Source organism: Oncorhynchus clarkii, chromosome 10, assembly GCF_045791955.1.
Source record: "Oncorhynchus clarkii lewisi isolate Uvic-CL-2024 chromosome 10, UVic_Ocla_1.0, whole genome shotgun sequence".
Classification (NCBI taxonomy): domain Eukaryota; kingdom Metazoa; phylum Chordata; class Actinopteri; order Salmoniformes; family Salmonidae; genus Oncorhynchus; species Oncorhynchus clarkii.
Genome location: NC_092156.1, coordinates 45,461,537 through 45,532,973, shown reverse-complemented (window position 1 = coordinate 45,532,973; position 71,437 = coordinate 45,461,537). Strand labels below are relative to the sequence as shown.

Genomic DNA, 71,437 nt, shown 5'->3' with positions numbered 1-71,437 from the left:
AGGGGGTGGTAGGTGGGCTGAGTGAGTACCGGGTAGACATGAAGGCTGAGAGAAAATGAGCAAAGCGGATCAAGGACCATTTTAAGTTATCAATGTGGTAAATTACACGTAAATATGCATGTAATCGCACAGACCACATTATATGACATGAGGAGTTACAGATACAGGGCATGAGAGAAAATAGAGAGCAGTAGCAAGACGGGAAATTAAAAGTTGTTCTAATAAGAATAGAATCAAAGTCTAACGAGAATCTGTCGATATTGGATATTCAGTTGTCTATGTTTTTATGTTTCACTGAATAGCTCACACTGTGTTTCAAATTGTCGCCACATTTAACTTGGTAGCCAGCAATCAGGCAGAGAGGATTGTGGTCTACATGTAGATCAGCTGTGAACGCCATCCCCTGAATCTCAATCATACGTACTCCTCTACTCCTTCCTCCACTGCTCTCTCTGTCCCTCTCTCTTCGCTTTTGCCCGTTCTATTCATAAATCAGAGCTTATTCCTGAGCAATTGTGTTTTAAGAGGAAAAAAGGGAACAAATGTTTCTGTGAATGATTAAGGGGAAATTGGTTTAGAAGGTTTCTATGTGATGCAGGTGAGAGAACACATTCTTCGGGGAACTATGCTTTTGTAGGTCTGTTTGCAGATGACCAGGGGCCAAATCTGGTCGGTACTAAATTACAGGGGCCTGATCAGTGAACCACAGAACTGAGTCCAATCATTGTTCTATGGTCTCATCCGTACAGCATTGGCAGAAATATTCATAGGGGAGAATGAATCAAATTTCCAACTGGGTTGCCTTTCGTGTTGGACCAAGTTGTGTATTCCATTTTGAGTGTAGTGGTTGAAAAAAGATGCAAATGTATTTTTCATTAATTCTAGCCAAGCAGCTTATAGTGTTTGGTACTGCATGATTACACATATTTCTGTAGTAGGTATTGCAATAGGGTCTTGCATGCTTTCAGTTATGTAGAAATGTATGAGGGAATCACTACAATGTCTTATTGAAGGGAGTTTAACATGCAAGTGGATTTTATTGTCAGTAGAGGCGTGTGTTCATTTGTCTTGATGCGTGTATGTGTGTGTGTTTTCTCAAAATTATACGGGTGAACTATTGCGCGCTGCTGAACAGTGGCCCCTGAATCAGGGGGAATACAAATAAAGTGATGAATAAATATATACAGCAATAGTTCATGAATGCCTAAGTGGTGTCTGAAGAACGGAGGACGAAGACATAATCATGTTAGCCTCTCCCCTCGACTCCGGCTTAGACAGATGAGCGTTCATCTATTGATTACACAACCAACCAGCCTCCCTGCCTTTCACTCCAAACTCCCAAAGTGTTCACTCACATTTAAACGAATCCATTGTAAGAGGGCCCCCTTTTTCAATCAAGTGACATCAATCACAGCAACGTGTGATGATAACGATCCCTTAGGTCCCTCAGTGCTCCAGATGAAAATACCAGGCCTGGAGCTGGACATAAGCGTTCCAAACGAGGCCTAGCCTGCCAGCTCAAACACATGCTCCATGTCCCATTATTTATGAAGGGCTATCCTTTTGCCCTCTCGTCAATTACTCTCCCTATCAATTGCCTGAGTCTGAGGACTGTTTTCAATCAACATGGGCCGTCCATGCAGTGTGATGGTGCAGAGTATTCCTCCTTCCCTCGGTCTCCTCATCCCGCTCCTAGGACAGTGATTGGTCCACTTTGCATTGTGGACGTGTCTTGATTGCATCCACTGCTAAAATGAGCGCTGTCAAAATGTCTTGACCTGAGAGGAATATATAGGAACATCATTTGTTCTACCCCCCCCCCCCCCCTATTGAAAACATTTCAACTGGCTTCACTGGAGAAAAAAAATAGACAGTCTGAGGGGTCAGGAATTGTAGGAATAGATTTTACAGGAGTGACTGGACAAATAGCTGGGCTTCTATCGGAGCTATCCTCCAAAGTAGTTGATCATCAAAACTGCCACCCACACAAAGAGATCATGAGAAATGTATCATGAGAAATATTGTTATGGAGGAGCAGAGATGTATCCTGCGCCGTTCCCTGTGTTGTCTGTGAGAGACGGGAACAGAGCTGTGGAAACCTTTTGTTTTGTTTGTAAATCTGTCAGTAATTGCCCTAACCCAACACAACACCTGCCACTGTTGTTCCGGTCATACACACGAGCGATGGAGAAAAGCGGAGAAATTACCTCCTTCATAACAGTTTGTTTTGATAAGGCATTGTGTGCGGAGCCGATGAGCAGTGACTGTCAATTTGATTAGGCGTTATTCTTTCTGTTAATTGTCATTATTGGGCCTGCGCCACTGTGTGTCACCATAGAAGCCATGCAATCCTCGCATGGATAACACTTAGGGGGGAATTAAGAAGATGTGTGCAGGGTTTTAATTGCTCTCAATACTTTCGTTTGGCTTGGCAACTGTTGACCCATGCACTGCAGCCTGTCAATTCAGCAATGCACAATGCACTATAATGAACCCTTCATCTCCAACCAAGTACACACACACACACACACACACACACACACACACACACACACACACACACACACACACACACACACACACACACACACACACACACACACACACACACACGCACAATATGACACCCCATGACTTCTCTTTGTTGATTTATTTTGTTGTAAGGCTAAAAGCTATTTCACCACAAAGTTGCAGATTTTTCAGCCTGAGCAACGCTGGACTAAACCATCTGTGAAATTACTTCTTTATCAGAGCAATTCAATGTTCCCCGTCCTTTGACTGCAACCCCCTCTACAAGCCCCCCACTCACACGCACACACACACACACACACACACACACACACACACACACACACACACACACACACACACACACACACACACACACACCAGCACAATGGTCACCAGGGAAAAAACACACCTTAAATCTACTGTCCAATACCTGAAATTATTCAGTCCACATTGGTGTCCAGTCTAGTAATTCAAACAGAATGCTTTGCTACACCTAAAATCAACAGTTAAGCAAATGATTAGAGCTCCATCCAGCCAGGTCGTTCGGGATTGAAACTGAAATCAGACATCTATCCATGTCCTGAGGAAAATGCCTTCAAAACCGGCCACTAGGGGCAAGAGTGAGAGCTATTGCCATCAAGTAGGCTTGGGTATTGCTATGGTGTTGTGGACTCTTGATCGGAAGGTTGCATGTTTGATCCCAGTCAAGGACACAAGTTTTTTATTTGAACCCTATCTCAAACATTACCCCTTACCTTAACCATTCAGAATGAGTGCCTAAACTTAATGTTTGAACCCTATCTCAAACATTACCCCTTACCTTAACCATTCAGAATGAGTGCCTAAACTTAATGTTTGAACCTATCCCAAACCTTAACCCTTACCTTAACCATTCAGAATGAGTACCTAAACTTAACCCTTAACTTCAAAATTTGACGTTTGGAGAATGGGAACGATGCAGAGCAGCAGGAGCAACTTCGAAATTTGACATTTGGAGAACGTGGATGAACGTCTAATTCTGCAGTGAGACTGTGAGAGCTTGTTGCTCAAGCAGCATGATTCTGGTCCTCCAACTTCCATTGTACAGACTTCAACAGTTATGTCTGCAGCTGCCGTTGAAAAAATAAAATCCCAAACAGGTTTGATGAAGCTTAACAAGAAGAGCCAATTTGAGTTAATTTGATGGGCAAAAATGAGAATGAAAAGCAATCCACAGAGCAGGGTCGCCTCCTGAGTCAATATGTAAATCTTTACAAGGCAAACACTGTGGGAAACAAAGACATTTAACTGAAGCACCAGTTGATGTCTCCACTTTTTGCTGCACATAATTTGTTCCCATTGAAAGCTATAATTGTCTGCAATTTGAAGTTATTCATTCTAAATTTTAGAAATTAATTTCAATTGGGAAATGTAGAAATGTCAGCTCTCGTGAAAGGGATTTGATTTCAATTATCCTTGCTCAAAAGACTGTGATTCCTAAATACACTTATGCAAAATTATGACATGAATTTGTGTTCCAGAAATTCAGTGCTTAAAGAGCGATTAGGCAGTAAATGGATGGTCTTTGAAATGGAGTGAATGTGCTGGGCTCCATTTGAAAGGCACTCAATTATCCCTGATTGCTCCCCTTTATAAAGTATCACAGAGAGATACCTGCTATTGCAGTAATTTGTGGGAGAAATAACATGCTGCAATTTGAACGGAAGAAAAAAGGAAACTATAATGGACGCCTGAATGTACATCAATACAACTGAGGAAGAAAAGGGAAAAGTGAGGGGGAGATAAAAAAAAGGGGGGAGATATAGGAGGGAGAGCAATAAAAAAATGAGGTGGAAAGTCACTGTCCACGAAATCCCAGCCCTCTTGGACAAACATGCAGCTCAACGACCCCATAACCCGACCTCAAATCAGTCTCTCTCTCTCTCTCTCTCTCTCTCTCTCTCCCTCTCTCTCTCTCTCTCTCTCTCGCTCTCTCTCGCTCTCTCTCTCTCTCGCCCTCTCTCTCTCTCTCTCTCTCTCTCTCTCTCTCTCTCTCTCTCTCTCTCTCTCTCGCTCCCTCTACCCCCACACCCCCCCCCCCCCCCCCCCCCCTCTCTCAACTATCTAGCGCAAATCAGCATCCATTGTAACAGCTTGAATAGAATCATTATAAAACCAGAGGTTTCTTTCAAAATCAGTAGGAACCAGTGAATCAATCCCGTCTACTTTGAGCAATTTTGGTCCATCATGATAGTGGGCAGGGCAGACAGGGGGTGGGGTTGTTTGTACTGTGATGGGGTTTAATTTACTTTCCTTCATAACAGAAGTGCATGTAATAGAGGTACCTTTACTCAGTTCCTACTCAGACTTAATTGGCAGCTGCCTTTCCCCTGACGAAATAAGCTAAATTCACACTGGTATGACATTATCACACACCACCGCACTAATAAATCACTATTCCTAGACAGGTATGTGTGCAGCAGCATGCACCTTTCGTGGTTAACCAGCGGAAGAAACGCAAATTGATCTGAGCAATATTTGTCCTATTTTTTTGAATATCTGATGAGGCAAATTACTCAGCGGAGGAGAAGTCCGTGCCACTCCATGTGAATGAAGCGAAATGAGGAATGAATCTCTCGCTCGTATCTAATGATGATCCCATCAACTCCCAGACAATCTGACAGGTTCCTCTGCCATTCATTTTGACCTGGGCCATCACCTACAGTGCATTGGATATCTGACCCCCAGCTACAATCCCACTGCCTAAATTGGACTCGCGTCCCTTCTTCTAGAAAACGGTTGCTCAACTCTACCTTTGTAAGTCCAGGCTGTGAGTATATTATACATTTGACATGTTTTTTTGTTGTTGTTGTGTAAATTCTTCATGGCTACTATGAAGGGAACACTTAAATGCAGAGATGCCGTATGACCTCACTGCAGCCTACATTATTTAGTCAGTTATTATGGGGAGAAATTAGGATGTCAGAGAGGTGTGGAAAGGAAATAAATCAATTCTAGCAGCTGACAGCTCATTCCAAGGATAGAAAGCTCTCCCAATTGCATAATTATACCAGTCAATTTCTAATGTGATGAACACATGCACCTCCGCAATGAATTCTAGGTCATTTAACAAAACAAGAGCAAAGCTCCATGGGCACAGCATTTAGAGCAACCAACCTACAATGTCTCTCGTTGCTCTTTTCTCTATATATCTCTCTCTCCCTTGGTAGTCTTTTGTGCAGCTGTAAACGTCCGTCTCCCACCTTGGCTCTAAGCGAAGAGGAGTTAGCCCAAAGAAAAGGCACCAAACAAGCCCTCTTTTACATGTTCTGGTTAATCAAGGGCTTTCTATTCAGCAATTTGACCTATTGTTTATCACAGATTATCACTCCCCCCTCCATCCTAGCCTCCCACCAGCCGGTTACCATGGGCGACCTGCATGGTGAGCGTAATTGCAATAATTTGTGAAGCGCCATGGCAACCTCCATTAAAGCGGGGTAAATAGCCTACTAGGTCTTTGTGCCACACTGTTATTTCTGCTAGCGATGCTGGGCCAGACTGGGGAGTGAATGTGTAAATGTATATTTGCCTTTGCCCCCTGAGAATGTAAGCCTGCTAATGAGAACAGTGGCGAGGTGTCCGAGACTCTTCATCTCTCGTCTTGATTAATGCCTCTGTTTGGACAGGACTCTCAACAAACAACACCAATTTCTTATCTGTAGCCATGTTAGCTTCACCCCCCCCCCCCATCTTTACTTTCCTCCATCTACTAAAAGACAAACTGCTCCACTGTATTTGTCCAGTCTTCTACTGCTAAGAGGAATTCTTTATTACAGGGGTGGGATTGTGGGTTTCACTCATTCCAAACAATAATGGCTTGGGAGAGGTTTGGACAGGTGAGGCCTGTGTTAGGAACCAGCTTTCTAATGTGTTTTGTCTGTTTTCCACAATGTATTTGTTCAAACTAGACTCTTATTAAGGATGCTTTACCAAAAAGTGGCCTAAACATTAATCATTTCAACACTCAAGGCATTGTCGTGAGCGTCCTTTGGCATCCCTATAATGTGTGCTCTTGTTATTGTGAACAAAGTAATAATGGATATAATAGTAGACATTGGATTATGCAGCAAGTGTATGTTTTATTAAAAAAAATACTGTACTTAAAGTGCAGGAGTAGATAGACTTACAGCCACTTTAAACAATGCCACTTAATATAATGTTTACATACCCTACATTACTCATCTCATATGCATGTACTGTACTCGATACCATCTACTGCATCTTGCCATCTTTATGTAATACATGTATCACTAGCCACTTTAAACAATGCCACTTTTATATGTTTACATACCCTACATTACTCATCTCATATGCATATACTGTACTCGATACCCTCTACTGCATCTTGCCTATGCCGTTCTGTACCATCACTCATTCATATATCTTTATGTACATATTCTTCATCCCTTTACACTTGTGTGTATAAGGCAGCTGTTGTGAAATTGTTAGGTTAGATTACTCGTTGGTTATTACTGCATTGTCGGAACTAGAAGCACAAGCATTTCGCTACACTCGCATTAACATCTGCTAACCATGTGTATGTTTTTTGTTGATTTGATTTGACTTGATTTACAGGGTGCAATTTCATACACTGTAACAGAAAACTGTCATTTATATGGTAATTTTAGGTATTATCCACAGTAAAAAACTTGAAAACGTTTTACTGCAGCATTCTGTAAATTATGGAACATTGTGGGGAAATTGCTGTATTTTGAATGACACTGTAATTCCACCCCACAGAATACAGTACCATACTGTATCTTCCGAGCGCCAAAAACCTTTTGAACACTAGTGGGTGCCTGGTATTGTTGTTTCTGGCTTATTAACATATTTTGAGGCGTGCCTTGTAAGATTTGTTGCACCCGTGAGTGAGAATGCTGTACCAATTTTACTCCTATGTGGTTAAAGTGCCCCGTCAACCAAACATGTACAGGGGACAGATTGGAGAGGTAGAAAGTCTTAAACCTTAAATGGTCAAAGCATTGTGCCTTGTAGTCGCTGCCATTTTGAAAGTCTTTGTTAATTAAGGCCTCTGGAAGATGAATATACTGTAATGTGTAAACACTTAGTAGCCAACCTGCTTGAACCAATCCCATGTAATTACAGTAAATTACTGTGAAATACAAACCCCTCCCTTCAATAAATGTAATTCATTAATCCGTGTATTTATTTATTCATTCATTCCGATTACGGTAGCGTTGAGGTTTTTTTACAGTATAATTCAGTCAATTTTACAGTACTGTACTGTGTGTCATTACACAGTACTTGTTTTGATACCATATTCATATTACAGCAGGTGTACTGCAATATGAAATACATTATTTTACTTACCACCGAGCTGCCTGTACGCTACTGTCAAATTCACAGTAACTCCTTTACAGCGCACGACGCAACCAAGTAAACTATTGCTTATTAATAGCACCATCTACAGACAACAATGCAAACAGGGCTCATACATGGGGGTATGTGTCTCTGTAAAGTTACATACATATATCACTGTCGTCCATGTAATGGGAGATGCAGAAAAACACAGATATTTGACGAGAGCTTCATTAGTATTCTTTGTAAATTCATGGCTATTCTTTAAGTAGGGTCAGGAGTTTTTAGATCCCGTGGGTCCAGTCACGTGGTCATGAAAAAGCTCTGGGCCCACTACATGATTTGACAGCCTTTTATGAGTGTCGTGTAATCCTCTAGATCAGTGACGTGTTCCGCTGTGTGCCAGACCAAGTTCAGTCGGCTACTGCGTTTATCTCCCAGATGCCTCTATTTCTCTGGCTAATTAGTGGACATTTAGAGCTGTCTTCATTATCATTGCTGTTAGTGCAGAGGAAACCCAAATCCACTGTTTTGCAAAGGGCTCTCTTAATTGGATGGAGGAATTCCAAAATGTTTACACATCATTCTCTATGAATGGGTAATGGGCCTGTGCTAAAGTGGTGGTGAGACAGGTGGTGCAGTTTGGGTTTTGTGTCGCAGTGGGGTTAAAACAACAGCATTTTTGTTAAGATATCCATGAGGGGCCTGAACAGCGCACGCACTCACGCACACGCGCACACGCGCACACACACACACACACACACACACACACACACACACACACACACACACACACACACACACACACACACACACACACACACACACACAACTTTCCAACTTCTCTGTATCTGCGTGAAACTGGGAAATGGTGTGCACTGTGGCGAACTCTAACAGCTGCTGAGAGAGACTTGCTGCCAGGATTCATGACAACCTCAGGAAAAACACATTTAATTAGCAAATTTATTCAGTAATTCAACACTCTGCATCAGAGTAAGCCACTATGATTTCCTTTAAATGGAGGATAATTGAGTGAGAGGGTTATAAACAGCATTTAAATGGAACTTCAGATCCACACACAGGAGGAGTCATAATAACCACTAATGACTGCTAATCAGGAGACGCTTGTGTGGCAGACAGGGCCCCCTCTCTACCCCAACAGCTGCAATAAGTGAGAGAGACTGAGATAGACACACAGGGAGATATGAGGAAGAGAGGGAGGAGAGGGTCAGAGAGAGAGAGAGAGACAGAGAGAGAGAGACAGAGAGACTTTTGATGATGGGAACTCTGACTGTAAGATAAATTCACGTAACTTAATTTTGGACTGCACCATTTGACCATTATAATGTGTGGGCAGCAATACGACTGTGCAGTTCAATATGGATCAGAGGGTTATTGGTTATAATCATAGAATGGGCCACTACCTAAGACAAGTAAGACAGCCGACTAAATAGCTCATATTCAGCTGTATGATACATGTGATGACACGTACGTAAGTGTCAGGAGAAGTGGAAAAGTCTATGAATGTGTGTGCGCAAAATGTGTGGTGTGTAACTCTTGGTGCACGTGATAAGCATGTGTGTCAAAATTTGACGTAATGTTCTCTGTGTAACGGGAGTGTATTTACGTACAGTACTTGTACTGTGTGTGTGTGTGTGTGTGTGCGCGCGCACATGTGTGTGTGTGTGTGTGTGTGTGTGTGTGTGAGAGCATGTGTCATGGCGTGTGTACGTGTGTGTGGGGGTGACCTCTGCAGCAGAGGGATGTGGACAGGTGGGTGACATGGTTCTGTGGTTCAGAAATAAGGGCGCTAATCTTGGGCCTGCAAACGGAGACGCGGACGCTCTGCGTCCTGTCAACAGCAATCCGCCAAGCCCCGCCCCTAACTCACCCCTCGGCCTCTCCACCTGAGACAAGGACACAGCGCAGCTATTTCTGTGTGAATCTCGTCTTGGAGAGACTCCACAGAACAGCTTATGGGGTCCCTTTTATGAGGTGACACATTTTTTTGGAAGTGGATGGAGGGGGCAGGGAGGGAGGAGGGGTCTGATCTAATGACAGAGCAGCCCTCTCGCTCTGCTTGTCGCTCTTCCTTGCAAGGTTAGCATGGATTCTGAGGGTTAGGCGAGAGGATATGGATGGTCATAATGGCGGGGGGGGGGGGGGGGGTCATGAGTCTTAGTTTAAAGAGATCAGAGGGGAAAACAACTGCAAAAATACAATCTCCATAAATAACGAGGCAGATTCCAATCTAAATGAATCATTATCAACTTTGTGCAAACATGCCCAGAGTTCATCAGACTGCTGCCTGCACAGTGATCTGGCGGAGCCCTACTCAGCATGTGATAAGTGACTGTGGTCTGGGGTCATGAACAGAACTGACTGATCTGTGCGACTGTTGCTGTTCCAACAGGTGGGCTGACTTAGCACCCTTATTATCACCTCAGAGCACAGTCGCTGAACACTGTTCTAGGAGACCTCCCCGGGGGGGCGGGAGACCGCCACAGCAGAGCTGTGAGTTATTATTCCTGATTACTCCTGATTTTACTACCTGTCTACAGAAACCGTTTGGCTACATACTCCACACAGCTCTCTCATTCATGGTTTACTGCCTCTCCACACCAGCATGGTCACGTGGTGCTAGGAAGAGGTGATATTCAGACAGACAGACAGATATATAGATAGAGAGTGAATGAGAGGATGAATGAGAGAAAGAGAGCGGTAGACACACACAGAGAAAGAGAGAGAGAGAGATATGACTAAAACACATCTCTACCCTCTCTAAGGAATAAGCAGTGATGAGAGAGCAGTGAAGACTACAAGGCTACAGTTCCATTTGTCTAATTCGATTTCCCAGTGCTGCTCTCTGTGTTGAGTTTGTCACAGAGCTCATTAACCTTTGACCCCGAGGCCAGAGGGTGAGACAGTGTTTTGACAGGACTGACAGCTGATGGACTGGGAGTGTGTGTGGGGGGGGGGGGGGGGGGGGTATCGGTGAAAGACAAGCACTTTGACCATGACCTACGAATGCTCCCCAGGGTAGAGGATGGTGGGGCTCGACTTTAAACGCATACCAACTGACACATTCCAAGCCAATCAAAACATAGAACGGCATGATGTCAGTATCTACACGAGTCCCATAACCCTTGCGATGTTGACCCCCCCCCACACACACACCTTTTCATGTAGGAACACAAGCTCACACACAGATACCACTCTTTGTGTTACTTCATTAAGAAGACAGACTGACCTTTTCATTCTGGCCCTGGATACTCACATGAGCTCTATCACAGGTTTCTACCACGAATAAGATTTGCACTCTATTCTTGCACTCACTCAATCTGTCACCCTGTTCAGACCACTCAAGGAGCACACAAGGAAATACCCTTTAAAACACAAAATCCAATGGGGGAACTATATGCCCTTGTCTCCAAAACGAGGGATATTCAGACGCTAATATACTGTATGGCCTTCCAACTATATACATTATGTGTTTTTCCTACATATGTATTAAATATACTACATTTATACTCTGACATAGCTAACACAATCTCTGGATTTCTCTAGTATGTCAGTTGTAATACCTGGTTTATCCCAATCAGTGATATCCTGAAGGGCTGAGGTACAGTTTCCCCCTGCACATTATCTCTAAATCTCTCTCTCCCTCTCTCTCTCTTTATTGGCATGGGAAGCATATGTTTGTATTGCCAAAGCAAGTGAAATAGATAATCAACAAAAGTGAAATAAACAATAAAAAATGAACAACATTACATTCACAAAAGTTTCATAGGAATAGAGACATTTCTTTATTTTTTTTTTGTTGAATTTTACCCCTTTTTCTCCCCAATTTTGTGGTATCCAATTGTTGTAGCACGCATCCAACCCGGAAGCCAGCCGCACCAATGTGTCGGAGGCTACACCGTGCACCTGGCAACCTTGGCTAGCGCGCACTGCGCTGCAGTACAGCGCCCTTAACCACTGCGCCACCCGGGAGGCCCGGAATAGAGACATTTCAAATGTCATATTATGACATATTATGTACAGTGTTATAACGATGTGCAAATAGTTAAAGTACAAAAAGGAAAATAAAAGGTTGGCCTTTTCTTGTAGCAACAGGTCACAAATCTTGCTGCTGATGTCACACTGGGGTATTTCACTCAATAGATATTAGAGTTGATCAAAATTGGAGTTGTTTTCGAATTCTTTGTGGTTGTTACGACTTCTGCCGAAGTCGATGCCTCTCCTTGTTCGGGCGGTGCTTGGCGGTCGACGTCACCGGTCTTCTAGCCATCGCCGATCCCTTTTTCATCTTCCATTTGTCTTGCTTTCCCACACACCTGGTTCTAATTTCCCTCATTATGTGTTGTGTATTTAACCCTCTGTTTCCCTCATGTCTTTGTGTGGTATTGTTTATTCTGTTTCATGTGTTGCGCACGTTAGTCTGTTGCGCTGGGTTATGTTATGTCTTGTTATTTCGTGTTCACTTTGCCGTGTGTATTTGGGTTCGCAAAAATAAAAGGCTCAGTTGGCTACCCAATATCTGCTCTCCTGCACCTGACTCCCTTACAACCATTTACGCATACCTGACAGAATACCACACCCATTATGGAGTCAGCAGGAGCAGGTACCTATGGTAGTGGAGTTGAGGAGCGCGTCTCGCCCTTCCCGGAGAGTATGATGGTACGCACGGTGCCAAGGCTTCCTACTACAGCTGGACCTCTACCTGGGCACCGTTTATCCAGCTCCTTCGGTAAGGGAGAGGGTGGCCGCCCTCATCTCGTGCCTCTCAGGGAGAGCTCTGGAGTGGGCCAACACCGTGTGGGGAGAAGGAGATGCGGCGTTGAATGACTTCACGGGAATTGAACGTCTGTTCCACCTGAGGCAGGGGACGAGGAGCGCCCAGTGGAATTCCGGACCTTGGCCGCCGGAGCGGGATGGAGTGACAGTGCCCTCATCAACAACTACCGTTGCAGCCTGCGCGAGGATGTCCGTCAGAAGTTGGCCTGCAGGGATACCACTCTTACCCTCGACCAGCTGGTGGACATGTCCATTCGGCTGGATAACCTGCTGGTCACCCGCGGACGTCCAGAGAGGGCTCTGTCGATTCCATTTCCCAGCACCACCGGTCACACTGCTGGTCGGAGGTCACACTGCTGGTCAGAGGTCACACTGCTGGTCACCCGCGGACGTCCAGAGAGGGCTCTGTCGATTCAATTTCCCAGCACCACCATGGGGTGCCTATGGAGCTGAGAGATGCGGTGCACAGGGTGACCGGAGGAGGGGCTGTCACGTGTACCATCTGTGGCCGCAGAGGTCACACTGCTGGTCGGTGCCGTGTTGGCTCCTCTAGGGTTCGAGACAGCAGGCAGGGCACTCTGGCGTCACCCCAGGTGAGAAGGCACCATTCTCACCCAGAGCCCTCTGTTGCACACATGTTTTTGTTTGTTACTTTTCTTGAGTTTTCCCCGCATTCCCAGCATGAGGAGCTCGTTGATTCAGGCCCGGCCGGGAATTTCATTGATAGATCATTTTCCCATAGTTTAGGGATCCCCAACGTTCCCGTGGATGTGCCCTTCCCCGTTCACGCCTTAGATAGTCGACCAATAGGGTCAGGGTTGATTAGGGAGGTCACTGCTCCTTTGGGCATGATGACGCAGGGGGGTCATACGGAGAGAATTAGTCTCTTTATTATTGACTCTCCTGCGTTTCCCCTGGTGCTGGGCCTACCTTGGTTAACTTGTCATAACCCCACTGTTTCTTGGCCACAGAGGGCTCTCACAGGGTGGTCGCGGGAGTGCTCAGGTAGGTGTTTAGTGGTTCCTGTTGGTGCCACTACAGTGGAGAGTCCAAACCAGGTCTCCACCGTGCTCATTCCCCCTGAATATGCCGATTTGGCTCTCGCCTTCTCTAAAAAGAAGGCGACTCAATTACCACCTCATCGACTAGGCGATTGTGCGATAGATCTCCTGGTAGCTGCTGCACTTCCCAGGAGTCACGTGTATCCCCTCTCATAGGAGGAGACGGTGGCTATGGAAACATATGTCTCCGAATCCCTGCGTCAGGGGTACATTCGGTCCTCCTCTTCACCTGCCTCCTCGAGTTTCTTTTTTGTGAAGAAGGAGGGAGGTCTGCGCCCGTGTATTGACTATCAGATAACTGTGAGGTATAGCTACACGCTACCGCTCATAGCCACAGCGGTAGAGTCAATGCACGGGGTGCGCTTCTTTACCAAACTAGATCTCAGGAGCGCTTATAACCTGGTGCGTATCCAGGAGGGAGATGAGTGGAAGACGGCGTTCAGTACCACCTCTGGGCACTATGAGTACCTCGTCATGCTGTACGGGTTGATGAATGCTCCATCAGTCTTCCAAGCCTTTGTAAACAAGATTTTCAGGGACCTGCACGGGCAGGGTGTAGTGGTGTATATTGATGACCTTCTGATATACTCCGCTACACACGCCGAGCATGTGTCCTTGGTGAGCAAGGTGCTTGGTCGACTGTTGGAGCATGACCTGTACGCCAAGGTTGCGAAATGCATGTTCTTTCAACAGTCTGTCTCCTTCCTAGGGTATTGCATTTCCACCTCAGCGGTGGAGATGGAGAGTGACCGCATTGCAGCCGTGTGTAATTGGCCAACTCCCACCACGGTAAAGGAGGTGCAGCGGTTCTTAGGCTTTGCCAACTACTACCATTTTTCCGAGGTTTTGGTCAGGTAGCAGCTCCCATTACCTCACTGCTGAAGGGGGGCCCGTTGCGCTTGCAGTGGACAGCTGAGGCGGACAGGGCTTTTGGTCACCTAAGGGCTCTGTTTACTTCGGCTCCCGTGCTGGCCCATCCAGATCCCTCTTTGGCGTGCATAGGGGAGGTGGACGTGTCCGAGGCTGGGATAGGAGCTGTGCTCTCTCAGCGCTCGGGTGCGCCACCGAAGCTCCGCCCTGTGCTTTCTTCTCGAGGAAGCTTAGCCCGGTGGAGTGGAACTATGACGTGGGGGACCTGGAGTTGTTGGGTGTTGTCAAGGCTTTGAAGGCGGGGAGACATTGGCTTGAAGGGGCTAAACACCCTTTTCTCATCTGGACTGACCACCGCAATCTGGAATACATCCGGGCGGCGAGGAGACTGAACCCTCGCCAGGCAAGGTTGGCCATGTTTTTCCCCCGTTTTGTTTCCACCCTCTCTTACAGACCAGATTCCCAGAATGTGAAGGCAGACGCACTGTCCCGGCTGTATGACACAGACGAGCGGCCCATGGATCCCACTCCCATACTCCCGGCCTCCTGCCTAGTGGTGCCGGTAGTGTGGGAGATGGACGCGGACATTGAGCGGGCATTGCATACAGAGCCCGCTCCCCTCCAGTGTCCCACTGGGCGTCTGTACGTTCCGTCTGCTGTCCATGACCGGCTGATCTATTGGGCCCACACATCACCCTCCTCTGGTCATCCAGGTATCGGTTGGAAGGTGCGCTGTCTGAGCGGGAAGTACTGGTGGCCCAATTTGGCTAAGGACGAGAGGGTTTATGTTTCCTCCTGTTCGGTGTGTGCCCAGTGTAAGGCTCCTAGGCACCTGCCCAGAGGTAAGTTACACCCCTTACCCATTCCACAGCGGCCATGGTCACACCTGTCGATCAATTTCCTGACCGATCTTCCCCCATCACAGTGAAACACCACAATCATGGTCGTTGTGGATCATTTCTCTAAGTCCTGCTGTCTCCTCCCTCTGCCTGGTCTTGCTACGGCCCTACAGACTGAGGGGGCCTTGTTTACGCACGTCTTCCGGCACTACGGGGTGCCTGAGGATATATTGTCTGATCGGGATCCCCAGTTCACGTCGAGGGTCTGGAGGGCGTTCATGGAACGTCTGGGGGTCTTGGTCAGCCTTACCTCAGGTTTTCACCCCGAGAGTAATGGGCAGGTGGAGAGAGTTAACCAGGATGTGGGTAGGTTTCTAAGGTCTTATTGCCAGAACCGGCCGGGAAGTGGGCAGCTTTCGTGCTCGGGCAGAGATGGCCCAGAACTCGCTCCGCCACTCCTCCACTAACCTCTCTCCCTTCCAGTGTGTGTTGGGGTATCAGCCGGTTCTGGCTCCTTGGCATCAGAGTCAGACCGAAGTTCCTGCGGTGGATGACTGGTTCCGGCGCGCGGAGGAGACATGGGACGCCGCCCATGTCCATCTTCAGCACGCCGTGCTGCGCCAGACCGTCACCGCAGTGAGGCTCCGGTGTTCTCACCGGGGGACCGGGTCTGGCTCTCGACCCGGAACCTGCTTCTCCGCCTGCCCTGTCGGATGCTGGGTCCGCGGCGTACTCTGTTCGATTCATCCTGGATTCGAGACGTCAGGCCAGGGGCCTTCAGTACCTCGTGGACTGGGAGGGGTACGGTCCGGAGGAGAGATGCTGGGTTCCGGTGAAGGACGTGCTAGATCCTTCCCTGCTGTGAGAGTTCCACCATCTCCATCCGGATCGCCCTGCACCTCGTCCACATGGAATAAACAAACGTACAGTTAATAATAAATACGGCAATAAATAGGCCGTAGTGGCGAAGTAATTACAATTTAGCAATTAACACTGGAGTGATAGGTGTGCAGAAGATACATGTGCAAGTAGAGATACTGGGGTGCAAAGGAGAAAAAAATTATAATAACAATATGGGGATGAGGTAGTTGGATGGGCTATTTACAGATGGGCTATGTACAGGTGCAATAATCTGTGAGCTGCTCTGACAGCTGATACTTAAAGTTAGTGAGGGAGATATGAATTTCCAGCTTCAGTGATTTTTGCAATTCGTTCAGTCATTGGAAGCAGAGAACTAGAAGGAAAGGTGGCCAAAGGAAGAATTGGCTTTGGGGGTGATCAGTGAAATATACCTGCTGGAGCGTGTGCTACGGGTGGGTGCTGCTATGGTGACCAGTCAGCTGAGATAAGGCGGGGCTTTACCTAGCAAAGACTTCTAGATGACCTGGAGCCAGTGCGTTTGGCGACGAATATGAAGCGAGGGCCAGCCAACGAGAGCATAAAGGTCGCAGTGGAGAGTAGTATATGGGGCTTTGGTGACAAAACAGATGGCACTGTGATAGACTGCATCCAATTTGCTGAGTAGAGTTTTGGAGGCTATTTTGTAAATGACATTGGATCGGTAAGATAATCAGTTTTACGAGGGTATGTTTGGCAGCATGAGTGAAGGATGCTTTGTTGTGAAATAGGAAGCCGATTCTAGATTTCATTTTGGATTGGAGATGCTTAATGTGAGTCTGGAAGGAGAGTTTACAGCCTAACCAGACACCTAGGTATTTGTAGTTGTCCACATATTGTAAGTCAGAACTGTCCAGAGTAGTGATGCTAGACGGGCGGGCAGGTGCAGGCAGCGATCGGTTGAAGAGCATGCATTTTGGTTTACTTGCATTTAAGAGCAGTTGGAGGCCACGAAAGGAGAGTTGTATGGCATTGAAGCTTGTCTGGAGGTTAGTTAACACAGTTTCCAAAGAGGGGCCAGAAGTATACAGAATGGTGTCGTCTGCGTAGAGGTGGATCAGAGAATCACCAGCAGCAAGAGCGAGATCATTGATGTATACAGAGAAGAGAGTCGGCCCAAGAATTGAACCCTGTGGCACCCCCATAGAGACTGCCTGAGGTCCGGACAACAGGCCCACCGATTTGACACACTGAACTCAATCTGACAAGTAGTTGGTGAACCAGGCGATGCAGTCATTTGAGAAGACAAGACTGCCAATAAGAATGTGGTGATTGACAGAGTCGAAAGCCTTGGCCAGGTCGATGAATACGGCTGAACAGTATTGTCTTTTATCGATGGCGGTTATGATATCGTTTAGCACCTTGAGCGTGGCTGAGGTGCACCCATGACCTGCTCTGAGACCAGATTGCATAGCGGAGAAGGTACGGGGGGATTCGAAATGGTTGGTGATCTGTTTGTTAACTTGGCTTTCGAAGACCTTAGAAAGGCAGGGTAGGATAGATATGGGTCTGTAACAGTTTGGGTCTAGACTGTCTCCCCCTTTGAAGAGGGGGATGACCGCGGTAGCTTTCCAATCTTTGGGGATCTTTCGTATCGAAAGAGAGGTTGAACAGGCTAGTAATAGGGGTTGCAACAATTGCGTCAGATTATTTTAGAAAGAGAGGGTCCAGATTGTCTAGCCCAGCTGATTTGTAGGGGTCCTACCTCATGTAACTCTTTCAGAACATCAGCTATCTGGATTTGGGTGAAGGAGAAATTGGAGAGGCTTGGGCAAGTTGCTGTGAGGGGTGCAGGGCTGTTGACCGGGGTAAGGGTAGCCAGGTGGAAAGCATGGCCAGCCGTAGAAAAAGGCTTATTGAAATTCTCAATTATTGTGGATTTACCGGTGGTGACAGTGTTTCCTAGCCTCAGTGCAGTGGACAGCTGGGAGGAGGTGCTCTTATTCTCCATGGACTTGACAGTGTCCCCAAACTTTTTTCCTACAGGATGCAAATTTCTGTTTGAAAAAGCTAGCCTTTGCTTTCCTAACTGCCTGTGTATATTGGATACCGCGGGGGCTATTCGATGCTAATGCGGTACGCCACAGGATGTTTTTGTGCTGGTCAAGGGCAGTCAGGAACCAAGGGCTATATCTGTTCCTGGTTCTACATTTTTTGAATAGGGCATGTGTATTTAAGATGGTGAGAAAAGCACTTTTAAAGAATAACCAGGCATCCTCTACTGACAGAATGAGGTCAATATCCTTCCAGGATACAGGGGCCAGTTCAATTAGAAAGGCCTGCTCACTGAAGTGTTTTAGGGAGCATTTGACAGTCATGAGGGGTGGTCGTTTGACCGCAGACCCATTACGGACGCAGGCAATGAGGCAGTGATCACTGAGATCCTGGTTGAAGACAGCAGAGGTGCATTTAGAGGGCAGGTTGGTCAGGATTATATCTATGAGGGTGCCCGTGTTCATGGACTTGGGGTTGTACCTGGTAGGTTCATTGATAATTTGTGTGAGATTGAGGGCATCTATCTTAGATTGTAGGATGGCCAGGGTGTTACGCATGTCCCAATTTAGCTCTGAAGATACATAGGGGGCAATCAATTCACATACGGTGTCCAGGGCACAGCGGCGGGCTGAAGTTGGTCTATAGCAAGCGGCAACGGTGAGAGACTTGTTTCTGGAAAGGTGGATTTTTAGAAGTAGAAGCTTGAACTGTTTGGCACAGACCTGGATAGTATGACAGAACTCTGCAGGCTATCTCTGCAGTAGATTGCAACTCCGCCCCCTTTGGCAGTTCTATCTTGTCGGAAAATGTTGTAGTTAGAGTGGCCTTCCTAAGTCAGGATTCAGACATGGCTAGGACATCAGGGTTGGCAGAGTGTGCTAAAGCAGTGAATAAAACAAATTTAGGGAGGAGGCTTCTAATGTTAACATGCAGGGCCTGGATTAACCTCTACATCACCAGTGGAACAGAGGAGGAGTAGGACAAGGGTATGGCTAAAGGTTATAAGAACTGGTCGTCTAGTGCGTTCGGAACAGAGAGTAAAAGGAGCAGATTTCTGGGCACGGAAGAACAGATTCAAAGCAGAATGTACATCCTATGGTAGGATGTGAGTACAGTGGAGGTAAACCAGTCGTGATGGATCAGCAGGGCTCCATGTCGGCAGTAAAAGGGGTCCAGGTCAATTGGCAAAATAGGTTTTGTAGCCCAAGGAGTGGCAGATGGACCTCTTCAGCTAGCCGGGAGATTGGCCTAGCACGAGGCTAGTTCCCTGCTAACTGGTGCTTGCTTCCGGACAGAGACGTTAGCCAGGAGTAGCCACTTGGATAGCAGCTAGCTAGCTGCGCTGATCCAGGTGAAAAGGTTCAGAGCTTGTGGTAGCAATCCGGAGATATGGAGATTTGGTGGAGAAAAGGCAGTCCGGTATGCTCTGGGTTGAATCGCGCTGTGCAGACTGGCAGGAGTTGACCAGGCTAAGGTTAGCTGATGACTGCTAGCAGTGGCTAACTGACTTCTAACTAGTAGCTAGTTAGCCGGCTAGCTTCTGTTGGGGGTTCCGGTTCTTTTTAATGGACAGTCAAGCAGGCATCGCTGTGTAGCCGATTGATCAAAGGGTCCAATGAGCAGCACTAGATGAAACAGGGAACAGTTCAGTAGTCGATTACTACGTTGAGAAAGTGGGAGACACGGCGTTCAGGGTGCTAGCAGGCCGGGGTTTGCAGATAGATCATCACCAAACATCCACGACGCAGAGGCCGGTTGAGAGCTCATCGGACGAGTTATGTCAGTTGACCAGCAGACCAGTCGTGATGGATCGGAGGGGCTCCGTGTCGACAAAGGATCCAGGCCAATTGGTAAGAGAAGTGTTGTAGTTGGTGTACTTTGTTTGCTAGCTGGGAGATGGGCCTAGCTTGGGGCTAATTGGTGCATGCTTCTGGACAAGGGCATTAGCCACATTAGCTCCTCGGTAGCAACTAGCTATCTGCGAAGATCTGGTGTAATGGTCCAGCTTGCGGCAGGAATCCGGTGATGTAGTGGAAAAGAGCAGTCCAGTATGCTCAGGGCTGGTATCGCGCTGTGCAGACTGACAGGTATTATCTGGGCTGTCTAGGCTAAAGTGGCAGGAGTCCGATGATGTGGCAGGAATCCGGTGATGTAGTGAAAAAGAGTAGTCCGATATGCTCAGTGCTGGTATCGCTCTGTGCAGACTGGCAGGTATTATCTGGGCTGTCTAGGCTAAAGCGGCAAGAGTCCGAGCTAAAGGTAAAGACCGCTAGCAGAGGCTAAAAATGACTGAATAGCTAGTAGCTAATTCACTGTCTAGCCTCTGATGGAGGTTCCAATTAAAAGGTCTAAAATAAATAGCTGATCCGTACCACATCGGTTGAGGCGGATTGCAGGAATGTATATTTATTTCGAAAATGGAAAAAGAGATTGAAATGTATAAAAAAAAAACTGAAAAAGACAATATTTACATGGGATGAAAACAAACACGTCTGCCATCTTGGAATGGAATGCAGAGTCTCAATTTGGTGTTTGTCCCATTTTGTGAATTCTTGGTTGGTGAGCGGACCCCAGACCTCACAACCATACAGGGCAATAGGTTATACAACTGATTTAAGTATTTTTGCCAGGTCCTACATGGGATGTCGAAATGTATGTTCCTTTTGATGGTGTAGAAGGTCCTTCTTACCTTGTCTCTCAGATCGTTCACAGCTTTGTAAGTATAGTTTTTTGTATTCTCTAGGGCAACAGTGTCTAGATGGAATTTGTATTTTGGTCCTGGCAACTGGACCTTTTTTGGAACACCATTATTTTTGTCTTACTGAGATTTACTGTCAGGGCCCAGGCCTGAATATGCAGAATATGTAGGTGCTGCAGTAGGCCCTCCATGGTTGGGGACAGAAGCTCCAGATCATCAGAAGACATTTGACTTCAGATTCTAATAGGGTAAGGCCGGGTGCTGCAGACTGTTCTAGTGCCCTCCCCAATTCGTTGATATATACAGTACCAGTAAAAAAGTTTGGACAAACCTACTCATTCAAGGGTTTTTCTATATTTGTAGTTTTTCTACATTGTAGAATAATAGTGAAGACATGAAAACGATGAAATAACGATATGAAATGTATGTAGTAACCAAAAAAGTGTTGAACAAATCCAAGTGACTACCTCATGAAGCTGTCATCAAGGCAAAAGGTGGCTACTTTGAAGAAGTAACTATTTTGGTTACTACATTTTGGTTACCATGTGTTATTTCGTTGTTTTGATGTCTTCACTATTATTCTGTAATGTAGGAAATAGTAAAAATAAAGAAAAACCCTTGAATGAGTAGGTGTGTCCAAACTTTCGACTGGTACTGTATGTTGAAGAAGGTGGGGCTCAATCTGCATCCTTGTCACATCCCACGGCCCTGTGGAAATAAATGTGCGTGTTTTTTGCCCATTTTAACTGTCTCATATGCAGTTGAACCTCTGTGAGCATGGCTCTGTCACTTTGATGTCACTTGAAGGTCACTAACCAGGCCGGGAGGCGCATGCCTCAGTGCTGTGGTAATGGAACGGAGACTCACCCTGCTCTGCACCCCTAAGTCCCCAGAAATCTCACCTCTTATTTAATACAACTGGCTGAAATCCCTTCAGAAGCCTGTGAGGGCAGCATTCTGGACCTGACACCTCTGTAAATCAAGACCTACCTCATCCCTATCCTAAACATACCCCTCTCCTGGCCTGGCCTGTTATCCGCTGAACAAACATCTTGACAATGCTGGGGCTGTCTGGTGCATACCCCAACACATCAGAGACACACACAACCATCACTCCATCACCTACCAATGTGGTATAACCTATACATCCACCTCATACCATACAAGCACCAGCACTATCCAATAACCATCAGCCATTTACAACCACATTATTGATCACCCCAAACCCCCATTCGCCAGGCTTTGTTCAGTGTTATCATAAACAAATAAAGTCTTTGAGTTAGTTTAATTGCAGTCTTTATTTCACCGTGCAGTGCTGTTCAACAGAGGTATTGCTCTTCAGGTTTGTCCCACATTAATACTATCCCCGCAATAACTCTTAATTACAACCTCTAAAATACATACCTGACAACAATCAAGTTGTAAATCACACTTTATTTAATCCATAAAAGTAATCTATTTATTTTTATTTTGTCCCATTAAGCGACAGCCTGATCCCTAATGAGTCTGACCCCATTCCTCTGTAGCAGTGTCGTATCTCAGAGATGTCAAATACATACTGGCACCGTGATTTTCCAGTCCCCCCTCTTCCAATGAATACTGGTGGAAAGGGCTGAAGGTGGGAGGCTGTCACAATGCAACGCATGCACCTCTCCCATTATGTCTTATTCCTGGAAAATCAAAGGACACATTTTGTGGTTCTGACAACTGAGAGTACATAATCTGGGAGTGCAGACGAGCATGTGCTGGGGAGAATGTTTACTCAGATCATCTCTCATCCACCCCCCTCCACCCCCTGGCTCCATCCCTGCAGACCCCTCTCTCCCAGCCCTGGGTGAGTGAGTTACGGCCACAGGCATGGTCCACATTTTCACACGGGGCGGATCCACGGAGCAGATAATGGGTCTAATTTAACTCTGAGGCCGGTGGCCAGTTGCCAAGAGGCCAGGGATCAGACTCCTCACAGTGTTCCACAAACCAGTGGCACAGAGCCACTAGTCGGTAACTTAACTCAATTAAGCCCCACCAAACTGCCCTCTATGGGAAGAAATGACTCTGACCCACATTACCCTGGAGGGATTACACTCAACCAGGGTCCTAGACCTAGTCTACCAGATAAAGCTCAATGCTTGATCCCTTTATCTGGAGACATCAGGGTACATAGAGCCCGGCGTGGTGAAGTAGATCCTTCGGGGGTGTTGGCTGTGTGCTGCAACACAGGGAGAGCTCATGGATAGTTCTCGTATCTAATTAGGCAGTGGGCTAGTTCAACAGCTTTGTGTTGCTGGGTCAGAGAGGGTTATCCTATGAGGTGCTAGTTGTGTCATACGGAACCTTTTCTAAGCAGTAGAAATTGGAGCATGGTCACAATGCCTCAATAATCATTGTTGTTTGTGTTGTAGTCTTGGCCTTTACTAAACAGACCTTTGGCCTTCTGAAGTAGGCCATGTCATCGGGGAACCATTCAGTTCTGGGGAAGACCTGGCCATTCTTAGAAGGAATTCCATCTGCAGCCCCCTCCAAATAGCGCAGGTGCTTGTTGAACGTCAGCCGACCCCCCCTCCCTGGCAAGAGGCCACTCAATTCACTTAGATGGCAGGCTACCATTTAACCTGTTTCCAAGAAGCCAGTGGCACCACCATTAATAAAAGAAGGGACCCGCTTTGGTTTAAACACCCAGAACAGATTTGGTTCATGAGTAACAATAGAAGGTAAGTGTGATAATCTGCTGCCCTGCATGCCCAACATTATGGGCATACGTCCGCGGTACAGGGACATGGCATCCTGCCACCTCCACTCCGAAACTCCACAAGGCCACAGATCATGTGTGTGTGGCGCCAGGCCTTCTTAAAAGACAAACACGGTCGGAAACACTAGCCAGACATGCTAGAGCCAACCCTGTTGCCCTACGGTCTATATTCTTTCCGTTTTAAAACACACACCGGAAGAACATTGCTTTACAAACCAGCCTTTGCCATGTCATGTAACTAATGCTTTCTCTCTGAGATATGGGCACCATCTGGTTGACAAATAGTACATGGACATCCCTACCCCACACGACACAATCACTGATGCCCAGAACATGTGGGTAGCCGTGCACTCACTGATGCCAACCATCCTATGAGTCCATAGTCACAAAAAAACCTACCTTCTACACATCGTTCCGTCAACACATAGAAATCGTTCTATACAATACCATACAATGAAAAGGGTTCATGTGGTTAAGGGTTGGAAGTGGATAACCCATACTTACTATCCTCAGAGGTACAGACCTAATGCCACTCTGACAGCCAGCTGATGGCCAACATGCCACAGTGGCCTACAGTCTGTCTGAAGCCTAGCATCTCCTTCAACAACATCTCCCTCTCTACAATCACACATTGGTCCTGTGGGACAGATCCCCTTCCCCAGGAGCCATTAAGTCATACCGTGAACAAGGCTGGCCGATACATGAGAACCATCGCTGAGAGCCAGCCGGCTGGGTACTGTCTAGTTTTGGAAGTTTCACATTTCTCAAGAAAGGTCCTGTCGTGACTACCTCTCCGTGACTATCAGGATGGGGTATTGCGGGGACACTGTGGAGGAGTGGACCCATTCAATCATCTCATTGAGCAGTGGCTATTAATTGGTTAAGATATATCCTAGTAGCCCTTTCCTGCAGTCAAATGACCTAGTGGCCTCGTGGTTGGAATGTTATTAATATTTTTTATCATTTCATAATTAATAAACATTATTATTTTTTAAACTGCAGAAAATCTGGTGTTTCCATGTCAAACGGTTTTGTTATATTTCAGTCTTCTGTGATGTCTATAAAGTGTAATATTGGGATGCAAACTCAAAATATCTATATTTTCTTGCCCATAACCATGTGTGTGAGTTGTATTATTTTCTTTCAAGTAGATTGTGACCCTGATTTATCCCACTGCAGTAAAAGGTTAATATAATTTTATTTGGTATCCTTGCAGAACACTAGCTAAATGGCCCGGCTGTTAAGGTAACATAATTTGTTGATTTGAGTGCTAAGCTGATAATTGGGAAAGCTGGGAAAGATGGACAGTGTTCATTTCTATGTATCTGATAACACCACAGAACGCTTTGCTGAGAACACTGAACTAACAGAGGGTGACCAGTAGCGTTCCAAATGAGTCACATAATGAGGCCCAGAGCACTTGATTTGTCCCATTTGATCCCAGCGCAACAGCCCCAGTACTGTCTGTCCCCCCATAAGCCATCTATTAATCAAGGAGACACGCGCAGCTGTTTGACACCCCCGTTCCTCCCTCTCAGGGCCCCCCAACCCAATAGAGCAGATAAAAGGATTCTTCATGGTATTAGCGCATGCCCCCCCCCCCCCCCCCCCCCCCCGACAGAACAGGTGTTCGCTGGTGTGACGTCACCCCCACAGACCCCAAGACTGACTGACAACCCGGTTATGTCGGCAGCAGGGACGAGCGCAAATGGTCAGGACCTCTTACCAGTTGCTTTATTTCATTACCTATCAGTATGTATTTTCTGAGATCTTAAGATTTCAACTTTCAATTAATGTTAATCCAGTCTCAATGAGCATTCAGCCATTCTTTCCAATGCGCAGTCGGCACAATATTTTGGAAAGGCATTTTTTTGCAGCGCTATAAACTAGTACTCTACTGCCCTCCACTGGTTTGAAACTCCAATGGAATAAAACACGATTTACGTTTGGAACTGGCACATTTAATTCAACACAGCGAATAGTGAGTGCGCTTAACTGTGACAGATACATAATATGGTCTGCACTTTGCAGAAACTGTTATTTTATCAACGTCTCATAAACACTGAATTACAAACTCTCAAGCAAAAGTATGACGTCATGATGTGTATTACAGCATGATGGGGCTCAGGACACAAAATGTCTACTACCTCCATGACATACTTTTCTGATTTCACATACCCATCCATCCTAAACAATAGTCTGAACAGCTGAAAGTCTTTACTGATAAATAGCATGCTTAACAACAGAAATGTAATTGACCACAAATCTGTTGCGGAGAGTAGGTCAAAACAAAGGCTTTGGGTAACAGTTCTTTATACTTCTCCCAATTGCCAATGATTTGCTACCACTCAAATATTATTTTCAGATCATCAGGCTATCCCCAATCTTGCTCCTCGAGTTCACCCTTACAAAAAAAAAACATTTAAAAAAAATCACATGTTTTTCAGACACGTGAACGAACACCCCTGTGAATAACGTGATTTTTTTTAAAATAAAAAATTCACCACTTCCAACTATGTCTGGTCCTCATCCTCCCATCCAGGATCAACCCTGCTTATCTACAGAGGCAAACCAGAAGTGGGGTGCAGGGTACTGGAACAAACAAACTTGCAACTGGATAAAAGGCAGCAAAAGCAAAGGCCAATGTAACACAACCAAAGACAGGAAAGAGGGAGTAGTTTTATTTAATTGAGTATCATAAAATGGGATCCATTCATAATTAATTTGCTCTTGCAATAGTTAGTTTTGCTATCAATTCTTTTGGGTTTATGTTTTGCATTCAATATAATTATTTTGGTTTGCAATACTAAGAATGTTGATCTCGACTTCAGAAGATTTGCCTGATATTAATGGCATAAAAGTAACTCAAGCACTAGATTCCACCATTCTAATAACCCTATGACTCTATTAAAGGTGTTTCAAGCTGTCGTCCTTAATTGAAACATTAACAAATGGGTCTCCCCGCCACAGTTTCGGTAAAAAGCTGAGGGATGGGACTAGAGAAGTGCAACCACTCTTAAATCCATAGACTACACTACGGATGCAGAGACTGACCGTCCATGATATTCAAATGATAGTTTTAACTATGTTTTTAGGCTAAGCAATGTACATTTATATTTACAAAAATTGCTCATTTGTCATGTGTATTTTTGCAAGGGAAGGCCTAGCCTATAGCTCAGTGGGATAATACAGTCTTATGTTATAGTCCAAATGTCCATGGGCTGATTCAGGCATACGGGCATAGTGTCAATGTCCATGGGGTGATTTGGGAATCATGATCAAGCTGAATGACAGTCACAGATGTGTCGTGTGGGCCATTAATGACGTTTGCTTGATTGATTGAGCTTTCAGTAAACATTGCAGTGGAGTACATAGATAGGCAACTTTAAGCTTCCTCTTGACCCACTGGAACAGCTTGTCCCACTACTATGTCTGGGTCCAAAGGTCGCCCCAGCCAGATCATTTTTGGGAGCAGTTTCTATTCATGAAACTCGGAAATATCACGTTAAAAATAAAATGATATTATCCCACGAGACCAAGTTGAACATCTGTTTCCAGTAGACACGCCAATAATAAGGCTATTGATTACTTTACAAGTGTAAGAAAGCTCATAACAGCATGACTACATTTACATATCATTTATAAGCTTAGACCAAAAAATAAGAGGGCAGTCAGATTGTAAATGTCTGTTTAGGCCTACGTGGGGAACCCTCGATCCACCTCCTTTCCTCTACAAAGCCTGAAGTATCAACTACTCTTTTCCTTGAACTTTGCACATGAGATTTTCTTGTCACCGGGGTCAGACCAGCCAGCAACATGCAAACTTTCAAAGTCCCTCATAGATTGCAGGAGTGCAGCACTGACAGGCTTGGAGTACGAGCAAGCGGACGAGGCGCCAGTCGACAGGCAAACAAGGCAACAGAACATCCAGCATGGTGGGAAGGAGACGTGGCTCCAGAGCCAACAGCGGACCACACCGGCCCCAACAGAAATGCAGTGGGGGACCACGCAAGGTGAGTTAGACTACCTTTAGGAGGCTTATCAAACGGTTAATTCCCCCCAAAAATTTAGCATATCATGTCTAATCTCTGCCAGGTCTGAGGTGATTTATTGTCAGAGACTACTGATTCACATTTTGAGCCTATTTTTCAGTACTTCATTCTCAATGACAAACCCTATATGCAGCCAGCATTGCTGACTCGGCAAATGTTGCATTATCTATAATTCTACATTTGATCTATCATTACTAGTAAACAGACCATAGCCTAGTGACGCCAACAACAGTCAATTATTATGTTGCTCTGGAAATAAGTATTGTGTAATATGATCTTATTGTACGCTTTAGTGAAACTGTGTACAGTATGGGAGGGCATGCGTCGAAGGTAGGCTATACCTGACTCTGTTCCCCAGTGTATTGTATAACATAGGCAGCTACAAACGATTCCTCAATAAATGTCATGGTACTGTCACTGTTGTAAATGTCGTAACGTTAAAGCATTGTGGTATAGCTCTTCGCATGGTATATTGATCTCTACCTTCAATTAAAATAATTTATTCCGAAGGGATTGAAGTCAATTCTTAAATCATGGACAGATGTCAAACAGTTCAGAGTTCAAAGTGTACTGACAACTCTACAGATAATTGCTAGCAACCATATAAACACCCACTAGCCCTCACATGCAGATATAAACACTAATGAAGCCAGAAATCCCTCTCATATCCAAACACTTATCACAGCCCCGATGATTGCGTTCACTGTAAACATAAAATACTTTACTTATAGAGTATTTATTATCCCCAAATCATCTATGTACCGATATCCCCTCCCATGAGGTAGGTTAACTCTTTCTGTGTCATCTCAGACTCTGAGGGAGCCAGCATTATTTGCCAAGAAAACAGGATATGAGTCAGAAGTTCCTCATGAAAAGATGACCATCGCCCAGGCCAAGAGAGGCACTCCAGGTCAGTCTTCATTACAGGTCAGACCAATCACAGACCAGTCAGACTGATCATAGGTCAGTTTCACCACCAGTTTTATCAATCCTCACTGGGGCTATTGAAGGATGGGCATCGGAAGAGAAGAGATAAGGGCCAGTCGAGAGAGAGAGAGAGAGAGAGAGAGGGATGTGAACGTGAGAGGTGAGACAAGGAGAACGCAGCGAGACGTAGATAAAGTCATTGTTTTTGCTTTTCTTGTAGCAGTCCGGCCAGTGCGAGTCTATGCCGATGGGATCTTCGACCTCTTCCACTCTGGACACGCGCGTGCTCTGATGCAAGCGAAGAACTTGTTCCCCAACACACATCTCATAGTGGGAGGTAAATAATATATTTTGAATCTCAAGTGCCTTTCAAAGACTGCACAAACAAGCGTGTACATAAACCGCACACAGAGAGCATGTCATTGTGTGTCTGTCCTTGCAGTCTGCAGTGATGAACTCACACACAAGTATAAGGGCTACACGGTGATGACAGAGTCGGAGCGCTACGAAGCCCTGATACACTGTCGCTATGTGGATGAGGTGGTACGGGACGCTCCCTGGACCCTCAGCCCTGACTTCCTGAAGAAACATAAGGTCAGCACTTCTGGGTCATATACAGTACACCACTCAATATTACAAACCATCTGCATTGCTTGCGGTTCTGGGTTTTAGGCTGGGGTGTCTGTGTAAGCACTTTGTGAAATCTGCTGATGTAAAAGGGCTTCATAAATATATTTGATTTGATCCGTCCTAAAATCTGATACAGATGTACGTAGCCCATGTCCCTTTGATCCACATGAAATCATTTTAGTGCTTTTCTGGGATTTCACCAGATTGACTTCGTGGCCCATGACGATATCCCATACACCTCTGCAGGATCAGAGGATGTCTACAAACACATCAAGGAAGCAGGTAAACAAATCTGCTCTGAAACAGACATGAACTTGTAGCCATTTGAGATTGTGTCTCTGTGTGTTTGCTGAGCTACCTACCGCCTATTCTCTAACCTGTGCCACCTTGGCTGAGCTGTGTTCTCTCTGTTGGGTCTCAGGGATGTTTGTGGCCACACAGAGGACAGACGGCATCTCTACATCCGACCTCATCACCAGGATAGTGAGAGACTATGACCTTTATGTCCGACGCAACCTGCAGAGAGGCTACACAGCCAGAGACCTCAACGTTAGCTTCATCAGGGTATGAATGACCTAAGCACCTAATTAACTTCGAACAATTATTTAAGTTGGAATGACCATTTGTTACAATAATTTGTATTTGTTGGTGGTTGTGGTTGATAAACAGAAGATGCCTTATAGCCGACCACTTGACTTTTTCTTTTCTTTTTCTCTCTACTATCGCACGGCAAACGGTACCGGAGCGCCAAGTCTGGGACCAAAAGGTTCCTGAACAGCTTCAACCCCCAAGCCCTAAGACTGCTGAACAGTTCATCAAATGGCCACCCTGACTATTTACATTGACTTTATTATTTGCACTGACTCTCTTGCACTGTCTCTATGTACACTCACTACTCTACCCACACACTTACACATACTGTAATACACTGACACTCCAACACACACACACACATGTATATTGAAGCTACGCACACACACACTCACACATAGACACACTTTCACACTTCACATAAACTGCTGCTACTGTTTTTATTATCTATCCTGATTGCCTAGTCACTTTTACCCCTACCTACATTAACATACTGTATTACCTCAACTACCTCGTACCCCTGCACATTGACTCAGTACTGGTACTCTTTGTATATTGTTGTTATTGTGTTACTATTTCCTTCTTTTTTTTACCAAATACTTGTCTTACTTTCTATCTCTGCATTGTTGGGAATGGGCTCATGCGTAAGCATTTAAAGTAACGTCTACACATGTGATTTATTCTGCAGGAGAAGAAAATCCGTCTGCAGAACCAGGTGGATCGTATGAAGGAGACGGTGAAGACAGTGGAGGAGAAGTCCAAGCACTTTGTGTTCAAGGTGGAGGAGAAGAGCCATGACCTCATCCAGAAGTGGGAGGAGAAGTCACGGGAGTTCATTGGGAATTTCCTGGAGTTGTTTGGTCCAGAAGGAGCGTGGGTGAGTTTACCTTTAGCCCACAATAGATACTACAGTAGGAAGTGTTAACGGTCAATAGGGGAAGATAGTTAGTATTGATCTCATTCCTCTACGCAAGTGACCACTCATTATGAACAAGTAGCTTAGTAAAGCAACACTTAGTTGGACAAACAATTTCAAAAATGATTAATTCACTCTCACTCCCTCTCTTTGTCTCGCCCTCTCTCTCTCTCTCTCCCTATCTCTCACTCTCTCTCTCTCCCTCTGTCCTGCTCTTTCTCTCTGTTTCTCTCTCTCCCTCTCTGAGCAGCATGTGATCCAGGAGCAGAGTGGGCGCATGCTCCAGGCCCTGTCACCCTACGCGTCACCCGTTGCCTCGCCCCGTGGCTCCCCCAGCAGCAGCCCCACTAGAGGGCGCTCCCCATCGCCCCCCTCCTCTCCCACATCCCCTTCCTCCCGATCCCCTCGTTCTCCCCGTTCCCCTCCCACCTCCCCTTCCTCACGCAAGGGTGCTCCTGCCTATCCCTTAACCTTCCTCGGGGATGACGAGTAGAGATGGCACTGTCATTCCCAAACAAACACAGACACAAACACTCAGTGTACATGGTTACTTTGTGCACTTTGTGTATGTAAGATGTCGCCCACAGTTTACCATATTTGTGTTATTTGATTGTGTATGTTAAGGTAACTGAATGCACTGTGGTATCTCAATCAGTTGACTCACTCCATTCTCACTTCTGATTCCTGTACCACACAAAAACATACAAATAATACCACTTTTTCACTGTCTCCATTTTGCATCAACCAGGCTTTATTTTTTCTTTAGAAATACTTAGTGAAACGCTCAAATTTGCATTCAGTTGTCTATGATATGCAGTAAAAACAAAACATTTCGGACATTTTCTTTTTAATATTAAATACAAAACAATAATTTCTGAGAGTATTTTTTGTCATGCAATTAAGTAATCTAAAGTAAGATATGTCTCAAATGATTTAGATATTGTTCCATGCAATTTCATAAGCATCCAAAGTTATTATAATCTCTTAATAACTTACAGTACCAAATTGCATCATCATGCATCCGAGTAACATTTCATGTCACAAACACATACATACTAACCCAATCCCTTTTTCTAAGCTGGGAAAATGCCCACTGGGTTAATCTATTGAAAACCATTGCACACTGCCATAAAATGATAAACTAATATTCTTGTTTCACACAGTATACTGTTACGCTAGGCCATTATTTGCATTAAGGGAAAAAGTACATTATTTCCCGTGGTGTCACTCCCACGTGACACTTATTAAACCTAATAACAGAGTCACGCTATCTGACGGAGGAGGTCACCAATCGCAATCTGCTACCATGGAAACTGTGGTCAATAATAACATACCAGCAAACAAGGAAATAAAGGATTAAAACTGTGTTTTGGCTTTACCTGCCTGATGGAAATAAATATGTTACCCGTTGAGACAATATTTCAGTCAGTGCTGTGCTTTAGTTCTGTGCTTCACTGTAGGAGTGGAAGGTAACTTAATGTGTCTGTCATGTGACTAGACATGACCTATGGCATGCAGCATTGCCTGAGGGCCAGACAAGAGTTATTTGATCTTGTACTTGGCTGCATCACGTGGGTCACTGCTAGGGTTGCTCCAGTCATCTGCCTCAGGGCCAGTCTGGTAATGTCTCCACGCTGACTTGTTGAAGACGGGGAGACGTTCAAAGGACTCGCTGGACAGAACCTGGAGGTCAGTGAGAAACAAATATGAAACCACAGCCAGATGATAACGACAATATGCTACTTAACTAAACGCAAGTCCTTAACGCACCTTCAGATAGATGACAGCGTCTGTACCCACCCCCTCCATGGAGTAGAGGTTCAGGTCTCCTTGGAAGTAACGTGCATAGAGTCGAGAAATGGGGAGACCATACCCAAAGCCAGCCTAAGGACGGAGAAGAAAGAGTGGTTCATACTCCAAACTGCGGGTCAATGAAAAGTTGCATGCGCAGTTCCTCGTCAGAAACCAGCTCTTTTCTACTAGCAGTGGATACGATAACACGCAACTTCAAATGCAGCCTGTGCTTGTTAACAAACACGTTATCAGATGGTTATCGTCTATAACGTCGCTATGTCACCAGAGGATTGATTGCCGAGCCAGCGAAGCAAGGTCAAATATCACAAATAGAGCTGGATAAAGCCAGAAGAATAATATGCTTGTTGAATATAGATAGCTATAGCCATCCGTCTGGTCTGTTTTCATTGTCATCACTCACTCCCTGTTAAGTTTGTCAAGGTCCCGGCATCAGTGTTCGCTATCTTGCTACAGCACTTTTTGGTGCCGGGGCGCACGTGCATCACTCGAACATGATGCTTGTAAACGCCCAAAATTTCTCTATACACCTATTTGGGACGTGTTACCAGTGGTGCAGCCTGAGTTCCATTTCCTGGTTCAAGGCTCGGGGTGGGCGCAGTGGAGTACATGTAGCTAAAGAGCTTGTCAATCTTCCTGAGGGGCACGCCCCCTCCTCTGTCACTGATCTGAGGGGAGAGGACAGGTGTGTGTGAGAACCATGATGAGGTCATCTAAAAACACCAGACCGGTGTCCGTGCCAGTAACAGACCTTGATAGAGAGGTCTTCCTTTCCAAGCGTCACCATGGCCTTCACTTGGGGGAGTCCAGCACTACTGTTCTCATGGAGCTCCACTGTGGCCCGCATCGAATTCTACATAGGCATTCAATAAACATTCATGAATACACATAACTCAGTTGGAACGTATAAATACAACAGGATACAACCAACGATGATACACACATACATGTTACACACCTACAGTGCATTCGGGAAGTATTCAGACCCCTTGACTTTTTCAACATTTTGTTACGTTACAGCCTTATTCTAAAACAAGTTAATCTATTTTAGAATAAGACTGTAACGTAACAAAATGTTGAAAAAGTCAAGGGGTCTAAATACTTTCCGAATGCACCGCACCGTACACTACAAATTAGGACCAGTTAATTGATAGCCTAGAGAAGCTTTCGTTCAGTGCAACATAAATGCCAGTCACCTTGAAGAGCTCAAACAGCATATGGAACAGGTGAGATGGAACATAAACCACCTGGATAGCCTTCGAAGGGGCCTTGGCTGAGGAAAGAGACATGTAAATGTTAATGTGAAATAAAGGCAATCAATATGTATCAATCGTTCTCTGTTCACATATTACAGTAGTCATGTTTCACGTAATATCACACGAAAATAGATTTCCATTGGATCTGCTGCGTCTCCTCTGTTTACATTTGCAGGTTCGGACAGGAGCCAACGGGAAACTCTGAGATGAGGCCAACTTTCCATTCCAGATGACTTTTTCCATTGCAGCTAATAAACCTGCCATATCCTAACCAAGAGCTTAGCGCATACTCAGACGTTTACAATCTAAGCGCCAGTGCCTTCTATCCTACCAATATTGCATTATAGACATGCTTACCAGCCTTCATGTAAGCGAATGGCTCCGTACAACAGCTTATAAATGCATAGACGGCTATTCCTCTTTTATAATGCATACACAGGTGGCTCAGTGTGTTTAATTACATTTCAACTTACAATTGTACTCTTCTATGTTCAGCTCAGGGGCGACCAAGTAGTACTGCTCACAGAGCATCTTAGCGGTCTCATAAGCATCTGTAAAAGACAGTAGCATAGAGGCACAGAGGATTAATGTTATGTGGCACTGTGTTCAACTTTGACCTAATCTCCGCCTCACTTTCAGAGAAAAAAAGCAGTAGAGCTAGGTTTTACACAGTCAGACGTAACAAAAAATAAACCAAAAAAGATATATAGAAATGTACAAGTTATACATTTGTGATATCGGTATTTAAATACAATCAAAAATAATAATAATTCAATACAGAAATATGAGATCTGCATGTAAAACATTTGTCATTTTTGTCAGTTAGCAGATGCCTTTATCCAGAGTGTCGTGCAGTAAGAACATTCATCTTAAGATGAATAATATTGTACACACACGAAGGTGTCCTCCATTTCAATAGTAATCATCCGCGACATCTCAAAATCATTTACCCGACTGGTGTGCACTGGGCTATTCTACAAACAGAGCCTGGTGGAAAGTCCCCCTCTCTTCTCGTACAGACATGCACAATCAGGGACATGCTGGTCCATTCTATCCCGAAGCCTGACCATACAAACTGGTTATCGCTACAAGGGAACTAGAAGTGTGGACGATGTGCTCAATGTAACAACACGGCAAACAGTAAATACTTCACGCACCCTCTTAACAGGCCGAGAGTTCTACCAGAGACAGTTCAACAATTGTAACATTGTGTATATGCTTAAGTGACTGTAAAGCCTATGTGGGCCAAACAGAAAGATATTTCCAAATAAGAATATCTGAACACAAAACAGGGATCAGCACGGGCAATATTAAACATGCTTTGGCAAAACACTACGTAGAAGCCAAACACGGCCCATTGTCCTCTTTGTGCTTTGTGGGCATGGAACAGGTTAATCAGAGTTGGCAAGGTCCCTAAAAATGCTCTCTTGGTCTAAACAATTATTTCTCATTCAGACTATTCTTGTGTATATGGCTGCGCTGTCATTTGTATGCTCATGTAGGCTATATTTTCATACATTCAATCACAATCTTTCTGTCTAAAAATATAATTCCAATCAATTGAATTCACCACAGGTGGATTCCAGTCTCATAGCAAAGGGTCTGAATACTTATGTAAATAAAGTATTTCAAAGTAATGTGCTCATAATCATCCTTCACTCATGCTGCCAAACATACCCTTGTAAAACTGACCATCCTACCAATCCTTGACTTCGACGATGTCATTTACAAAATAGCGTCCAATACCCTACTTAACAAATTGGACGCAGTCTATCACAGTGCCACCCGTTTTGTCACCAAAGCCCCATATACTACCCACCATTGCGACCTGTACGCTCTCGTTGGCTGGCCCTCGCTTCATACTCGTCGCCAAACCCACTGGCTGCATGTCAATCTACAAGACCCTGCTAGGTATTGTCCCCCCTCCCCCTTATCTCAGCTCGCTGGTCACCATAGCATCACCCACCTGTAGCACGCGCTCCAGCAGGTAAATCTCTCTGGTCACCCCCAAAACCAATTCTTTCTTTGGCCGTCTCTCCTTCCAGTTCTCTGCTGCCAATGACTGGAACGAACTACAAAAATCTCTGAAACTGGAAACACTTATCTCCCTCACTAGCTTTAAGCACCAGCTGTCAGAGCAGCTCATAGATTACTGCACCTGTACATAGCCCATCTATAATTTAGCCCAAACAACTACCTCTTTCCCTACTGTATGTATTTTATTTTATTTATTTATTTTGCTCCTTTGCACCCCATTATTGTTATTTCTACTTTGCACATTCTTCCACTGCAAATCTACCACCGGTGTTTTACTTGCTATATTGTATTTACTTTGCCACCATGGCCTTTTTTTTGCCTTTACCTCCCTTATCTCACCTCATTTGCTCACATTGTATATAGACTGTTTCTACTGTATTATTGACTGTATGTTTGTTTTACTCCATTTTACTCTGTGTCGTTGTATGTGTCGAACTGCTTTGCTTTATCTTGGCCAGGTCGCAATTGTAAATGAGAACTTGTTCTCAACTTGCCTACCTGGTTAAATAAAGGTGAAATAAATAAAAATAAATAATAATGTGCTCATTATAAACCTGTTTTCGCTTTGTCATTATAGGGTATTGTGTGTAGAATAATTGAATCCATTTTAAAATAAGGCTGTAATGTAACAAAATGTCAAAAAAGTAAATAGGTCTGAATACTTTCCCGAATGGACTGTACTCTTTATTGAATACAGTTTGAATAAGCTGATGTCGCCCTGATGCAGTCTGACTCAAAGTTGCCATTTGTCAAACATTAGGATCAGTGGTATTCTGCTCACCTTTCACCACCTCGGGGACATTGCAGGTAGGATCAATACTTCCTATGTGTTTGGGATGGGAGGTGGTTCTGTCATCACCAAAAAGGAGTGCTGAAACAAAGTCTCACCTGATCAAGATCCTCATCAACATCCACTATAAACTCCAAGTCATACACATGCCTATTTTTATTTTATTTTATTTGTATTTTCTACACACATATATAAATAGCTGTATTGGCTGGTGATGTCACTTACTGTGCTGGTTGATGAGCATGCGGAAGGATATCCTGTTGGTGTAAAAGCGATCCAGGAAGTACTGAACGTTGCTGCTGATAAAAGGATCAAAGCCAAACTTCTGCTTGTACTCTATGACACCCTGGGCCATGGTGGGGACCACTTCATTGTGCCTATTACGGATTTTGACCAGGGTGTCTAGAAAGCTGTTCCAGAGAAATATGGTGTGAGGACTCTCAGAAGTCTCAGTGCTGTCTGAAGTCTCAGTGCTGTCTGAAGATGTGGTGGGTGCCTGGTGCGACTGTGTACATGTCAACTCACTCGCTTAAGGTGCGGCTGTCCTCCGGACCCCTGTGTTCATAATCCAGCAGCTCTTCAAAGCTCTGAATGTACCTGAAACACAAAGACCACAGCACACTGTCATACCCTGGCGTACACACAGACGGATGTCACCATGCATCCCAGAATACTGTGCGCACAGTCACTCCTGAATCAGCACAGAGGGACAGACAGAGGTTCTCACCAACTGTGCACCAGTTTGACGGACGGCTGGATACGCAGGTCACTGGGTAACAGGTTGATTTCCTTCATGGTGTTGGCCCCCCGCACCGCAAGCTCCTTACGCAGGAACACATAGGAGGTCTTCTCACATGCATTCTCCCTGCCTGTGGAAAAACATGGGGTCAATAAACTGGTGACTGGTAGCAGACCAATACTTGTGCTGTGTTCATTGGACAGAGGTTGTAAAACAAGATTATATCAACAGCTCTCATGCATGTCAATTGGAACTTTCAAAGTGTCTGTCTCAGAACCACCTGAATTCTTGGAGCTTCCCACGTCTGCCTCATTTGATGGAGGTTTGTGACAAAACCACTGACGGAGGTTTGTATTAGTCCAAGACCATGGCCATAAGTACATATGAGGACACTGAGGCCTGGACCTCTGTAATGTTTTCTAATTTGAAAATTAAGAACTGGTCAACATTTAGTCAGCAGCTTATCACACTGCATCCCACTTCTGGCTTGCTTCTGAAGCTAAGCAGGGTTGGTCTTGGTCAGTCCCTGATGCTACTGGAAGTGGTGTTGGAGGGACAGTAGGAAGCACTCTTTCCTCTGGTCTAAAAATAAAATATCCCAATGCCCCATGGCAGTGATTGGGGACATTGCCATGCGTAGGGTGCCGTTTTTCGGATGGGACGTTGAACAGGTGTTCTGACTCTCTGTGGTCACTAAAGATCCCATGGCACTTATTGTAAGAGTAGGGGTGTTAACCCTGGTGTCCTGGTTAAATTCCCAATCTGGCCCTCATACCATCATGGCCACCTAATTATCCCCAGCTTCCAATTGGCTCATTCATCCCCCTGTACCTATTCCCCAGGTCGTTGTTGTAAATTAGAATGTGTGCTCAGTCAACTTACCTGGGAAAAACACAATCTAAATATTGCTCCCAGCGTTGATCACAACGCTTATATTCTTGATCTAACTCTGTCCTCTCGCGACACAGGCAGTGGGCCTGTGACGTGAAACAAACTCCCCGAGCTCGCAGTCGGCTCAAGTAGGCAACTGAAGACGCTGCTGACTGTGCGTTTGTGAGATGCCGGACAAAAGGCCATTTTAAAACCGCCGCGGGACTCTTGCCATATCTACAAACATCCCCCAAACCAACAAAAACTGACTATGAGAATGAGTGCACAACTGGCAAACAGTCATTTATAGATAGCCCATGTCAACCAGTCAGGTGGCTAGCTGCCGCCAGAGGCTTTTATTGCAGCAACGTTGAATGTCTCTGGCTAGTATTACTCTTACTTCATCCCTCTATCTGGTTAACATTAAACAGAGCCTCTCAGCACTAGCAGAAAATACGCTACTAAGTTCTCCTAATAACTTTGTTATTGGCGAGGCTGAGGCAGGCTGCAATGGATGCAGGAGGAAGCAGAGGAGACAAGAGAGAGAGGAAGCAGAGGAGACAAGAGAGAGAGGAAGCAGAGGAGACAAGCGAGAGAGGAAGCAAGCAGAAAGAGAGAGATTAGTACAGTGGCTACAAAACTTGCGGTCGGGGGACCCATTCCCCTGGGAAAATAAAATCTGTACTAATCTTATCAAACAAGTTAGGAACTTAAAGAAAGAAAGATGTGTTTTAATATGAACATAACATGAACATCTGTAATCAAAATGCAAACAATACAGTTCTATAAATGTCGTATGTATCAGTGTGAATCATTTGTCATAACTCTCTCCTTTTAGAGGTATAACATTACAATTGTATAGTTAATAGGCCATGTGTTTGTAGATCGACTGAGGTGAATGAACCTACAGCGGCCAAGGTGATAAAGGCTGTGTTTTCCTGTTCTGCAAATAGCATTTAAAAAATGTTTTATTGTAAAGAAATGAAGTAAATGAGCTTCCAATATTATTGCCAGTTACTCTATGAATATGGCTGCCACACATGCAGCAATAGGTCAGTGGCCAGTTCATATTGAGAGGCAGAACGACATGGAGCTATTTATAATGAGCTGCTGCTACGAACAGTGTTGTGCAGCTGTGAGCCAAAAGTTTCGAGTGGACAGACAGAGAGCTTTCGGTTTGACCTTAGACAGTTCAGCGGGCACAGTTTGTTCTCTAAACTTAAGACACTTACTCTCACAGAGCACGTGGCTTACTGAGAGACTGAAGCCATCCATCTCTACACCAACATACAAACTCTAGAATGACAGACAGTGGAAATGTATCAAGGCCTCTGTGAGACTGATGTCACATTACTTAAATGGAGGTGGCAGCTGATGTAACTATCTACTGTTTATCAAAGCCACACTCAGGCATTATTGGGAAAGTACGCGTTTTAAATATGAAGTGCTGCTGTCCCATATATCGCGTAAACACAGTAATGTTCTTATCGCACACTAACGACAACATCTGAGGTGTATTCATTCCGCCGACTCTGTTGAAAAACGTTTCTTAAACTGAAGCAAACGAAACGGAGAGGGACCTACTTGAATTAGTCCAATAGAAACTCTCGTTTGGCTATGTTGGCTTCCGTTAGGAAATGGTAAACGTTTTCCATATACACCCGTTCGTTAAATAAAGCCATCAGTTATTTTTTCAATCCAATGGCAACCCTGTGTCCATGACATTTAAACTCTTGGAGTATTTATTTTTATACTCACCAAAGTCCAGAAACTGCTTGATAGACATCGGCGAGGGAGAGAACCTCGAATAATATTCTATTTTCGATGTTACATCTTTTAGTAGAAAGTTGAACAGCCTCATGATTGCTTCAAGTAATCACTTTCTAACCGTCAACACACATAAATATGAGTACAGTTGATGGCATAAGAACGATTTCCAAACAACCCCCTGTCTACTTGCATCGACAAATATAAACACTCAATACAAGTTACATGCTGATATCCCCTCCTTTGACAGTAGCCCCCCATGTTACATTGATGCATTCGGAAGTACGGTGTGTGTGTGTCTAATTCCGACCCACGTGACAGCAGGACGTGCAACCTTATTGGCTGACATAACCTCTCCCTTCACCAGAATGATACAAATTTGCCATGGGGCAGTTGGCATCAAAGTGCTCTTTTGTCTAGCTAGCAGGAACGTCATTGTAACTTGCCATTTGGAGGGAATTTATTGTTATGACTTTAGATGAGGGTATATAATTATTGGTCATGTATACCTTCTGGGCTCTTGTTCAGACAAACTGGACATGCAATTTCATGAACAATACCGCGCCACTGTTTAGGAATAGCCGATGTTCTTCCAACTAATCTCGTAAGAAGCAGAATGCATTAATCCAAATGTTATTTGGTAAACAGATATCTTGAAGAAAATGTAAGTGCCTGTTTCCCCCAGGCTACTTACAAATCACTCCAATACCATAAGAGGGCGCGAAATGCATTGTAATCATTTGAACGTAACACACAATCATTTGCATAAAGATGTAATACACTATATTTATTGATATGAATACAAAATACACATTTTATCCAACTATTTAACACATTTTGGTTTATAAACGTATTTCCAAAACCCTCACATATCCAACTCCACATAGCCGTGCTAAGAGCTGAGGCAATATGGATGGGACAGATATGTTGTTGTTGGAGGTATATGTCCTAACGTTATATTCAGCATAATACAACTAAACTTTTAAAATAGAATTACTGTAGCCTATGTTATAGGCCTACAGGATTAACCAAAAACTACAACAGCAGAATATAGGACACAATCAAGACAAAAGTCATATAAAAATACAACAATAGTAACCAGGTTTCCATCCAACCTTTTTATGCGAGTAATGTACATGTCGGATAAAAAATGTAATGACAGGCCTGATGGGAAACAGAACATTTGTTGGTAAACTTTCCACATTTCAACTAAACTTAATATACTAGGCAAGGTAGAATTTTCTAATATCGGTAAAATTCCTTATGCTAGAAATGTCGCTTTAAACGCTTTTATTCTCAAATATTGATATACTAACCATAATATAGAAGTACATTTGAAGTCACGCGATGACATGGCTGTGTGGTCCTACCACTATGACTCGGGAAGGTATGAAGTTAAGTAGGTTACAGATGAAATCATTTAGGATGAACTTCACAGTGTTGCACAACTGAACGCATTCTACCGAAATGCCCTCCAACCTTGTCTGGTCTGTGTCTCTGTCTGTGGTGAAAGCCTAAAGTGATGAGCTTGATGCTCCGTTCCAATAAATATCGGGGGTCTTATTCTGGTGACATGATGATCGATGCTTGACTGCCAGCTGACAAATAAAAATAATCTCGTTCTTTTGTCCATAATAATCTCATTTTTTTAGGCTATACCCGAACGAGCTGTTGGCTAGAGCGAACGTGCCAATACTAGAGTGGGCACAATCGCTAAATAACACAATATTTTTTTGTGACAAAACATTTTTGTGGCTTTGTGACAAAGCCATCAGTAGAGTTGAAAACGCGATGGAAACCCATTTAACTTGTATTTTTTTATTCGGTATATGGGAATTTACCCGCAAAAGTCATTTTTATGTGCACGAGTAGCACTATGTCAGCACGAGTAGCACCATGTCATAATGCAAATACTTTTATCTACAAGTCATTTTGATGGAAACACATCTCTTGTGGGAAAATTCACATATTTGATTACTGCATATTTTAGAATATTCAAATGAAAATCTGTCCCAACAGGTTCGAAACCTAGCTACTGTAAATTAATATTTGCGAGATTATATAGTGAGGTTATTAAAGCCTGTTGATACACTCTCACACACATAAGCACGCAACCACACACACACACACACACACACACACACACACACACACACACACACACACACACACACATACATACACTCTCTCTATTCACTCCACCACAATCTCTCAGGCAGCATGCTCCCACTGTGGTGCCTGTGGGCTGATATTGGTGTTCTGGTCGTTGTCAGTCTCGTGGGGGTCGGAGGGCAATGGGTCATAAGTGCGGCGGTACAATGCCCGGGTGACCAGGGTGATGATGAACATCTCCACAATCATTAGCTGCTGACTCAACACTGCAGACAGACAGATAGACACACACCAGACAGGGTTGGAGGACACAGACGTCATATTGATCAAGTAATGGCTCTCGTTTGGCCCTGTTTTGTCACTTACTGGTGCCACGGGCTCTAGAGGAGAAGGGCGGGGAGCAGGCAATGGTTCCATCCAAGGCCAGGACGTTAATAATGGCCGTCTGCAGCTGACTGAGCACCAGCACCAGCTATGGACACATGACCAGTGGCTTCATGAAGATACATTGAATATTAGGATGTAGGAACGGACACTGCCAGACCCAATCAGACAAAACATTCCAGAAAGCCAAGGTCAAGGACTAAGTAAATGACAGCAGATTATGTATTCTCATCAATGGCACTTAGAAAAAGGCAGTTCCTTGACTAGCTGGTTGGTGCAGTAAGGTCGGACTCACCTGGTACATGGCATACTTAGGTATGATCCTGACGCTACGCAGTGTGTTGCATGTGTTCATGAACATGATGGCGACAGACCAAAGGGAGATGATGGTGAGAACCCCTAGAAATGGGTTGATCCAACTCGCCGTGTTTGTGATCTCAAGCTAAACATTGAGACGTGGAGAAAGGTCAAAGAGGGTAGGTTATGCATAGTGGACCTACATGGCATGCCACCAGGATCGGTTGGAAACGTAAAGTGTAGAGAGTGTGTTTCTTTTTGCTGACAGGATTTTCACAAGAAGGAAGTTTATTACTTGCATCAGAAATATCAAAGTTGCCGTTGGTCCACAATATTATGGAGAGGATTGAGAGAAGTGTCTTTAAGATAGCATACTGAAGAGCCCCCAGCTTCAGCAGGAATAACATACGCCTGAATGAAAACAGCCCAGAGTTATTAACATGTTTTTACCACTGTATACATTACCCAACACAAAGAATAATCTGGCCCAAGAGTGACCTGAGCATGTGACATCATGTGACCTGATTTATGTTGAAAGATAAAGTAAATGTGACAATTTTACATGTCTTCATAATAATAATTATCATCATAACCAAACCAGTTTGGCTAAGATAGTGCTGTTTGATGACCGACTCTGGTGTGCCACTGGTTACCGTGTGACCAGAACGCGGGGCAGGCAAGGACAGCAGCAGCAGCATGGTCCTGTACTGATCTTGAAGGTTTTCTTGTAATTGCGCTTCAGAAAGGTCTCGCTACCCCCACTCTCCTCTATCAGCAGAATTAAGACCTTATATACCACCACTGCAAAGTACCTATAGAGAAAAGAAGAGTGTTTACTTGGAAGATACAGTGCCTTCAGAAAGTATTCAAACCCGTATCAATAATTTGTCACTATTTCTGAGGCTATATGATGTATTGTTCAGCAGATTTACTACGTAATATTAATAATAATAAATAAAGCAGAATAAACCAGGTTTTCCTCTAGGATTTTGCGTATGCTTAACTCCATTCCATTTATTCTTTATCCTGAAAAACTCACAAGTACTTAACGATTACAAGCATACACATAACATGATGTAGCCACCACTATGCTTGCAAATATGGAGAGTGGTACTCAGTGATTTGTTGTATTGGATTTGCCCCAAACATAACACTTTCTATTCAGGACACATGTTTTGCAGTATCACATTAGTGCCTTATTGCAAACAGGATTCGTGTTCTGGAATATTTTTATTCTGAACAGGCTTTCTTCTTTTCACTTTGTCATTTTGGTTAGTATTGTGGAGTCACTACAATCTTTTTATTTATCTTAATTTCATTTAACTAGGCAATCAGTTAACAACAAATTCTTACAATGTCGTTGATCCATCCTACTATTAAACGTTGTAACTGTTTTAAAGTCACCATTTGCCTCATGGTGAAATCCCTGAGCTGTTTCCTTCCTCTCCGGCAACTGAGTTAGGCAGTACGCCTGTATCTTTGTAGTGACTAAGTGTATTGATACACCATCCAAAGTGTAATTAATAACTTCACCATGCTAAAAGAGATGTTCGATCTCAAATAACAACCCTACTTTAGCATAGGTCAGTGCCCTGACCACGTCCCCAAGGATTGGACACAACAGTATTTGTGAAACAGCATCAATTTAGACTTCTTATTTAGCTACAGCTTCTTTTGAGGTTGAGTGCAAATGAGATCCCAACAATACTTCACTTCGGTCCAGTGAAAAGCCAGCTGCCTAAGTGTACCCTGAATGGCTAATATGGACTGAGATCAAGGCTATCTGCAGAAACGTAAATTACTCTTAAAGAGATGCAACCTGAATGTAAAGGATGAAAGGTAATTTGTCATTCATATTAAATGATCCATCATGCTACTTCTGAGGACAGAAGATGACTGTGGAGAAACCAAATATTCACATCTGTAGCCTACACATGGACATTTGAAAATGGGCAGAAAGAGATTTAATCAAACATAGCGTGAGCACAGCCAATGCTGTCCCTCTAAACAACCTGTACCACAGACTGGTTGAGGATATATCTTTTTTGATCCATTTTGTTTTCAAGCTATAACAACAACAACATGTGGAATACGTCAAAGGGCTATGTACACACATAACGAGTGTGTGACCAACCTTCAAAACCAGTTAGTCTGCCCATTCAACTTTTGTTTGTGTCCCCAAAAAAGTTTGTGTTTGCTTGTGTCATTTATTGTATTTCTGTGGATGTGGTCTGATCTCTGATCTTTCCCATACACTGACACAGCGTAATGATTAAGAAACGGATTAAACTGTGGTCAAAGAGTGCATTCATTAAAAAGCCTCTGCTTTATGTCAGTGCTACTTGCTATAGTTCCCTGTCAGCTCATTATTACAGGAGGAAGAGCACTGCATCTCTATAGTAAAGTATAGTACACATGTGTTTGCCTTTATAGGAGAGTATGTGAAAGAGAAAGAGAGAGAGAGAGAGAAGAGAAAGAGAGAAAGAGAAAAAAAGAGAGAGAGAAAACAAGAACAAGAGAGAGAGAGAAAAGGAGAGACAGAAGGGGGGAGAGAGCAGTAAGTACTGTGTGGGTGAGAGGAAACTTACGAATTAGAGGTCATATCTGTAAACATGGTTGCCCTTGGGATCCACATACCAAAACAAGCCATGGTAGCAATGACCTGAAACAGAGACAGAAATGGAAAGGAAGGGAAAGGGGGAAACCTAGTCAGTTGTACAACTGAATGCATTCAACTGAAATGTGTCTTCCACATTTAACCCGACCCCTCTGAATCAGAGAGGTGTGGGGGGGCTGCCTTAATCGAATGATACGTTCAGCCATCTATTCACCGTCCACACGGTTCTAATTCATATAACTACAACATCAAATAGTCATGACCAAAAATATGAACACAGAATGACAGCCATTCTCATTTACATCTTGAAAAAGTTGTCATCAATGCAAAGAGTGGCTACTTTGAAGAATCTCAAGTATAAAATATATTTTGATTTGTTTAACACTTTTTTGGTTACTACATTATTCCACGTGTGTTATTTCATAGTTTTTGATATCTTCACTATTATTCTACAATGTAGAAAATTGTAAGAATAAAGAAAAACCCTGGAATGAGTAGGTGTGTTCAAACTTTTGCCTGGTACTGTCTATGGTGATGGCTACTGAAAACAGGGAGCTTAGTTCTTACCGGTGCAGCTCCATTTACCCACATAATAGTTGTCTTCTTGGGAGACGGGACTTTTCTATAGATAAACACACACTCCTCCAGGTATAGTAGCAGGGACATTGTAGACATGAGGGTCAGCATGGAGTACAGAGCCACCCCAAAGACATCCAGCTCTAGATAAGGGAGAGAGAGAGAGAGGTTGTACAGGTCATTGTGAAATCCATTACTGGACCGTTTATTGTAATCTAAGCCGCAGCCCCTGGCAACAACAACCCCACTTTAGGATAGGTCAGTGCCCTGACCACGTCCCCATGGATTGGACACAACAGTATTTGTGAAACAGCATCAATTTAGACTTCTTATTTAGCTACAGCTTCTTTTGAGGTTGAGTGCAAATGAGATCCCAACAATACTTCACTTCGGTCCAGTGAAAAGCCAGCTAAGTGTACCCTGAATGGCTACCCTGAATGGCTAATATGGACTGAGATCAAGGCTATCTGCAGAAACGTAAATTACTCTTAAAGAGATGCAACCTGAATGTAAAGGATGAAAGGTAATTTGTCATTCATATTAAATGATCCATCATGCTACTTCTGAGGACAGAAGATGACTGTGGAGAAACCAAATATTCACATCTGTAGCCTACACATGGACATTTGAAAATGGGCAGAAAGAGATTTAATCAAACATAGCATGAGCACAGCCAATGCTGTCCCTCTAAACAGCCTGTACCACAGACTGTAGCCTACAATTTGAAGGACATTGTAAGGTTCTGTTTTTTTTTTTTTGTCAACCTAGTGTCCTATTTCGTTGTGTTCTTGAAGGTAGGCCTGTTTCGTTGTGTTCTTGAACTTAGCCCTGTCTTTCATTTTTGTTCATAGATTATTATTATTTTTCCCAACTTTATTTAACCAGGTAGGCCAGTTGAGAACAAGTTCTCATTTACAACTGCGACCTGGCCAAGATAAAGCAAAGCAGTGCGACAAAAACACAGAGTTACACATGGGATAAACAAACACAGTCAATAACAATTAAAAAAATCTATATACAGTGAGTGCAAATGGAGTAAGGCGGTAAGGCAATACATAGGCCATAGTAGCGAAGTAATTACAATTTAGCAAATTAACACTGGAGTGATAGATGTGCAGATGATGCATTTCACCTGTGTTAGTTACTCGCCTGGTCTCATCAGTCTTTTCCTAGCTCGTTTGTGAGAACCAGTTATGGCCTTCAGCCCTAGTTTTGATTCACCTGCCTGTTTATGACCATTGCCTGCCTGTGACCACGATTCCTGCCTTTAGCGAAGGCGAAAAAATCCCCTGCAGCGCTCTGCGCGTGAATCTACACCTTTTTCTTCCTGAGTATTCAGTACAGACATGTTTACTCAGAAGCTGTTTATTGGGCTTGCACGTGTATTGAAGATGGCTCTGTGAACTGGAAAGTGAATTAATTAATCAATGAAATAATGAATTTACAAATTAATACATATGTTAAATCTCAAGCTACCAACTGGGGTCACTTTGACCCCAGAAGCATATGTTTGAATATACATAGGTGGTTTATTCAAACCTTAACATTTTTCTTGACTTTGACAATCAACTTATCCTTAACGAATGTAAATAATTATTTAGTGTTTCTGTATCAATATGGGCCTTTAAAAAAAATTGGGAGGCAATTTGAACTTTTCTCTAAATTAACTTTTTGGTAGTAATGTGGATAGTACTTTGGGAAAAAGATGCACATCATATAAATAACATGTTTGCCTTTTCGTTTGAAAGAACATGCCAATTATTGTAATTTTTCTAACATAGCGGTCTGTTTATCATTTTTTTTAAAAGGTAACATTAATTAAATGTCTAATGATGTTTTGATAAGAAAAAAGTTTATATTTTGCGATTATTGCTTTTCCAATAATTGCTTTTCCAATAGTTTCTTCTTGCGTTCAAAATGACCCCAGTTGGTAAATGATATGTAAAATATGTTGCTAACTTGAGAGTTAAGTTACTGCAGTAAATCAAACATTAAAAACCAGCTCCCGCGTCCCAAACATGTGTTATAATAACGTGCTTTAAAAATGACACCGACATCTATAATGAAACACTATTTGCGAACTGATAGATAATGTAATCTGTGTCACTCACGCTTTATGATATCGACAGCCAGCGGAGGTTCTTGTAAACAGGTCGGATGTATAGTGCTGTTGAGGGCTTCTTCCATATCCCCGGTCAGTTGAAGTCGCTAACGTATGGACTCGCAGGTGGTGAAATAATGGATAAAATAAACTATCCGTATCTCTTGCCCACTGACAGCAGTTATAGGAGCTGAGCTGGGAGGAAGCGGACAGCAACAAGTAGACTATTGAACCTTCGCCCGCAATTCAATTCTGAGCAATGAAGGTATGAGTAAGATGTTAGCTCAGTGAATACAGCTGGGTCTACTAGTCAACGGGACCACCTCTGGATAGAGAATGCCTTTCATTCAAATCTTAGAACTACTGCACTTACTGAGCAACCTTGCTTATCAGGGATGCCCAATGCCCCACAGTATTGTCCTGTACCTCTCAGTGGAATTACTTGTCCATAGATTGTATTTCAATTCACACAGGAGAATGACCTTTGACTGGGGAGTATGTCATCTTGCCAGCCAATATACAGGAATAAAAGGAATGAATCCAAGGATAAAAATTATGTAGTATTGTTCAGGCCACAATCTTAAAAGTTGTGGCTTTATTTAAACAGTATCACCTCTCTCTCTCTCTGATATTTCATTTCAGCATTCTGCCAATCTTATCTATGTCTCGCGTAAATGTCTCTAGAATGAATTGCCTTCACTGTTTTTTTTCGTCATTCTTGTCATCTGATGTGTATCTCTGTCACTTTTAGCCCCACAGCATCTGTCGCCATGAACAGTAGCCAGAATAAAAGACTGTCAGGCAGTGGGATTTAGCTACTAAATATTGATGGATTTGTCACTGAACTGCATAATTGCATTTGAGCTAAGAAAAACATGATTGTGTAGTATGTAGGATGAGAAAATGAGGTCTAATCGGCTTACCTGGTTACAAATTAAGTGAAGGGAGAAGTTGGACCATGATCCAAAAACAGACTTGGATGGATTACAGTCAAACGTTGAGGCTTGCAATAATAAAATATGATGAGAAAAGGAAGAGAGAGAAGGTGTGCACGAGAGACAGCCTAAAAGACACTTGTCTGAATAAGAAGCCAAGCATTTGCTTTGCCTACAAAGATGTGTGAGAAGCCCATGTCTTTGGTGAAGCCACACATGACTATCTACAGGTGGTAGATAGTCATGTGTGGCTTCACCAAAGACATGGGCTTCTCACACATTTCTCTCCATTCGCACAACTCCGGTGGATGGCAGAGAGTTCTTTCCCCCACGGTAGACACTGTCACACTCTGTCCTTTCAAATCCCATCGGGGTTATAATCACATTCATGTGAAGGGAATGTCCTTGAGATACAAACTAGTGTCACTTCAATGCCATGACGTGGCGGAGAAAACCATCTAAAACTGCCGCTTTATTTCGCCAAGACAAACAATTCATCCTGAACAAATAGTCTCATCAAATCAAAGTTTATTGGTTGCGTACACAGTTTAGCAGATGTTATAGCGGGTGCAGCGAAATGCTTATGCTACTTGCTAACAATGCAGTAAAATGTCAAAGTTACACAAAAAAAATATTTAAAAAATCTAGAAAAATCGTAACAGATTAACAACCCAAATAGCACTGCAACAATAATCCAAATGCAATCTATACGTGTCTACACCGGATGAATTTATACAAGATATACTAGGAATGATATGTACAGTAGATATATTAATGAGCTACGTCAAGAATGCAGTATATAAATAAATATGCGCAGGGTATAAACAGTGCAACTAAAATGCAATGTACAGTAGTTGAAATATTAGAATGAACTGTCGAGAACAGTATACAGTACCAGTCAAAAGTTTGGACACAACTATTAATTCAAGGGTTTTTCTTAATTTTGACTATTTTCTACAATGTAGAATAATAAACTATTAAACAACACATATGGAATCATATAGTTTTTTTGTTTAACAGTTTTTTGGTTACTATTTCGATTTTAGATTCTTTAAATTAGCCACCCTTTGCCTTGATGACAGCTTTGCACTCTTGGCATTCTCTCAACCAGCTTCATGAGGTAGTCAACTGGAATGCATTTCAATTAACAGGTTGTTAAAAGTTAATTTGTGGAAATTCTTTCCTTCTTAATACATTTGAGCCAATCTGTTGTGTTGTGACAAGGTAGGGGGTGTATACAGAAGCCCTATCTGTTAAAAGACCAAGTCCATATTATGGCAAGAACAGCTCAAATAAGCAAAGAGAAACAACAATCCATCATTACTTTAAAATGTGAAGGTTCGTCAATGAGGAACATTTTAAGATCTTTGAAAGTTTCTTCAAGTGCAGTCGCAAAAACCGTCAAGTGCTTTTATGAAACTGGCTCTCATGAGGGCCGCCATAGGAAAGAAAGACCCAGAGTTACCTCTGCTGCAGAGAATAGGTTCATTAGAGTTAATTGCCTCAGAAATTGCAGCCCAAATAAATGCTTCACCGAGCTCAAGTAACAGACATCTCAACATCAACTGTTCAGAGGAGACTGTGTGAATCAGGCCCTCGTGGTTGAATTGCTGCAAAGAAACCACCAATAATAAGAAGATACTTTCTTGGGCCAAGAAACATGAGTAATGGACATTAGACTGGTGGAAATCTGTCCTTTGGTCTGATGAGTCCAAATTTGAGATTTTTGGTTCCAACCGCTGTGTCTTTGTGAGACGCAGAGTAGGTGAATGGATGATCTCCGCATGTGTGGTTCCCACCGTGAAGCATGGAGGAGGTGGTGTGATGGTGTGGGGTTGCTTTGCTGGTGACAACCAGCAAAGCAAATGAGATGGTTTGGGATGAGTTGGACCACAGAGTGAAGGAAAAGCAGCCAACAAGTGCACAGCATATGTGGGAACTTCAACTTGGAAAAGCATTCCAGGTGAAGCTGGTTGAGAGAATGCCAAGAGTGTGCAAATCTGTCATCAAGGCAAAGAATCTCAAATATAAAATGTTTCTTATGACCGAAAATAACTTCTAGACATCAGGACTGCGATTACTCACCACAGACGAGCAGAATCCTTTTTTTCCTTTCATGACTCTGATGAGCCCGAGGCGAAGGATATAATGCTTTCTCGGGAACAGGCCCAGATCCCCGTGATTTGCGTGAAGAGGCAGCAGAGAAAAAGGGGCCAAAGTGCTGCCTTCTGAGAATTTGTAGGCGAATAAACCCCCACTTCCCTCCATTCTGCTAGCAAACACACAATCTTTGGAAAATAAAATCGACGAGCTACGCGGAACATTAAACTACCAACGGGACATTAAAAACTAACATCTAATGCTTCACGGAGTCGTGGCTGAAAGACGATACTATCAACATACAGCTGGTTACACGCTAGACCGGCAGGATAGAACAGCGGCGTCTGGTAAGACAAGGGGCGGGGAGGCAGACTGTGTCTTTTTGTAAATAACAGCTGGTGCACGATATCTAAGGAAGTATTGAGCTATTGCTCACACTATCTACCTAGAGAGTTTTCATCTGTATTTTTCATACAGTGGCTTATGAAAGTATTCACCTCCCTTGGCATTTTTCCTATTTTGTTGCTTTACAACCTGGAATTAAAATGGATTTGGGGGGGAGGGTTTGCCTACCACTTTGAAGATGCTAAATATTTTTTATTGTGAAACAAACAAGAAATAAGACAAAAAAACAGAAAGTTATGAACGCTCAAATTATCTCCCCTCCCCAAAGTCAATACTTTGTAGAGTCACCTTTTGCAGTATTTACAGCTGCAAGTCTCTTGGGGTATGTCTCTATAAGCTTGGCACATCAAGCCACTTGGATTTTTGCCCATTCTTCAAGGCTAAACTGCTCCATCTCCTCCAAGTTGGATGGGTTCCGCTGGTGTAAAGCAATCTTTAAGTCATACCACAGATTCTCAATTGGATTGAGGTCTAGGCTTTGACTAGGCCATTCAAATGTTTCCCCTTAAACCACTCGTGTTGCTTTAGCAGTATGCTTACGGTCATTGTCCTGCTGGAAGGTGAACCTCCGTCCCAGTCTCAAATCTCCGGAAGACTGAAACAGGTTTCCCTCAAGAATTTCCCTGTATTTAGCATCATCCATCATTCCTTCAATTCTGACCAGTTTCAAAGTCCCTGCCGATGAGAAACATGGTGTTCTCGGGGTGATGAGAGGTGTTGGGTTAGCGCCAGTCATAACGTTTTACTTGATAGCCAAAAAGCTACATTTGACCAGAGTACCTTCTTCCATATGTTTGGGGAGTCTCCCACATGGCTTTTGGCAAACACCAAACGTGCTTGCTTATTTCTTTCTTTAAGCAATGTTTTTTTCCCCCATTCTTCCGTAAAGCTTAGCTCTGTGGAGTGTATGGCTTAAAGTGGTCCTATGGACAGATACTCCAATCTGCACTTTGGAGCTTTGCAGCTCTTTCAGTGTTATCTTTGGTCTATTTGTTGGCTCTCTGAATAATCACCTCCTTGCCTGGTCTGTGAGTTTTGGTGTGCGGCCCTCTCTTGGCAGGTTTGTTGTGGTGCCATATTCTTTCTTTTTTATAATGAATTTAATGGTGCTCTGTGGGACGTTCAAAGTTTCGGATATTTTTTTATAACCCAACCCTGATCTGTACTTCTCCACAACTTTGTCCCTGACCTGTTTGGAGAGCTCCTTGGTCTTCATGGTGCCGCTTGCTTGGTGGTGCCCCTTGCTTAGTGGTGTTGCAGACTCTGGGGCCTTTCAGAACAGGTGTATATATACTGAGATCATATGACAGATCATGTGACACTTAAAGTCCACCTGTGTACAATCTATGTGACTTCTGAAGGTAATTGGTTGCACCACATCTTATTTAGGGGCTTCATAGCAAAGGTGATGAATACATATGCACACACCACTTTTCCGTTTCTAAATATTTTGAAACAAGTTATTTTTAAAATTTCACTTCACCAATTTGGACTATTTTGTGTATGTCCATTACATGAAATCCAAATAAAAATCCATTTAAATTACAGGTTGTAATGCAACAAAATAGGAAAAACGTCAAGGAGGATGAATACTTTTGCAAAGCACTGTTTACATACCACCACAGTCAGAGGCTGGCACTAACACAGCATTGAATGAGCTGTATTAACAAGAAAACGCTCACCCAGAGGCGGCGCTCCTAGTAGCCGGGGACTTTAATGCAGGGAAACTTACATTTGTTTTACCAAATTTCTATCAGCATGTTAAATGTGCAACCAGAGGGGGAAAAAAAAAACTCTGGACTACCTATACTCCACACACGCCCTCCATTTGGGAAATTTGACCACAATTCTATCCTCCTGATAGAAAACAGGAAGCACCAGTGACTAGATCAATAAAAAAGTGGTCAGATTAAGCAGATGCTAAACTGCAGGACTGTTTTGCTAGCACAGACCCTTCTTACATCAGCTGATATCTCAAAGTGCTGTACAGAAACCCAGCCTAAAACCCCAAACAGAAAGCAATGCAGGTGTAGAAGCACAGTGGCTAGGAAAAACTCCCTAGAAAATCCAACACCTAGGAAGAAACCTAGAGAGGAACCAGGCTATGAGGGGTGGCCAGTCCTCTTCTGGCTGTGCCGGGTGGAGATTATAACAGAACATGGCCAAGATGTTCAAATGTTCATAAATGACCAGCATGGTCAAATAATAATAATCACAGTAGTTGTCGAGGGCGAAGCAAGTCAGCATCTCAGGAGTTGGCAGTTAGTTGGCTTTTCATAGCCGATCATTAAGAGTATCTTTACGCTCCTGCTGTCTCTAGAGAGTTGAGAACAGCAGGTCTGGGACAGGTAGCATGTCCAGTGAACAGGTCAGGGTTCCATAGTCGCAGGCAGAACAGTTGAAACTGGAGCAGCAGCACGGCCAGGTGGACTGGGGACATCAAGAAGTCATCATGCTAGGTAGTCCTGAGGCAAGGTCCTAGGGCTCAGGTCCTCCAAGAGAGAGAGAAAGAAAGAGAGAATTAGAGAGAGCATACTTAAATTCCCACAGGACACCGGATAGGACAGGAGAAGTAGTCCAGATATAACAAACTGACCCTAGCCCCCCGACACAAACTGCTGCAGCATAAATACTGGAGGCTGAGACAGGATGGGTCAGGAGACGCTGTGGCCCCATCCGATGATACCCCCCGACAGGGCCAAACAGGAAGGATATAACCCCACCCACTTTGCCAAAGCACAGCCCCCACACCACTAGAGGGATATCTTCAACCACCAACTTACCATCCTGAGACAAGGCCGAGTATAGCCCACAAAGATCTCCGCAACGGCACAACCCAGGGGGGACGCCAACCCAGACAGGAAAATCACATCAGTGACTCAACCCACTCAGGGACGGCATGAAGAGCACCAGTAAGTCAGTGTCTCAGCCCCTGTAATAGGGTTAGAGGCAGAGAATCCCAGTGGAGAGAGGGCAACCGGCTAGACAGAGACAGAAAGGACGGTTCGTTGCTCCAGAGCCTTTCCGTTCACCTTCACACTCCTGGGCCAGACTACACTCAATCATATGACCCACTGAAGAGATGAGTTTTCAGTAAAGACTTAAAGTTTGAGACAGAGTCTGCTTCTCTCACATGGGTAGGCAGACCATTCCATAAAAATGGAGCTCAATAGGAGAAAGCCCTGCCTCCAGCTGTTTGCTTAGAAATTCTAGGGACAATTAGGAGGCCTGCGTCTTGTGACCGTAGCGTACGTGTAGGTATGTACGGCAGGACCAAATCGGAAAGATAGGTAGGAGCAAGCCTATGTAATGCTTTGTAGGTTAGCAGTAAAACCTTGAAATCAGCCCTTGTCTTAACAGGAAGCCAGTGTAGGGAGGCTAGCACTGGAGTGAAATGATCACATTTTTTGGTTCTAGTCAGGATTCTAGCAGCCGTATTTAGCACTAACTGAAGTTTATTTAGTGCTTTATCCAGGTAGCCGGAAAGTAGAGCATTGCAGTAGTCTAACCTAGAAGTAACAAAAGCATGGATACATTTTTCTGCATCATTTTTGGACAGAAAGTTTCTGATTTTTGCAACGTTATGTATATGGGAAAAAGCTGTCCTTGAAACAGTCTTGATATGTACGTCAAAAGAGAGATCAGGGTCCAGAGTAACAGAATATGTTCCGGGATTCCTCTGATGGCATTGAGGAGTACACCACATCATTCATTGGCTTCATCAATAAGTGCATCGACGATGTCGTCCCCACAGTGACCGTACATACATACCCCAACCAGAAGCCATGGATTACAGGCAGCATCCGCACTGAGCTACAGGATAGAGCTGCCGCTCTCCCAAGGAGTGGGACTCTAACCCGGAAGCTTATAAGAAATTGCACTATGCCCTCTGACAAACTATCAAACAGGCAAAGCATCAATACAGGACTAGAATCGATTAATACTACACCAGCTCTGTTGCTCGTTGGATGTGGCAGGGCATGCAAACCATTACAGACTACAAAGGGAAGCACAGCCGAGAGCTGCCCAGTGACATGAGCTTACCAGACGACCTAAACTACCTCTATGGTCGCTTTGAGGCAAATAACACTGAAACATGCATGAGAGCACCAGCTGTTCCGGTAGACCACGTGATCAAGTAAGACCTTTAAACAGGTCAATATTTACAAGGCTGCAGGGCTAGATGGATTACCATGACATGTACTGCGAGCATGCGCTGACCATCTGGCAAGGGAATGGCACTGACATTTTCAACCTCTCCCTGTCCAAGTGTGTAATACCAACATGTTAAGCAGACCACCATAGTGCCTGTGCCCAAGAACACTAAGGTAACCTGACTAAATGACTACCGACCCGCAGCAGTCACGTCTGTAGCCATAAAGTGCTTTGAAAGGCTGGTCATGGCTCACAACAACACCATCATCCCAGAAGACCTCTAGACCCACTCCAATTTGCATACCGCCCCAACAGATCCACAGATGATGCAGTATTGCACTCCACACTGCCATTCCCACCTGGACAAAAGGAACACCTATGTGAGAATGCTATTCATTGATGACAGCTCAGCGTTCAACACCATAGTGGCCTCAAAGCTCATCAATAAGCTAAGGACCCTGGGACTAAACACCTCCATCTGCAACTGGATCCTGGACTTCCTGATGGGCCGCCCCCAGGTGGTAAGGGTAGGTATCAACACAGGGGCCCCTCAGGGGTGTGTGCTCAGTCCCCTCCGGTACTCAGTCCCCTCCTGTACGTGGTCAAGACAAATGAGATGATTGTGGACTACAGGAAAAAGAGGACCAAACACACCCCCCATTCTCACCGAAGGGGCTGCAGTGGAGCAGGTTGAGAGCTTCAAGTTCCTTGGTGTCCACATCACCAACAAACTAAGTGGGTCCAAGCACACCAAGACAGTTGTGAAGGGGGCATGACAAAACCTATTCCCCCTCAGGAGACTGAAAAGATTTGGCATGGGTCCTCAGATCCTCAAAAGGTTCTACAGCTGCACCATCGAGAGCATCTTGACTGGTTGCATCACTGCCTGGTATGGCAACTGCTCGGCCTCCGACCGCAAGTCACTACTGAAGGTAATGTGAACAGCCCAGTACCTCACTGGGGCCAAGCTTTCTGCCACCCAGGACCTCTTTACCAGGCGATGTCAGAGGAAGGCCCTAAAAATTGTCAAAGACTCCAGCCACCCTAGTCATAGACTGTTTTCTCTACTACTGCACGTCAAGCGGTAACAGAGCACCAAATCTAGGTCCAAGAGGCTTCTAAACAGCTTCTACCTTCAAACCATAACTCCTGAACATCTAATCAAATGGCTACCCAGACAATTTTCATTGCCTCCCTCTTTACATCGCTGCTACTCTCTGTTGTTTTCGTCATCTATGCATTGTCAATAACTCTACCGAGATGTACATACTACCTCAACTAACCGGTGCCCCCGCACATTGACTCTGTACCGGTACCCCCCTGCATATAGTCTCGCTATTGTTGTTTTACTGCTGCTCTTTAATTACTTGTTACTTTTATCTCTTATTCTTTTCAATATTTTTTGAAACTGCATTGTTGGTTGGGGGCTCGTAAGTTAGCATTTCACTGTAAGGTCTACACTTGTTGTATTCGGCACATATGACTAATCCAATTTGATTCCAAACTTTTGACTGGTACGGTATGTATGTGAAAGGTGTGTATGGACAGTATGTGAATTGAAAAGGTGTGTACAGCAGTAGTTATATAGGATGGGCCATGATTAGAATACAGTATATACATATACAGTGCCTTGCGAAAGTATTCGGCCCCCTTGAACTTTGCGACCTTTTGCCACATTTCAGGCTTCAAACAAAGATATAAAACTGTATTTTTTTGTGAAGAATCAACAACAAGTGGGACACAATCATGAAGTGGAACGACATTTATTGGATATTTCAAACTTTTTTAACAAATCAAAAACTGAAAAATTGGGCGTGCAAAATTATTCAGCCCCCTTAAGTTAATACTTTGTAGCGCCACCTTTTGCTGCGATTACAGCTGTAAGTCGCTTGGGGTATGTCTCTATCAGTTTTGCACATCACACATTTTTTTCCCATTCCTCCTTGCAAAACAGCTCGAGCTCAGTGAGGTTGGATGGAGAGCATTTGTGAACAGCAGTTTTCAGTTCTTTCCACAGATTCTCGATTGGATTCAGGTCTGGACTTTGACTTGGCCATTCTAACACCTGGATATGTTAATTTTTGAACCATTCCATTGTAGATTTTGCTTTATGTTTTGGATCATTGTCTTGTTGGAAGACAAATCTCCATCCCAGTCTCAGGTATTTTGCAGACTCCATCAGGTTTACTTCCAGAATGGTCCTGTATTTGGCTCCATCCATCTTCCCATCAATTTTAACCATCTTCCCTGTCCCTGCTGAAGAAAAGCAGGCCCAAACCATGATGCTGCCACCACCATGTTGGACAGTGGGGATGGTGTGTTCAGGGTGATGCGCTGTGTTGCTTTTACGCCAAACATAACGTTTTTCATTGTTGCCCAAAAGTTCAATTTTGGTTTCATCTGACCAGAGCACCTTCTTCCACATGTTTGGTGTGTTTCCCAGGTGGCTTGTGGCAAACTTTAAACAACACTTTTTATGGATATCTTTAAGAAATGGCTTTCTTCTTGCCACTCTTCCATAAAGGCCAGATTTGTGCAATATACGACTGATTGTTGTCCTATGGACAGAGTCTCCCACCTCAGCTGTAGATCTCTGCAGTTCATCCAGAGTGATCATGGGCCTCTTGGCTGCATCTCTGATCAGTCTTCTCCTTGTATGAGCTGAAAGTTTAGAGGGACGGCCAGGTCTTGGTAGATTTGCAGTGGTCTGATACTCCTTCCATTTCAATATTATCGCTTGCACAGTGCTCCTTGGGTTGTTTAAAGCTTGGGAAATATTTTTGTATCCAAATCCGGCTTTAAACTTCTTCACAACAGTATCTCGGACCTGCCTGGTGTGTTCCTTGTTCTTCATGATGCTCTCTGCGCTTTTAACGGATCTCTGAGACTATCACAGTGCAGGTGCATTTATACGGAGACTTGATTACACACAGGTGGATTGTATTTATCATCATTAGTCATTTAGGTCAACATTGGATCATTCAGAGATCCTCACTGAACTTCTGGAGAGAGTTTGCTGCACTGAAAGTAAAGGGGCTGAAAAATATTGCACGCCCAATTTTTCAGTTTTTGATTTGTTTAAAAAGTTTGAAATATCCAATAAATGTCGTTCCACTTCATGATTGTGTCCCACTTGTTGATTCTTCACAAAAAATAGTTTTATATCTTTATGTTTGAAGCCTGAAATGTGGCAAAAGGTCGCAAAGTTCAAGGGGGCCGAATACTTTCGCAAGGCACTGTAAAGTGGGTAAAACAGTGTGTAAACATTAAAGTGACCAGTGTTCAATGACTATGTACTGTATATCAGGCAGCAGTCTAAGGTGCAGGGTAGATAACTGGGTGGTGACAGTGTCTGAGGTTCTGGCCAGGGTACTGGGCTGGCTAGTGGTGACTGTTTAACAGTCAGATGGCCTGGAGATATAAGCTGATTATCAGTCTTTCGGTCGCAGTATTAATTCATCTGTACTTTCTCCGCCTTCTACATGGTAGCGGGATGAACAGTCCGTGGCTCAGGTGGCTGGGTCCTTGATGATCTTCTAGGCCTTCCTGACACCGCATCTTAATGTAAGTCTTAAGGTAACAAAAGAGAAGGTTGTGATCTTCCCTATGTATTTGTCATGGACATTCCTTGACCCCACTATGTGTGTGAAAAGTCTTATACTGCTAAACCTTGCCACAGAATTACCATCTTACTAAGTGACTCATGATAGTGGATTCTTTTTGCTTGGCTTGTCACATTCAGTGGTGGAAAAAGTACCCAAATTGTCATACTTGAGTAAAAGTATAGATACCTTCATAGAAAGTTACTCAAGTAAAAGTCATCCAGTTAAATACTACTTTAGTAAAATTTAAGCATTAGGTTTTAAATATACTTACACTACCGGTCAACAGTTTTAGAACACCTAATCATTCAAGTGTTTCTTTATTTTTAATATTTCATAGTTGATGTCTTCACTATTATTCTACAATGTAGCAAATAGTAAAAATAAAGAAAAACCCTGGAATGAGTAAGTGTTCTAAAACTTTTGACCGGTAGTGTACTGTATATATCAAAAGTAAAATATACATTTCTAAAATATATTTAAGTATCAAAAGTACAATTATATTTTAAAATGCCTTATATTAATCAAAGCAGGCAGCACCATTTTCTTGCTTTTCAAATGTATGGATAGTCAGGGGCACACCCCAACACTGGCAGTAGGGATGACCACGTGTTCTCAATATGTGCATGAATCAGACCATTTGTCTTGCTAAGCATTCACAATATAAAACGAGTACTTCTGGTTGTCAGGGAAAATTTAGTAAAAAGTACATTATTTTCATTAGGGATAAAGTGAAGTAAAAGTTGTCAGAAATATAAAATAGTAAAGTAAAACACAGATGCCCTAAAAAACTACTTAAGTAGTACTTTAAAGTGGTCCAACTAAAATGTTATCCGGACTGTGTTCAAAATGAAGACAAGTCTTAATAAAACCACTTTGTGAGACGGTTTCCTTACTCAGTGGGTATCTAATTTAAAAACATGTGTGGTGAGTTTCACAGCATGCAGGTTTTGTGGGAACACTTAAATAACATATGGCACAGAGCAAAAAGGTACAGTGCGTCTCAGATGGAATCACATAACACCAATACCCAGTCAAAGGTTACTGGCTTGGGCTGGCTCAGGAAATATGTCATACCATGGATGTTATTAAAAACCTGCCTTTCTAGTGTCTTTAAAACAAATCAATAACATTTGACAATTCACTGTGATCCAGTGAAAAGATGCTGCCTCTGGCTGTCTAGGAGCAGAACAATTTTACATACCTGTGTTAAGTTAACAATTTTGTTCAGGCATAAAAAAATTGAGGTACAAAAAGCATTTATTCCCAGCTTCCTGCCTTCAGTTCGCATCTCAGCAGTGCCTGCCCTTATTGATCATGGCACTATCTAGGCCTAGGGTAATCAAGTCTAAAAATGGGCAACCAACATCGTTTCTAACAATGTAAGAATCCATTAATCAAGTATTTGAATGCATTAAACATTTATTAAAAATGTACACAATAATACATACACATTTGTATTCGACGTACGAAACTTTGTGCAAACTATTTCCCAATTTAGAGTACATAAAAAGAAAAAAACATTAACCAAAACTGTATGACAGGGTCCTACAAATGTCATTAGAAAATACTAACGCATGCAAACAGATTCAATAAAATACTAATATTAAATCAAAGGAAATGGAGCCACGAATAAACTTCGACAAATTTTGTGCCTATACAACGTAGCGCAAAATATCCGTCATTAATGTAAGTTACTCAAACTAGAAGGTTAAAGCCATGATGCATTCACGCCACAATAGGGTGTTATACCATCATACATGCACCCAGTTAACAAAACAGCTTGTACATTCCAAACACAGGTCATAGTCCGTTGGAAAAAATTTTAGAAACCTGATCGCAGAGCTTCTGAAATAAAATAATTATTTCTCCATTGAGATGCGATGCCTAGCTCTTACCCTCCTCTTGGTGGTCTGTGTCCATACTGACATGACGCAAGACTGCACATGGAAACTGGCCTACCGGTATTAACAAATTTGGTTCAATACATTAAATATTGCTGTACATGTTCAACATTGTACATTTTTCCCCGACAAAACAATAAAATAGCTAGAAAAATCAGGATCATCATCAGTGTCAAAGAAAGCAGCATTCGTCATGGAAAAACGTGCTTTTAATAAAACATTTTTGTTCAAACCCTTCCTTTTCCCTTCATCTTTGGACACCAGACAAAGTTAGACATCAGAAACAAGACAGAAATTTAAGAAGTGTGTTTTGCATAAAGTGAACACATACCTATTCCATATTCTCAAAAGATTGAGGTTGAGTTCAAACACATTTCCCAAGTAAGATGAATTGTTCCATGTTAAGTCTTCCCTATTGCCTATGAAAGTGATACTTTACAGATATCTTGCAGACATACAACTCCATTTAAAAAAAAAAGAAAAAAAAGGAGACAATACATGGCAATGGGGACAGTACACGACACACTGACGTCACGTACGACTCTTGGCGGCAGTAAGAAAGCCATCTGTGCCCATTTGCCTGAATTTACGTTTTTATTAATCCTAAAACAAAATACATTTAGGTTCTCATACGCTTACAATGGATGTTTTGACATTTGCTTGAACAGTAGTTAAGATTATATTTGGTTGTGATCTTTGCAAAATAACTTTTGAATGCAGCAGTTAGCTAGAATGCTAACGCTCATTGATATAGGCTGTAGCAAAAGACAGCCAAAGAGCCATTTTACTGGTTGAAGTGTAATGCAGTTGATTTGCGATGATAAACATTAAAACAGGACATTATTACGAGCCTTAGAATCCAACTATACTCCAAAAGTAGTGTGATATGCACTCGTAAGCAGCATGTTCTGTAAGAACTCCCGTGTTCCGCTACCAACTTGCAGCGTCGCCCTTGTGCGGCAATGTTTGCAAACCCAGAAAGGTGTCAAAAGCAATAGAAACAATGGAAAAATAGAAACTTTAAAATGTAAACAAATACTAACAACAAATGTAAACAAATGTAATAACAATCCTGTACAATGTTCAAAAACTACAGTGAGATCCAAATGTATTGGGACAGCGACACATTTGTTGTTTTGGCTCTTTACTCCAGCATTTTGGATTTGAATAAAAAGACTCAGGAGAACAGTTTAGAAATTACAGAAAAATGTGTAATTCATTAAGGACTATCCGTAATCATGGTAGCATCCACATTAATTTAGAAGTGTTTAGAAACATTCTATTTCTTATATATGATAAAAGTGACTCCAGAAATGACAATACATTATTTACCATTCATTTCCATTGGGCACAAAATCTGAAACCACAAAAACCAACAGCAAATGCATCCAACAAGTTTATAGAGTCACAAGCTTGATGTAATCATTGCGTTCAAGGAATATGGGACCAAATACAAAACTTTAATACACCTTCAAAAGTTTTGGAACAAATTCACTTAGTCCCCTAAAATGTGCAGGGGCCTATGTACAAAAGGTGTGGTAATTTCTAAACAGTTCACCCGATGTGGAGGAAAATACCCTCAAATGAATGAAGACTGTCTGCACTTTAACCTCATAGTATCATTTCAAATCCAAAGTGCTGGAGTACAGAGCCAAAACAACAAGTGTGTCACTGTCCCAAAACTTGGAGCTCACTGTATACAGTGCATTCAGAACCCTTTGTTACATTACAGCCTTATTCTAAAATGGATAACATATACACTGCTCAAAAAAAATAAAGGGAACACTAAAATAACACATCCTAGATCTGAATGAATGAAATATTCTTAAATACTTTCTTTACATAGTTGAATGTGCCGACAACAAAATCACACAAAAATTATCAATGGAAATCAAATTTATCAACCCATGGAGGTCTGGATTTGGAGTGGAAAACCACACTACAGGCTGATCCAACTTTGATGTAATGTCCTTAAAACAAGTCAAAATGAGGCTCAGTAGTGTGTGTGGCCTCCACGTGCCTGTATGACCTCCCTACAACGCCTGGGCATGCTCCTGATGAGGTGGCGGATGGTCTCCTGAGGGATCTCCTCGTGGCATTGGTGGATGGAGCGAGACACGATGTCCCAGATGTGCTCAATTGGATTCAGGTCTGGGGAACGGGTGGGCCAGTCCATAGCATCAATGCCTTCCTCTTGCAGAAACTGCTGACACACTCCAGCCACATGAGTTCTAGCATTGACTTGCATTAGGAGGAACCCAGGGCCAACCGCACCAGCATATGGTCTCACAAGGGGTCTGAGGATCTCATCTCGGTACCTAATGGCAGTCAGGCTACCTCTGGCGAGCACATGGAGGGCTGTGCAGCCCCCCAAAGAAATGCCACCCCACACCATGACTGACCAACCGCCAAACCGGTCATGCTGGAGGATGCTGCAGGCAGCAGAACGTTCTCCACAGCGTCTCCAGACTGTCACGTCTGTCACATGTGCTCAGTGTGAACCTGCTTTCATCTGTGAAGAGCACAGGGCGCCAGTGGCGAATTTGCCAATCTTGGTGTTCTCTGGCAAATGCCAAACGTCCTGCACGGTGTTGTGCTGTAAGCACAACCCCCTCCTGTGGACGTCAGGCCTTCATACCACCCTCATGGAGTCTGTTTCTGACCGTTTGAGCAGACACATGCACATTTGTGGCCTGCTGGAGGTAATTTTGCAGGGCTCTGGCAGTGCTCCTCCTTACACAAAGGCTGAGGTGGCGGTCCTGCTGCTGGGTTGTTGCCCTTCTACGGCCTCCTCCACGTCTCCTGATGTACTGGCCTATCTCCTGGTAGCGCCTCCATGCTCTGGACACTACGCTGACAGACACAGCAAACCTTCTTGCCACAGCTCACATTGATGTTCCATCCTGGATGAGCTGCACTACCTGAGCCACTTGTGTGGGTTGTAGACTCCGTCTCATGCTACCACTAGAGTGAAAGCACCGCCAGCATTCAAAAGTGACCAAAACATCAACCAGGAAGCATAGGAACTGAGAAGTAGTCTGTGGTTATCACCTGCAGAACCACTCCTTTATTGGGAGTGTCTTGCTAATTGCCTATAATTTCCACCTGTTGTCTATTCCATTTGCACAACAGCATGTGAAATTTGTCACTCAGTGTTGCTTCCTAAGTGGACAGTTTGATGTCACAGAAGTGTGATTGACTTGGAGTTACATTGTGTTGTTTAAGTGTTCCCTTTATTTTTTTGAGCAGTGTACAGTGCCTTGCGAAAGTATTCGGCCCCCTTGAACTTTGCGACCTTTTGCCACATTTCAGGCTTCAAACATAAAGATATAAAACTGTATTTTTTTGTGAAGAATTAACAACAAGTGGGACACAATCATGAAGTGGAACGACATTTATTGGATATTTCAAACTTTTTTAACAAATCAAAAACTGAAAAATTGGGCGTGCAAAATTATTCAGCCCCCTTAAGTTAATACTTTGTAGCGCCACCTTTTGCTGCGATTACAGCTGTAAGTCGCTTGGGGTATGTCTCTATCAGTTTTGCACATCGAGAGACTGAATTTTTTTCCCATTCCTCCTTGCAAAACAGCTCGAGCTCAGTGAGGTTGGATGGAGAGCATTTGTGAACAGCAGTTTTCAGTTCTTTCCACAGATTCTCGATTGGATTCAGGTCTGGACTTTGACTTGGCCATTCTAACACCTGTATATGTTAATTTTTGAACCATTCCATTGTAGATTTTGCTTTATGTTTTGGATCATTGTCTTGTTGGAAGACAAATCTCCGTCCCAGTCTCAGGTCTTTTGCAGACTCCATCAGGTTTTCTTCCAGAATGGTCCTGTATTTGGCTCCATCCATCTTCCCATCAATTTTAACCATCTTCCCTGTCCCTGCTGAAGAAAAGCAGGCCCAAACCATGATGCTGCCACCACCATGTTTGACAGTGGGGATGGTGTGTTCAGCTGTGTTGCTTTTACGCCAAACATAACGTTTTGCATTGTTGCCAAAAAGTTCAATTTTGGTTTCATCTGACCAGAGCACTTTCTTCCACATGTTTGGTGTGTCTCCCAGGTGGCTTGTGGCAAACTTTAAACAACACTTTTTATGGATATCTTTAAGAAATGGCTTTCTTCTTGCCACTCTTCCATAAAGGCCAGATTTGTGCAATATACGACTGATTGTTGTCCTATGGACAGAGTCTCCCACCTCAGCTGTAGATCTCTGCAGTTCATCCAGAGTGATCATGGGCCTCTTGGCTGCATCTCTGATCAGTCTTCTCCTTGTATGAGCTGAAAGTTTAGAGGGACGGCCAGGTCTTGGTAGATTTGCAGTGGTCTGATACTCCTTCCATTTCAATATTATCGCTTGCACAGTGCTCCTTGGGATGTTTAAAGCTTGGGAAATCTTTTTGTATCCAAATCCGGCTTTAAACTTCTTCACAACAGTATCTCGGACCTGCCTGGTGTGTTCCTTGTTCTTCATGATGCTCTCTGCGCTTTTAACGGACCGCTGAGACTATCACAGTGCAGGTGGATTTATACGGAGACTTGATTACACACAGGTGGATTGTATTTATCATCATTAGTCATTTAGGTCAACATTGGATCATTCAGAGATCCTCACTGAACTTCTGGAGAGAGTTTGCTGCACTGAAAGTAAAGGGGCTGAATCATTTTGCACGCCCAATTTTTCAGTTTTTGGTTTGTTAAAAAAGTTTGAAATATCCAATAAATGTCGTTCCACTTCATGATTGTGTCCCACTTGTTGTTGATTCTTCACAAAAAAATACAGTTTTATATATTTATGTTTGAAGCCTGAAATGTGTCAAAAGGTCGCAAAGTTCAAGGGGGCCGAATACTTTCGCAAGGCACTGTATATACAGTGGGACAAAAAAGTATTTAGTCAGCCACGAATTGTGCAAGTTCTCCCACTTAAAAAGATGAGAGGCCTGTAATTTTCTTCATTAGGTACACTTCAACTATGGCAGACAAAATGAAAAAAAAAAATCCTGAAAATCACATAGGATTTTTTATGAATTTATTTGCAAATTATGGTGGAAAATAAGCATTTGGTCATATGGTCAGATGAAACCAAAATAAAACTTTTTGGTAAAAACTCAAATCGTCATGTTTGGAGGACAAAGAATGCTGAGTTGCACCTAAAGAACACCATACCTACTGTGAAGCATGGGGGTGGAAACTTCATGCTTTGGGGCTGTTTTTTTGCAAAGGGACCAGGACGACTGATCCGTGTAAAGGAAAGTATGTATGGGGCCATGTATCTTGAGATTGATTGAAAACCTCCTTCCATCAGCAAGGGCTTTGAAGATGAAACATGGCTGGGTCTTTCAGCATGACAATGATCCCAAACACACCGCCCGGGCAACGAAGGAGTGGCTTCGTAAGAAGCATTTCAAGGTCCTGGAGTGGCCTAGCCAGTCTCCAGATCTCAACCTCATAGAACATCTTTGGAGGGAGTTGAAAGTCGGTGTTGCCCAGCAACAGCCCCAAAATGACCCTAAGCACACAGCCAAGACAACGCAGGAGTGGCTTCGGGACAAGTCTCTGAATGTCCTTGAGTGGCCCAGCCAGAGCCCAGACTTGAACACAATCGAAACCTCTCTGGAGAGACCTGTAAATAGCTGTGCAGTGACACTCCCAAGCCAACCTGACAGAGGCTGAAAGGATCTGCAGAAGAGAATGGGAGGAACTCCCCAAATACAGGTGTGCCAAGCTTGTAGCGTCATACCCACGAAGACGCGAGGCTGTAATCGCTGCCAAAGGTGCTTCAAAGTGCTGAGTAAAGGGTCTGAATACTTATGTTCATGTGATTTCATTAAAAAAAAATTGAATGCATGTGCAGAAGTGTCTTGAAACTCGTTTTTGCTTTGTGAATATGGGGTATTGTGTGTAAACTGAGGGGGAAAAACAACTTAAAAATCAATTTTAGAACAAAGGGTGTAACGTAACAAAATGTGGAAAAAGTAAAAGGGTTCTGAAAACTTTCCAAATGCACTGCTTGTTGAGTCCCAACCAAGTTATTGAGATGAAAGTGATAAACTTATCACATACAGTACCAGTCAAGTTTGGACACCTACTCACTCAAGGGATATTTTTTGTTGTTGCTATTTTCTACATTGCAGAAAACCAACTATGAAATAACATATGGAATCATGTAGTAACAAATGTTTTAAACAAATCCAAATATGTTATATTTGAGTTTCTCCAAAGTAGCCACCCTTTGCCTTGACAGCTTTGCACACTCATGAAACTCAACCAGCTTCGTGAGGTATCACTTCGTTTCAATTAACAGGTGTGCCTCGTTAAAAGCTAATTTGTGGAATTTCTTTCTTAATGAGTTTGAGCCGATCAGTTGTTGTGACAAGGTAGAGGGGTATACAGAAGATGGTCTTTTACCAAATAGGGCTCAGTCTATATTATGGCAAGAACAGCTCAAACAAGCAAAGAGAAACAGTCCATTACATTAAGAAGTGAAGGTAAGTCAATGCAGAAAATTAAGAACTTCGAAAGTTTCTTTAAGTGCAGTCGCAAAAACCATCAAGCGCCATGATGAAACTGGTTCTCATGAGGACCGCCACAGGAAAGGAAGGCCCAGAGTTACCTCTGCTGCAGAGGATACGTTCATTAGTTACCAGCTTCAGAAATTGCAGCCCAAATAAACGCTTCAGAGTTCAAGTAACAGACTCATTTCAATATCAACTGTTCAGAGACTGCGTGAAATCAGGTCTTCCTGCTCGAATTGCTGCAAAGAAACCACTACTAAAAGGACACAATTAAGGAGACTTGCTGGGGCCAAGAATAACAAGCAATGGACTTTAGACCGGTGGAAATCTGTCCTTTGGTCTGACGAGTCCAAATGTGAGATTTTTCATTCCAACCGCCATGTCCTTGTGAGACGCAGGGTAGGTGAACGGATGATTTTTGCATGCGTGGTTCACACAGTGAAGCATATAGGTGGTGTGATGGTGCTTTGCTGGTGACACCGTCAGTGATTTTCAAATTCAAGGAACACTTAACCAGCATGGCTACCACAGCAGTACTATCTGGTTTGCGCTTATTGTGACTGTCCTGTTGAAAAACAAATTAGAATGACACAAAACACACCTCCAGGCTGTGTGAGGGCTATTTGACCAAGGAGAGTGATGGAGTGCTGCATCAGATGACTTGGCCTCCACAATCACCCGACCTCAACCCAATTGAGATGGTTTGGGATGAGTTGGACTTCAGAGTGAAGGAAAAGCAGCCAACAAGTGCTCAGCATATGTGGGAAGTCTTTCAAGACTTTTGGAAAAGCATTCCTCATGAAGCTAGTTGAGAGAATGCCAAGTGTGTGCAAAGCTGTCAAGGCAAAGGGTGGCTACTTTGAAGAATCTGAAATATATTTTGATTTGTTTAAAACTTTTTTGGTTACTACATGATTCCATGTGTTATTTTATAGTTTTGATGTCTTCACTGTTGTGCTACAATGTAGAGAATAGTAAAATAAAGAAAAACCCTGGAATGAGTAGGTGTGTCCAAACTTTGGACCGGTACTGTAGATCACAATTTTGCAAAACATGCATCTAGAGTTAGGATTTGGCCCTGCGTCATTAGGGTCATGTGTGTGACACTTCAAATGTGTATTAGCAAAAATCAACTGTTTAAAATTGCAAACAGAAATTTTAAAGTAATTACACCATGCTAAGGTGAACCATTTACTATGGCACTGTACTTAACCTTTGTCCTTCCATACAACAGAAAAAAATCATAATAAATCTGAACAACTTAACTGCAGGCACATTTAAAAGCTAGAATCAGCAGTTGAAACAATGACAAAGTGTTACCCCGCCTCCATTTTGGTAAAAAGCTGAGGGATGGGCCTGGAGAAATGTAACCACTCAAATTCATAGACAGAGCTATGGATGCAAGGACTTATCGTCAAAAATATAAAAAAGGATAGTTAACCATTTTCTGAAGCTATAGTGCATTTACATTTGTTGTTTACAAACATAGTAAAAAATAAATCTGTAGGGGTATGTATGACAGTTGAACTAAGCTCACGAGTCATTTATAGGTTATATTCAAGAATCAATGGATATCATTAATTTATAATCCCAAAAACTAAGTGTTCTAGCTTTAAATTACGATGTTGAGCTGGAAAGGATTTGGCATAGGGTCCTACAAAGCCTTTTTTCATGCAAACCTACTGTAAGACTGTATGGCCTGTTGAAATCAATGGATATGCTTAGCGCCCTCCACAGGGTTCAAATGTAAAGTGCATACAGTACACACACTACAGTCAACTGAGACGTTGCGTCTTGAGGCCCTGACCATTTTATTCCCTGGGCTTAACCCAATCAAAGCCAGTAACTGAGTTTCTGGGGAAAGAAACAGTAAACACTTACCAATAAAGAAAGTGAATACTAATTCGACTGAGGTGTATAAGTGTAAAGCAATTATTTTCCTACACTTTTCCTGAAATAATCTAAGCTAGTGCAAAGAGTCTACTTTTTTTGGCTTGAATAACAGAGTAGTCCCAGAGATTAATCATAGTTACAAAAGAAAGCTTTGGTTAAAAACAAAGATGAAGTGTCAGAGAGTATGTGCTTGGTGAGGACTTAGACGGCTGATGTAAGATGTAGCGTCCATGACAGTCCAGGTTGTGTCCATCATACCAGGAATGCTGTTTGGCGGATGTAAGAATGGCAATAGAAAATATGTCCATACAAGAGCTGTTACTTGACATTTGTCCATGGTAGTAGGGGTGCTGCAAGTGATAAGGGGTGTTTTTTGTTTAGATTCTGCTGGTTGTAAGGCATCACAGTTGATGGCTCAGTTGTCTCTTGGCAGATTTGAGCCAACTCGGTAATCAAAGATCATGGGTGGTCATCAGTTTCATCCCTAAGCTCTGTAGGAAACGCGCACACTTCAGCGGGAGTCATCCATAGGCTTACCTGTCTATGACTCGCTCTCTATGGTGACTGTGACCGTCTCGGCTACATCTGAAACACAAGGGTGAGAGGTCAAGGTTCAGGCAGCTCACAGGCACAGGGCTACATGACATCACAGGGATCTACATACCTGTTTTGTCGAAGCTGCCATCCTGATGGTCCTCAATGTGGTTGATGGTGTCGCCAAGGACATGCTTGGGGCTTGCAGCACAATCTACAGAGCTATTTCAGGACAAGGCCGGTATTAACTTCATGAATGAGGCGAGATAATTTACTGAATCAGGAATGAAAGAAATCAAACCAAGAAACCATGAATAACCTTTTGCCGTTGATCTGGAGGCCCACAGCTATCTGCTCAGGATCTAAGTTCACCAACCGGGTGACAAAACTGTTACCATCACCGTGACTGACAGAGAGAAAGGAGAGCACAAAGGGGGGGGAGACACATTAGGCATTTAAATACCTACAGTGAAACTCAAACTAGGTTTTTATTGACTGAAAGGCAGTACTGACTAAGATGCAAAACTATTCTAAAGCTCCAACAGAATAGATGGATAGGTGACTTTGTGTTTTCACCTGGTGTAGATGGGAAACATCCAGTACTTCTTCTGGTCTCCAAAGACCTCAGCCATGTTCCTACTGAATCCCAGAGAGAAGCCATTCTTGTCTGGGCCATTTCTGAAGACAGGAGCCCTGAAAGCCTCTGAAATAAATACAAAATATTAGTTGCAAGCAGCAATGAACAGGGTTCACAGGATGACAGAAAGGAGAAGAGATAAGTTGAATAACAAAGTAGCAATATGTACAGTAGGAACCATCTTCATTTAAGTACAATCAGCGAAACCATGACAATGTTTATCGCCCAATACCACAAGGATGACATAAGTGAAGTTAAGTCTAGTGCTGCATCTTTGAATGCAGCGGGTAATCATTCTTAAAGTCATTACTTAATGTATTGAGTGTATATACCAATTTTGTGGTCAATTTGACGAATGGTTGATGACTTTAAATATTTTCAGCGTTTAACGTGTTGAGATGACTTATAATAATGGCTGGAAACGGAGCGAACGGAACGGCAAACACATTGAAACCATGCATTTGATACCATTCCACTTCATTCTGCTCCAGCAGTTACC

The 71,437-nt window shown here is 43.4% G+C and overlaps 4 protein-coding genes across 9 annotated transcripts in view; 1 reads left to right on the top strand and 3 right to left on the bottom strand.

The window, feature by feature from the left end:
- The first annotated feature begins 27,591 nt into the window (after positions 1–27,591).
- Positions 27,592–32,258, top strand: LOC139418598 (choline-phosphate cytidylyltransferase B-like). Of its 2 annotated transcripts, none has more exons than XM_071168193.1 (8): positions 27,592–27,788; positions 28,638–28,737; positions 28,975–29,091; positions 29,197–29,348; positions 29,588–29,666; positions 29,806–29,948; positions 30,664–30,852; positions 31,142–32,258. In XM_071168193.1, the coding sequence occupies exons 1-8, from the start codon at positions 27,708–27,710 to the stop codon at positions 31,382–31,384; spliced, it is 1,104 nt and encodes a 367-aa protein (XP_071024294.1). In that variant the 5' UTR covers positions 27,592–27,707; the 3' UTR covers positions 31,385–32,258. The 2 variants fall into 2 exon arrangements, with proteins under 2 accessions (XP_071024294.1, XP_071024295.1); XM_071168194.1 differs by having other exon boundaries at positions 28,978–29,091; positions 31,142–32,257.
- Positions 31,621–40,472, bottom strand: LOC139418597 (pyruvate dehydrogenase (acetyl-transferring) kinase isozyme 3, mitochondrial-like). Its single transcript, XM_071168192.1, has 11 exons — positions 40,154–40,472; positions 37,514–37,655; positions 37,312–37,383; positions 37,012–37,196; positions 36,778–36,867; positions 34,433–34,510; positions 33,900–33,976; positions 33,455–33,556; positions 33,252–33,371; positions 32,662–32,775; positions 31,621–32,574 (listed from the first exon to the last, which is right to left on the bottom strand). Exons 1-11 carry the CDS (start codon positions 40,254–40,256, stop codon positions 32,434–32,436), a joined length of 1,224 nt encoding a protein of 407 aa, XP_071024293.1. The 5' UTR covers positions 40,257–40,472; the 3' UTR covers positions 31,621–32,433.
- A 450-nt stretch (positions 40,473–40,922) lies between these two features.
- LOC139419589 (organic solute transporter subunit alpha-like) lies at positions 40,923–48,335 on the bottom strand. Of its 3 annotated transcripts, none has more exons than XM_071169560.1 (8): positions 47,298–47,473; positions 46,140–46,291; positions 45,544–45,617; positions 43,609–43,767; positions 43,255–43,366; positions 42,954–43,100; positions 42,641–42,746; positions 40,923–42,540 (listed from the first exon to the last, which is right to left on the bottom strand). In XM_071169560.1, exons 1-8 carry the CDS (start codon positions 47,305–47,307, stop codon positions 42,374–42,376), a joined length of 927 nt encoding a protein of 308 aa, XP_071025661.1. In that variant the 5' UTR covers positions 47,308–47,473; the 3' UTR covers positions 40,923–42,373. The 3 variants fall into 3 exon arrangements, with proteins under 3 accessions (XP_071025661.1, XP_071025662.1, XP_071025660.1); XM_071169561.1 differs by having other exon boundaries at positions 47,281–47,381; XM_071169559.1 differs by lacking the exon at positions 47,298–47,473 and adding an exon at positions 48,260–48,335 and having other exon boundaries at positions 42,343–42,540.
- An 18,869-nt stretch (positions 48,336–67,204) lies between these two features.
- The window catches only part of LOC139418596 (palmitoyltransferase ZDHHC20-B-like), a 25,284-nt gene continuing 21,051 nt past the window's right edge, over positions 67,205–71,437 (bottom strand). The window contains exons 9-12 of one of the 3 annotated variants that reach the window (XM_071168190.1): positions 70,878–71,004; positions 70,621–70,707; positions 70,432–70,523; positions 67,205–70,352 (exon numbers count right to left, since the gene is read on the bottom strand). In XM_071168190.1, the coding sequence (XP_071024291.1) occupies positions 70,309–70,352; positions 70,432–70,523; positions 70,621–70,707; positions 70,878–71,004 (350 nt within the window). In that variant the 3' untranslated portion in view covers positions 67,205–70,308. The remainder of the gene's footprint in view (positions 70,353–70,431; positions 70,524–70,620; positions 70,708–70,877; positions 71,005–71,437) is intronic. The other 2 variants (XM_071168189.1, XM_071168191.1) reach the window with 2 other exon arrangements.

Excerpts from the sequence above, each read along its gene's own strand:
- LOC139419589 (XM_071169559.1), bottom strand. The coding sequence starts at position 48,335 with ATGGAAGAAGCCCTCAACAGCACTATACATCCGACCTGTTTACAAGAA. Across the intron at positions 46,292-48,259 it reads GGCTGTCGATATCATAAAGC|AGCTGGATGTCTTTGGGGTG; the intron begins GTGAGTGACACA and ends TCCCTTATCTAG. Across the intron at positions 43,768-45,543 it reads ACAGATATGACCTCTAATTC|GTACTTTGCAGTGGTGGTAT; the intron begins GTAAGTTTCCTC and ends TTTTCTCTATAG.
- LOC139418597 (XM_071168192.1), bottom strand. The coding sequence starts at position 40,256 with ATGAGGCTGTTCAACTTTCTACTAAAAGATGTAACATCGAAAATAGAA. Across the intron at positions 37,197-37,311 it reads GACAGCCGCACCTTAAGCGA|CTTTCTAGACACCCTGGTCA; the intron begins GTGAGTTGACAT and ends TCTCTGGAACAG. Across the intron at positions 34,511-36,777 it reads TGTCCCCGAGGTGGTGAAAG|ATGCTTATGAGACCGCTAAG; the intron begins GTGAGCAGAATA and ends TGTCTTTTACAG.
- LOC139418598 (XM_071168193.1), top strand. The coding sequence starts at position 27,708 with ATGGTGGGAAGGAGACGTGGCTCCAGAGCCAACAGCGGACCACACCGG. Across the intron at positions 29,092-29,196 it reads CACACATCTCATAGTGGGAG|TCTGCAGTGATGAACTCACA; the intron begins GTAAATAATATA and ends CTGTCCTTGCAG. Across the intron at positions 30,853-31,141 it reads TTGGTCCAGAAGGAGCGTGG|CATGTGATCCAGGAGCAGAG; the intron begins GTGAGTTTACCT and ends CTCTCTGAGCAG.